At 43.5% G+C, this 70986-nt stretch overlaps 3 protein-coding genes across 18 annotated transcripts in view; 1 reads left to right on the top strand and 2 right to left on the bottom strand.

Moving 5' to 3' along the window:
* DBNL (drebrin like) overlaps nucleotides 1-2973 on the bottom strand; it is a 12643-nt gene extending 9670 nt beyond the window's left edge. For 4 of the 7 annotated variants that reach the window (XM_061395675.1, XM_061395677.1, XM_061395676.1 and 1 more), the window contains exon 1: nucleotides 2792-2973. In XM_061395675.1, coding sequence (XP_061251659.1) covers nucleotides 2792-2874 — 83 coding nt within the window. In that variant the 5' untranslated portion in view covers nucleotides 2875-2973. The remainder of the gene's footprint in view (nucleotides 1-2791) is intronic. The other 3 variants (XM_061395680.1, XM_061395679.1, XM_061395681.1) reach the window with 3 other exon arrangements.
* A 10077-nt stretch (nucleotides 2974-13050) lies between these two features.
* Nucleotides 13051-38364, bottom strand: LOC133234972 (ubiquitin-conjugating enzyme E2 D4). 8 transcript variants are annotated; one of them, XM_061395672.1, is made up of 10 exons: nucleotides 36469-36532; nucleotides 36197-36383; nucleotides 29080-29143; nucleotides 25275-25306; nucleotides 25108-25185; nucleotides 21802-21907; nucleotides 20001-20094; nucleotides 18478-18519; nucleotides 17578-17608; nucleotides 13051-15312 (listed from the first exon to the last, which is right to left on the bottom strand). In XM_061395672.1, the coding sequence occupies exons 2-9, from the start codon at nucleotides 36233-36235 to the stop codon at nucleotides 17581-17583; spliced, it is 483 nt and encodes a 160-aa protein (XP_061251656.1). In that variant the 5' UTR covers nucleotides 36236-36383; nucleotides 36469-36532; the 3' UTR covers nucleotides 13051-15312; nucleotides 17578-17580. The 8 variants fall into 8 exon arrangements, 6 of the variants coding, with proteins under 6 accessions (XP_061251656.1, XP_061251653.1, XP_061251654.1 ...); XR_009732380.1 differs by lacking the exons at nucleotides 36197-36383; nucleotides 36469-36532 and adding an exon at nucleotides 38280-38364 and having other exon boundaries at nucleotides 19957-20094; XR_009732381.1 differs by lacking the exons at nucleotides 36197-36383; nucleotides 36469-36532 and adding an exon at nucleotides 38280-38364 and having other exon boundaries at nucleotides 13051-14739; nucleotides 19957-20094.
* Nucleotides 37711-58596, top strand: LOC133234971 (uncharacterized). Of its 3 annotated transcripts, XR_009732379.1 has the most exons (3): nucleotides 37711-38721; nucleotides 46054-48809; nucleotides 56324-58596. XR_009732379.1 is itself a non-coding variant. In XM_061395667.1 (2 exons), exons 1-2 carry the CDS (start codon nucleotides 37967-37969, stop codon nucleotides 46265-46267), a joined length of 969 nt encoding a protein of 322 aa, XP_061251651.1. In that variant the 5' UTR covers nucleotides 37711-37966; the 3' UTR covers nucleotides 46268-58596. The 3 variants fall into 3 exon arrangements, 2 of the variants coding, with proteins under 2 accessions (XP_061251651.1, XP_061251652.1); XM_061395667.1 differs by having other exon boundaries at nucleotides 46054-58596; XM_061395668.1 differs by lacking the exon at nucleotides 46054-48809 and having other exon boundaries at nucleotides 37725-38721.
* Nucleotides 58597-70986: the final 12390 nt, after the last annotated feature.

The following is a 70986-nucleotide window of genomic DNA, read 5'->3' as shown; positions in this document are numbered from 1 at the left end:
ATCTCCCCATGCTCCAGAGCACAGGTGTGCCAGACAGAAACTGCAGGGTCAACAGTCTGAGAGGAACCAAATCAAGTTCCACTCAGCTTTCCAAGGGCCTAGAAAACACCACTGGGCAGAGCTGCCTAAGCCTAAGAAAGTCAGAAGAAATTATACTCAGGTCTAAAGATCTGGTAGACATCCAGAATCTGGTGGCCAGAGTTCTGACCAGCCTTCCTCCTGGAGGAAAGAAGCCCATTCCTCTTGAAGGCCACAAACCTTGGCTGCAGAAGACAGGCACACTGGACAAGCACCAAGAAACAGAGACTGCGGCTCAGGCTTAGCTTTTCCAAGAAAAGCTCCAGCAGCTAACGAGCCACGCCCCATGCCTACCATCTACCCCTCTGACTTCATTCCCCTTTATTCTAGGCTCTAGCCTAAGCCACCTTCTTGAATGTTCCCAGTTCAGAAGTTCATCCAACATTTAATCAAACAATGCTTCTTCTAAATCAACATTAAAAAAAAAAAAAAAAGACGTGTTGGCTTGTGCAGGCACACAGCACAAGGAGCATGGGGGCACTAAGTATCTTATCATTCAATCACTTTCAGAAACAGTCTGAAAACCTGTTACTTGCTAGTGATGGAATGCAGCTATGAATAATCCTTAATAGGACATAACCACAGAACTTACTAATGGGAGACAAAACACACACGCAAACACATCACACTAACATATTGTCAGGTAGTGAAGTGGGTACAGGAAGTGAGCAAACATGCCACAACCCACGGGAAGAATCTGGTTTCTCCAGGAGAAAGACCCAGTATAGAGAGCTGATGTTAGGTCTGCTCCCTCTTCCACCTTGCTTTAGGGCCTGTTCCAATGCACCCACTCTGAATGTGAAATTTTATGACTGGAGACCACTTCTTCCTTCTCTGCCATTTTTTCTGTACTCCTCTCAGTACCCCTACACCTGGGACAGAGATGGGGCCCACCCTACCCTTTCTGGTGATGAGAAAAGGTGACAAGAAAATCAATGAGGATGCCTAGTGTGTGTCTGAGGAAGTCAACCAGGGAGATGGGAATATTTGACTGCAACCAAAGGGACAGGAATCCAGAAAGGCCTCTCCAAAAAGGCAATACCAAAGCTTGAGAAATAAAGTTTGGGGAGCCCCCTTGGATGATGTAGAAAGGCGCTCCAGGCAGAGGAAGCAGAAAGAACAAGGGTTGTGAGGAACACCAGCTTGCAAGTTTAAGGAAAAGAAAGGCTGCTGCTGCTAAGTCACTTCAGTCGTGGCCAACTCTGTGCGACCCCACAGACGGGAGACCACCAGGCTCCCCCGTCCCTGGGATTCTCCAGGCAAGAACACTGGAGTGGTTGCATTTCCTTCTCCAACACATGAAAGTGAAAAGTGAAAGTGAAGTCGCTCAGTCGTGTCCGACTCTTAGCGACCCCATGGGCTGCAGCCTACCAGGCTCCTCCGTCCGTGGGATTTTCCAGGCAAGAGTACTGGAGTGGGTTGCCATTGCCTTCTCGAAAGAAGGCTAAAGTTGTGGTAAACAGGTGGGGCAGTTAGGAGCCAGGTCATGCAGGGCCTGTCAGCCATGGCAAAGAGTCCAGGCTGTATTTATGCAACAGGAAGCCACTGCGGAGTTTAAGCAGGGAAGTGACATGGTCAGATATTTTTTCAGCAGGTCTGTACATGCAGACCTGCCCACACTGACGTAGCACCAGAGATTCTGCAGACCCAGGAAGCTGGTATTCTGAAGCTCTTCCCTAAAATGCCTGGGAGTGAAGGAAAGGATAGGCACTAGTGTTCTCAATATCCCAATAGTACACTATACAAAAGCCACTGGGCTGGGCACCAGGGAAAGCAGAGATGAGAAAGCAGTAGCACTTGACAAGTGGAGAAAGCCACAGTTGTTCAGCCTCGCCCAGAGAGCCCTTTCCCGGGCAAAGGAATAACGCTCCTAAAGCTGGTCACCTTACTTCTTTATACTCAGCATATTTCTTAGAACTGTAAATGCTTAAAACTGGTCTGTGAATGCAATTTAAGACATATGGAAAGTAACAGAATTACTATGCATACAACGACCCTTGTTGCAGGACAGAACAAGGGTCTATGTGTGGGCTACCCTGGGCTCTGCCAGAGATTTCAGATTCAGGCCTTCTGTACTATAAAGGCCCTATTACCAACATTCCAGCAAAGGATGTTACTGGAGGTAAAGATGGGACCTTTTTCCAAACACACAACCAGCACCTTCCTTTCATTCATTCCCCTATAGTTCACGCATATGAAGTAGTATTCTTCTTGATGAAAGGGAGGTTCTTAAAATCCCTGGAGAGCCAAGGACCTAAACCCCTCGATCTCTCTGTTTGACGCCCCCAAAGCAAGGCTCCCATTTCCAGTCTGGCTGCTAGACCACCCTTCATTCGGAATGAAGGCAGATGTAGCTTCCGCTTTCTCAAGGAGGGCTGAGAGGGCTTTCTCAAAGTGCCCCATTGTCCACGGAAGTCCCCGAGCAGGAAACGAGAACCAGGCGAAGCCATCAGGCACAGCCAGGCCCAGGATCCAACAAGGCCCGCGGGCCGAGACCGGTGGCTAGCTGAGTGGAAGGGCTGGGGACTTAGCGGGCCCCCACCCGGGTTTAAGGTGCACAAGCAGTGGGGCACAGCGTGACGGAGGTGGGAACCTAATCTCGCGGGGTGTGGCGCAGGTGCGCGGCCGTCAGCGTTCCGCGCGCCCTGGCTCCCCAGCCCCGGCCCGTTCCCGGCCCGTTCCCGGCCCGCTCCCGGCCCGCCCCGTCGCCCACCAGTCGGTCGAGGACTTCTCGTTGACCACTTGCTCGTAGGCCTCCAGCAGCGCCGGCCCATTGCGGCTCAGGTTCACAGCCATAGCCCACACCTCGGTCTCCGCGACACTACCGCCGCCACCGCCTCCGCCGCTTCCCCGACCTGCCTCGCAAGGCAGCCCAAGGCCCCGCCCGGCGGCCGGAAGCCCCGCCCCGACGGCCGGAAGCGGAAACGGGGCCGGCGGGACCCTGGGTGAGCGGGCGAGTGTAGGCTGGGCGTTTGTTGGGCTGCGGGCGGGTTGGAAGCTCTTGGGGGTGTCGAGGTGTGTAGATAGCTGTATGTGGCGTTGGAGGGAAGGTGTGGCCTTCTGCGTGTCCCTGTGCTCTGTCCTGCCGAGCCAAGGCACGCTCTCTGAGTCTGGCCGAAAGATACTACCCCGCCCCTTATTAGTTACACTCGTGGAGCACTTTCTTACTCTTACCACAGTTAAAAGCACTTGTTAGAGGATCCTGTGACGGGCACGGGGGTCCCTTGATCGTTTATGTGAACTCCGAATAGAAGTTTTATCTAAGAATGAAGCATGCGTTGAAATTAATGAGCAGAAGAATAAAAATGAACACTAAGTGATGGCCACACTGCCACAAAGAAAGAAAGTGAAGTCGCTCAGTGGTGTCCGACTCTTTGCGACCCAATGGACTGTAGCCTACCAGGGCTCCTCCGTCTATGGGATTTTCCAGGCAAGAATACTGGAGGGGATGCCATTTCTTTCACCTGGAGATCTTCCTGACCCAGGGATTGAATCCAGGCCTCCCGCATTGTCAAATCAGATCAGATCAGATCAGTCGCTCAGTCGTGTCCGACTCTGCGACCCCATGAATCGCAGCACGCCAGGCCTCTCTGTCCATCACCAACTCCCGGAGTTCACTCAGACTCACGTCCGTCGAGTCAGTGATGCCATTCAGCCATCTCATCCTCTGTTGTCCCCTTCTCCTCCTGCCCCCAATCCCTCCCAGCATCAGAGTCTTTTCCAATGAGTCAACTCTTCGCATGAGGTGGCCAAAGTACTGGAATTTCAGCTTTAGCATCATTTCTTCCAAAGAAATCCCAGGGCTGATCTCCTTCAGAATGGACTGGTTGGATCTCCTTGCAGTCCAAGGGACTCTCAAGAGTCTTCTCCAACACCACAGTTCAAAAGCATCAATTCTTCAGCGCTCAGCCTTCTTCACAGTCCAACTCTCACATCCATACATGACCACAGGAAAAACCATAACCTTGACTAGACGGACCTTTGTTGGCAAAGTAATGCTCTGCTTTTTAATATGCTATCTAAGTTGGTCATAACTTTCCTTTCAAGGAGTAAGCGTCTTTTAATTTCATGGCTGCAGTCACCATCTGCAGTGATTTTGGAGCCCCGAAAAATAAAGTCTGACACTGTTTCCACTGTCTCCCCATCTATTTCCCATGAAGTGATGGGACCGGATGCCATGATCTTCGTTTTCTGAATGTTGAGTTTTAAGCCAACTTTTTCACTCTCCTCTTTCACTTTCATCCATAAAAAAGTTCCTCTTTACTTTCTACCATAAGGGTGGTGTCATCTGCATATCTGAGGTTATTGATATTTCTCCCGGCAATCTTGATTCCAGCTTGTGTTTCTTCCAGTCTAGCATTTCTCATGATAGGCAGACGCTTTACCATCTGAGCCACCAGGGATGTCCACAGACCTACCTCAAAGTGCAGTTGTGTTTCTCAGACCTCACCTGCATTTTCTAGAGAGGTCAAGGATGGGGTAAGGAAAGAAAGATGAGAACCTGCCCACTGCTGGTCCTGTTACCCAGCCAAACTTGGGTCCACTTGTCCGCTGGTCCCAGTGCAATAGAGCCAGTCTACTAACATGAGTTTGTGGTGGGAAAAGTGCAGCAGTTACTGTCAGCACCAAGCAAGGAGTCCAGGCAACTAGTGCCCAGACCACCCACTGGCTTTCAGAAGGTTTTAAAAGATAGGGTGAGTGAGGGGGGTTGTGGGGTTCAAGATCAGCCTGTGGACATTCTTCTGATTGGCTGGTGGTGAGGTAATCAACAGTCAGCATCATCAACCTTCTGGTTCCAACCAGTCTGAGGTCTACCTGCCAATGAGCAGCATGAAGTCAACTTCTTCCACCTGGCAGGGGTTTCAGTATCTGTAAAAAAAAAAAAAAATAGCTCAAGGATGTAGCTCAGAATATTATCTATAGCTCTTAAAAGGAACTAATGGTCCTTGACTTTATTTAGTGATGAAACTTATTATTTCACCTTGTTTGACTTTTCCTTTGTTTCTGCATTGTCTCACTTATCTGCTTAAATTTCTTCTTTGAAACTCAGGGAAGGCCTAGGAGGCTAAAGTTTTTCTACAGACAAGAGGCACACAGAGGACCTGGGGGGGGGGGGGGTGTCTGTCCCAGGGAGGCCTCGTAGGGTCTTGCTATTATGGTTCTTATTCTTTCCAGGCCCTGCTGACTGATGGAAGGAGCTCCCCATGCGTCAATCTGCACCTGACTGTGACTGACCTATCTGGAGAGAAACAGAGACACATGCCTGGCCTATAGCAGCTCACAGCTTCCTTCTCGCCTTAGAGAACTCTCATTTCCCTAAAATTCATATCCACAGTCCCGTAGCCCGTTAGAATTCCATGTTTGAAATTCAGTCTTTCAGTTTTCAGAAAATATCAAGTATATCCTTTGTACTATATAAACTGTACCACAGGATCCTGAGCAGAATCTGGTAGTCAAATATGTTCATTTTTCTGCAGCAATGTCTGAGAAATCAGTTAAGTGGCTTATAGAAAGACTCTAACAGCCTCATGACAGTTCAGGTCAGATTTTGCTGCTAAATCAATTACCACAATCTTAAGGTGTTGGGGTCTGGACTGCATATTTAAGGACTTGTAAGCCTTATTTGGGGAAATATACTGTTCATTTGTTACATCTATTTTCATTTCTGTTCACATCACTGCTTGTCTTACAGGTGGAAACTCTGACATCTGTCTGATGGGCAGAGCAGTTACCTGGTCCCACCCTGGGGAAACCCTGGGTCCTAGCCAAATACTCCCTCCATTCAGCAACTCCATCTCCAGCCCTCCTCCCTCCCCCGGTTCACCCTGGATCTTTTCTTCTACAGTGTACAGGTCTCATTTCACCACTTTGACTTCACCAATGTGTTTGCATTGGAAAGCCAAACTCTTATAAATAGAGGACTCCCAGATCTCCCAATCTCTAGTCTTTTTTGTTTTCCTTAGTAACATCTATGCTGTCATTTTCCCCTCAGACCCAACCTTCAGGTGGCTTCCTGATCCACCACAGTTCAGTTCAGTTCAGTCACTCAGTCATGTCTTTGTCATGACTCTTTGTGACCCCATGGACTGCAGCACACCAGGCCTCCCTGTCCATCACCAACTCCTGACGTTTATTCAAACTCATGTCCATTGGGTCAGTGATGCCATCCAACCATCTCATCCTCTTTCATCCCCTTCTCCTCCCGCCTTCAATCTTTTCCAGCATCACGGTCTTTTCTAAGGAGTCAGTTCTTCGCATCACGTGGCCAAAGTATTGGAGTTGCAGCTTCAACATCAGTCCATCCAATGAGTATATAGAATTGATTTCTATAGGATGGACTGGTTGGATCTCCTTACAGTCCAAGGGACTCTCAAGGGTCACCTCCAACACCACAGTTCAAAAGCATCAATTCTTCAGCACTCAGCTTTCTTTATAGCCCAACTCTCATATCCATACGTGACTATTGGAAAAACCATAGCTTTGACTAGATGGACCTTTGTTGGCAAAGTAATGTCTCTGCTTTTTAATATGCTGTCTAGAATGGCCATAACTTTTCTTCCAAGGAGTAAGCGTCTTTTAATTTCATGGCTACAGTAACCATCTGCAGTGATTTTGGAGCCCCCCCAAAATAAAGTCTTCCATTGTTTCCACTGCTTCCCCATTGATTTGCCATGAAGTGATGGGACCAGATGACATGATCTTCGTTTTCTGAATGTTGAGCTTTAAGCCAACTTTTTCACTCTCCACTTTCACTTTCATCAAGAGACTCTTTAGTTCTTCCTCGCTTTCTGCCATAAGCATGGTGTCATCTGCATATCTGAGGTTATTGATATTTCTGCCAGCAATCTTGATTCCAGCTTGTGTTTCATCCAGCCCAGCGTTTCTCATGATGTACTCTGCATAGAAATTAAATAAGTGCAGTGACAATTTACAGCCTTGATATATTCCTTTTCCTATTCGGAACCAGTCTGTTGTTCCACGTCCAGTTCTAACTATTGCTTCTTGACCTGAATACAGATTTCTCAAGAGGCAGGTCAGGTGGTGTTGTATTCCTATCTCTTTCAGAATTTTCCACAGTTTGTTGTGATCCACACAGTCAAAGGCTTTGGCATAGTTGATAAAGAAGAAATAGACATTTTTCTGGAACTCTCTTGCTTTTTCGATGATACAACAGATGTTGGCAATTTGATCTCTGGTTCCTCTGCCTTTTCTAAAACCAGCTTGAACATCTGGAAGTTCACAGTTCACATATTGTTGAAGAATGGCTTGGAGAATTTTGAACATTACTAGTGTGTGAGATGAGTGCAATTGTATGGTAGTTTGAGCATTCTTTGGCACTCCTTTCTTTGGAATTGGAATGAAAACTGACCTTTTTCAGTCCTGTGGCCACTGCTGAGTTTTCCAAATTTGCTGGCATATTGAGTGCAGCACTTTCATAGCGTCATCTTTTAGGATTTGAAATAGCTCAACTGGAATTCCATCGCCCCCACTATCTTTGTTCAGATTGATGCTTCCTAAGACCCACTTGACTTCGCATTCCAGGATATCTGGCTCTAGGTGAGTGATCGCACCATCATGGTTATCTGAGTCATGAAGATAATTTTTTTTTATAGTTCTTCTGTGTATTTTTGCCAACTCTTAATATCTTCTGTTAGGTCCGTACAATTTCTGTCCTTTATTGAGCCATCTTTGCCTGAAATGTTCCCTTGGTATCTCTAATTTTCTTGAAGAGATCTCGTCTTTCTGATTCTATAGTTTTCCTCTATTTCTTTGCACTGATCACTGAGGAAGGCTTTCTTATGTCTTTTTTGGAACTCTGCATTCAAATGGGTAAACCTTTCCTTTTCTCCTTTGCTTTTCACGTCTCTTCTTCTCACAGCTATTTGTAAGGCCTCCTCAGACAGCCATTTTGCTTTTTTGCATTTCGTTTCCATGGGGATGGTCTTGATCTTGTCTCCTGTACAATGTCACGAACCTCCGTCCATAGTTCATCAGGCACTCTATCTATCAGATCTAATCCCTTGAATTTGTTTGTCACTTTCACTGTATAATCATAAGGGATGTGATTTAGGTCAAACCTGAATGGTCTAGTGGTTTTCCCTACTTTCTTCAATTTAAGTCTGAATTTGGCAATAAGGAGTTCATGATATGAGCCACAGTCAGCTCCCGGTCTTGTTTTTACTGACTGTATAGAGTTTCTCCATCTTTGGCTGCAAAGAATATAATCAATCTGATTTCAGTGTTGACCATCTGGTGATATCCATGTGTAGAGTCTTTTCTTGTGTTGTTGGATGCGGGTGTTTGCTATGACCAGTGTGTTCTCTTGGCAAAACTCTATTAGCCTTTGCCCTGCTTCATTCTGTACTGCAAGGCCAAATTTGCCTGTTACTCTAGGTGTTTCTTGACTTCCTACTTTTGCATTCCAGTCCCCTATAATGAAAAGGACATCTTTTGGGGGTGTTAGTTCTAGAAGGTCTTGTAGGTCTTCATAGAACCATTGAACTTCAGCTTCTTCAGAATTACTGGTTGGGACATAGACATGGATTACCATGATACTGAATGGTTTGCCTTGGAAATGAACAAAAATCATTCTGTTGTTTTTGAGATTGCATCTAGGTACTGCATTTTGGACTCTTTTGTTGACTATGATGGCTACTCCGTTTCTTCTAAGGGATTCTTGCCCACAGTTCAGTTCAGTTCGGTTCAGTTGCTCAGTCGTTTCCGACTCTTTGTGACCCCATGAATTGCAGCACGCCAGGCCTCCCTGTCCATCACCAACACCCCGAGTTCTTCTTTTTCTGGATGTTGAGCTTTAAGCCAAACTTTTTCACTCTCCTCTTTCACTTTCATCAAGAGGCTTTTTAGTTCCTCTTCACTTTCTGCCATAAAGGTGGTGTCATCTGCATATCTGAGGTTATTGATATGTCTCCCAGCAATCTTGATTCCAGCTTGTGTTTCTTCCAGCCCAGCGTTTCTCATGATGTACTCTGTATAGAAGTTAAATAAGCAGGGTGACAATATACAGCCTTGACGTACTCCTTTTCCTATTTGGAACCAGTCTATTGTTCCATGTCCGGGTCTAACTGTTGCTGCCTGACCTGCATATAGGTTTCTCAAGAGGCAAGTCAGGTGGTCTGGTATTCCCATCTGTTTCAGAATTTTCCACAGTTTATTGTGATCCACACAGTCAAAGGCTTTGGCATAGTCAATAAAGCAGAAATAGATGTTTTTCTGGAACTCTCTTGCTTTTTCGATGATCCAGTGGATGTTGGCAATTTGATCTCTGGTTCCTCTGCCTTTTCTAAAACATCTGGAAGTTCACGGTTCACACAGTAGTAGACATGGCCATCTGAGTTAAATTCACCCATTCCAGTCCATTTTAGTTTGCTGATTCCTGAAAGGTCAACGTTCACTCTTGCCATCTCCTGTTTGACCACTTCCAATTTGTCTTGATTCATGGACTTAACGTTCCAGATTTCTATGCAATAGTGCCCTTTATAGCATCAGACCTTGCTTCCACCACAGTCCTTTTAGAATCTCCATAGTTCAAAGGAGTTCAACCCACAGTCTTATTGTTTTTCTTCCTTATTCTCTTTGGCCTCTCGTGTCTTTGTTTCTCTTCTTTCTCTGGTAATATTGCTATAAACACATCCTAGTTACCAGTTTCCCGAATCCCTAGTGCCTACTAGGGAGCACTTTTCAACACTTTAGTCAACTTGAGGAGGGCCCACCTTGCCTGAATCAGGTTGTTCAGACAAAAGAGGCAGGTAGGTCTCTTTGTTCTGGAAATAGATCAACTCAGTGTGGTGACCAGGTTTATCCATACTGATGAGGGAAAAGCAGGGGGACCCAGGCTCCACTGAAAGAAGACTATGACTGTGAAGAGGGGTCCTTGGTGTGGGAACGTGGGGGCATTAGGATTCTGTTTTCTGCTTTAGTGTGTGGTAGCCTATTTCAACTTGACAGATTAGGTAGGGCCTCTCAGAGGTAACACTGGAGCAGACTAGATATGAGGGCTGGAGGGTGGCAGATGTGGCTATGGAAGATCTTGGTGGAAGTGTTCTAAGCAGAGGAAACAGAGCTCTGAGGTGAAAGCACAGAGAGAAAGAGAAGGAAGGAGGAATGGGTGCAGGTTGGATCCTATACCACCCTGTGAGTTAGGGAAGGACTTTAGGTTTTATTCTTAGGTGTGATGGAATCCTTGTGTGCTGTGCTCAGTCACTCAGTGGTGTCCAACTCTGTGACCCCATGGACTATAGCCCGCCAGGCACCTCTGTCCATGGGGATTCTCCAGGCAAAAGTACTGGAGTGAGTTACTGTGCCCTCCTCCAGGGGATCTTCCCAACCCAGGGATCGAACCCAGGTCTCCCTCATTGCAGGTAGATTCTTTACTGTCTGAGCCACCAGGGAAGTAGGATATTTTTCAAATTTTCCTCTAGCTGCTGTGTGTAGATCCTCTCCATGTTCTTCTCCCTCCTACTCCAGCTTTTTCTGGAGTTTCTGTTTCCTTTTGGCCATCTCTCTCTTGTTGGTTGATTGTCCCTTGGTTTGAGAATGACCCTCAAACTATGACCCTCTTCACAGTCATAGTCTTCTTTCAGTGGAGCCTGGGTCCCCCTGCTTTTCCCTCATCAGTATGGATAAACCTGGTCACCACACTGAGTTGATCTATTTCCAGAACAAAGAGACCTACCTGCCTCTTTTGTCTGAACAACCTGATTCAGGCAAGGTGGGGCCTCCCCAAGTTGACTAAAGTGTTGAAAAGTGCTCCCTAGTAGGTGCTAGGGATTCAGGAAACTGGTAACTAGGATGTGTTTATAGCAATATTACCAGAGAAAGAAGAGAAACAAAGACACGAGAGGCCAAAGAGAATAAGGAAGAAAAACAATAAGACTGTGGGTTGAGATGTTCCCGGAGGTCATTCCTAGGACTCTTCTCTTTTCTTAGCAAATTGGCCCCATCATTCACACAAGCCTCTATACTTTTCTTGCATGTAGGTAAACTCAGATCTGCTTTGCTTCTTGAAGCTCTCCTAGTGGGTTTAGGTAACAGATCCAAGGAATGAAAGCAGAACTCCAAATAGTCAGTGTCCTTCGAACTCTGAGGGCAGTTGACTGTGTCCTGAAGGCATGTGAGCCCAACTGTAGAGGGAGCATGCTGGCAAACTCCCTCTGTAGTCAACTGTCTAGAAGGAATCGACAACAGCAGTGTCCCCCAGTGTTTACATCCATTCAAGCTGATACAATAAAATACCACATGCTGGGTGGCTTATGAACAACACAGTTCCTAGAGCCTGGAAGTCCAAGATCAGGGCACTGGTAGATTTGGTGTCTAGTGAGAGCCCACTTCCTGGTTCTGATAGGCAGGAAGTTAGCTGAGAGCAACAGAGAGGTGGACCATTCAGCTACCTGTCCAATAGCTGCCTAATCCCACAAAGCAATTTACCAGCCCTGCCCCTAATACACCCACTAGTACTACAAAAATAGTCAGGGGGCTGTAGAAAGCCCCCACCTGCCAACTGGTGGGACTTTCCCCACTTTAGCACATGTACTCACCTCACAGTATCCTGTACTAAAGTAATCTTTGTCAGCCACTGGACTCATTAACTGCTCATAAATATTCCATGAATGTGCTGTGCTTAGTTGCTCAGTTGTGTCTGACTCTTTGTGACCCCAGGGACTGTAGCCCGCCAGGCTCCTCTGTCCATAGGGATTTTCCAGGCAAGAATACTGGAATGGGTTGCTCTGACTTTCCTCCAAGGAATCTTCCCAACACAGGGATCGAACCCAGGTCTCCTGCATTGCAGACAGATTCTTTACCAGCTGAGCGACCAGGGAAGCCCATTGCATGAATATATACATCTAATTATAACAGACTAAATTATAGGAAGAACATGCACAGTAGAGCACCTTGTTATATAACCTGCAGCTATCAATCAATGACACCCCCCAATTACGCAAATGACCCTGCCTTAAAAACTGTACTCCAGCCCTCCAGGGCCATTTGCCTCCCCTGCACGGCCCTCCTCTTGAAGTGTTCTTTCTGTACTTTTTTTGTGTATACTCAGTTCAGTCGCTCAGTCGTGTCCAACTCTTTGCAACCCTATAGACTGCAGCACACCAGGCTTCCCTGTCCATCAACTCCCGGAGCTTGCTCAAACTCATGTCCATCGAGTTGACGATGCCATCCAACCATCTCATCCTCTGTTATCCCCTTCTCCTCCTGCCTTCATTCTTTCCCAGCATCAGGGTCTTTTCTAAGGAGTCAGTTCTTCACATCAGGTGGCCAAAGTATTGGAGCATCAGCTTCAGCATCAGTCCTTCCAATGAATATTCAGGACTGATTTCCTTTAGGATTGACTGGTTTGATCTCTTTGCTGTCCAAGGGACTCTCAAGAGTCTTCTCCAACACCACAGTTCAAAAGCATCAATTCTTCGGCTCTCAGCTTTCTGTCCGACTCTCACATCCATACATGACTACTGGAAAAATCACAGCTTTGACTATATGGACCTTTGTTGGCAAAGTAACATTTCTGCTTTTTAATATGCTGAGTTGTCATAGCTTTTATCCAAGGGGCAAATGTCTTTTAATTTCATGGCTGCGGTCACCATCTACAGTATACTCAGTCTTGTCCAACTCTTTGTGATCTGTTCTTTCCTGATTGTTAATAAACTTCCTTGCAACAGGTAAGACCTTAGATTCTTCTTTGCATCCTTACCAAGAGGCCCATAGGAGAAAGGGTCTTGACACTCTCCTTCTGCTGACAGTTCATAGTGTTCTCACATGGCAAAAGGGACCAAGAAGCTCTCTGGGGCACCTCTTTTATAAGCACACTAATGCCATTCATGAGGGCTCCACTGCTGTGACCTAATCACCTCCTAAAGGCCCCACCCCCCAATATCATTACCTTGAGGGTTAAGATTTCAACACAGGAATTTTGAGGGTACATAATCATTGACACCACAACAATCGGTAGAAAATAATAGGTTTTTATTCAAAGTCTTCATCCACAGAAGTGTCAGTTAGCAAGAAAATAATTTTCTTAAAAACCACCAGGATTACATCTCTATGCTCCAGCCACACATGGCCATATTACTACAGAAAGGGGGAAATGAAATCATTAGTTTTCCTGCCCTAAAAAGAAAACTTATTTATGCTGCATGGTAAGTAGAATCCAGTAAGCAAATACTTCATATCTTGAGAGATTAAAAACAAAACAAAAAAACCCCAAACCTTTCTAGTTGAATCCCTGTTATGATTTAAACAGAGGGTAAGCAGTCAAGGGTAGAAAGGTGGGAAGGCTGCAATCCTGAGCTTGATCTGTGACTCAGGCCTGCAGGTAGGGAATGGCCAATGTGGTCTGCTTGTCATTTAAGGCTTGGCTATGAGGGGCTGCCACAAGTCAGTATGTGGTGTCTCACAGAAAGGGCAAAACTGCCTCCTTCAGGAGAAGCAGTGCTCTTTCCTGCCATCCTAACCCTTTAGAGAGGGCACACTTGCTGCTCACATAGCTCTTGCTGTGAGGGCTTCTAGCTTCTCAAGTCTTACTGAAGCCTTGACCTCAAAGACCTGGAGACATGTGTGCATCAGCCAAGCTCCCTGCTGTAGACAGATGGGCTCACAGCAAGGAGTCAGCAGAAATTTTAGGTTCAAAGGGAACAGAAGGTACAGGTGATGGGGATTTTGCAGTTTAACTACAACTCTGCCAACATTTTAAACCCAAAGATGTTGACAGGTTATTGTTAGTTCCTCCTGTTCCAGGATGGTGTCCTGAGCTTGCTTCTGGTCACATGGCATGTGGGATCATAGTTTCCCGACTAGGGATTGAACCTGTGACCCTTACAGTGGAAGCACAGACTGCTAACCACTGCACCACCAGGTTATTCCTACTGCTGGATATTTGACACAGAAGGAAGAACTAGCCAAGTTCCCTCAGATGGGTAGTTAGCCTTTCACCCCTTGCCTCTGCCACCCCCAACTTTACAGCCCATGCCTCCGTCTACATCCTTATTTCTGCAGCTGGTAGATCATTTTGCCCACTGAGCATGCCTGGCCTTCTAGGGCCCTGGCCAGGTCATTATTGCTCCTGGGAACAAGATTTGAGATGAGGCTGGGCCCAGGCCCAATGTCATTTTGTTCCTTTCTTCATGTGGATGGAGGGACAGATGTAGCTCTGTGCCGGTGTCCTTGCCCCTGCAAAGCCCCTGGCCCAGTGATGTGCTTGTTTCCCTGGGAGTCTATGGTGCAAAATGGTTTTACACACCAGCTTATATGAACTATGCCATCCACTTAATATGAAAATTGCTGTTCATCCTGCACTCCTCTGCCTTCAATGATTCTCCAGAAAGGTGAGCCCTGTGCCACCAAGAAGGTAACAGGGCCCCAATTTCAGAAGGGCCATGTGTGGGAGTGTTGCCAGGTTGCTGAGTGAGGTCCCAGAATGTGCTGTGCTTGTTGGGGAACACAGTCCTTTGCCTGTAGGACCCTCCTTCCTATCCATCCATCAGGTCCTACCCTAGTTTTAGCTCCGTCCTGAGGCCTGTGTAGTTCCAGTGAACTCCCAGAAAGCAACCACATTTTCTTTGTATAATTCTTTTCCTTTCCCCTCCTCTTCACACCTTGCACTTGGCAAGTGCTCATTCATTGCCTGGATAAAGCCACCTAAAGTCAATAGAAAGTAATGACCAGCCAGTGGTGATGGACATTCCCCGTGACTAGCCCCTTGAGCTACTGTGGTGGCTAGAGGTGGTGGGGTGGGCAGCATGAGTGAGATGCAGGCTCTGTGAGGGCAATTCTGTCATTACCTCCTAAAGTGGAGCCCAGTCAAGCCTGTGCACCCAGAGGTAAGGTCTGTTGCAGGGAGCTGGACAGCTCAAGTGGGCCTATCTGAAGGTAAGGATTAGGAGCCTGGGAGAAGTGCGGTGGAGATGGGGTAATATGGAGATGTGACAGTTTTTAGGAAAATCAAGAAACCACTATTTGGTTTGAGAAAGGTTGTGCAGATTTTCTGTGGCTTTTAGTTTTGTTTTTAATAAAATCCCTCTGCCAACAGAAAAGAAACCCCAATGGTGGTCATGATGAGGCCAGAAGACTGGCTGGGAAGATCACCAGGCCTGAGGGAGCCAGTGTGCATGCCTGCCTGCATGGCACCAGGCTGCTGTTGTGAGGGTGCTGGTGAGATAGGTTGGGGCCTGGGTCCCTTTACTGGAGTGCTGGCACCTGGACAAACAGCTCCTTGAGCAACAGAACACAAAGAAAGTATAAGGGACTAAAAATAACTTGATGAATGCACAGTTGGGGTCAATTCTGACTAATACAAAAAGACCAAAACCCAACTGTCATTTCTGAGGTACGGGGAGCACATAGCACCGCCATGTGGGCTGGCAGACCACCCAAGCCACCCTTCCAACCTGACCCACTGGTCCACCCCACCCTCAACCTCATTTAAGGGACCAGCTTGCCCTGCCACCTGCAGGGGTCAAGCAAGGGCACCGGTTCACTTGTTCTTACTCCCCACTGCTGCAGTGTGAGTTCCAGTAAAGCCTTGCCTAAATTTCTTGTCTGATCTCTTATCAGTTTCTATTGATTAAAGAGTCCAAGGACTCAGGTTGGTAACACTGGTAAGCCATCCTGTTTCTCAGACTAGCTTTCATAGCTAGATCTAATCCTCATTCAACCAGTGCTGCCAGGGAGGAAGCATGTGTCACAGTGAGAAGAGCTGGAGGAACAGAGGCACAGAAGAGGGGGTAGGCGAGGGCAAAGGGACAGGTGGCCTGTGCTGCTCCCAAGGCTTTCTCTGTCTCTACTAGAACAGGCCTTCCGGCCAGGAGCTCTGTTGATCAGTCTCACAAGCACCTCTTTATCACTTTAGGATACTTTGTCCTGAATTTGAGAGACAGAAACCTGCCCATCCTTGAGCCTCTGTGGTCAGGTGGTGTGGGATCCCATGGTGCTGACACATGGGTCAGCTGTGAGCTGCCAGGCCCATTGGACATGGGTGTTCTGGTGTTTTAATAATCCCTTGTCGGGAGATTTTGACCCTTTGCTATATTCTTGGAACTCTTGGGTCTTCCTGTAGTCTGCCAAAGGATCAAGATCACAGCTCCATCCAGCAAACTGAGACACTATTGGCCACAGTTAAGTCATTTGTCCATGTTGGATTAATTGCTTAAGATCATGCAATTCCCTGCTATCTCTGGTCCATGGAGAAAACACAGTATCACTGCACAGTTAGATTTTTAGATCTGCTGTTAAGTTACTGACCTGGGACTCACCTTGGAAACATGATATCTACACCTGTGTGATAACTGGGAGCTGCCTGCACACAATGCATTTTAAAATAAGGGTTTCAACTTAAGGTGCCTGTCCTTCAGGCTGACCTGAGCCCTGGAAGGCTTGAAAAGCAAGTTTCTCAGGGGTACGGAGTCCAAGGAACTTGGCAGGGACAGGCCTGCAGAACATCACTGTGCTGGCCTGTCTATCACTTGGCCTGGCACAAGTAAAGGGCTGTCCAAGTACGGAGTGCAAATCAAGCAAAGGGTGAATGGTAATTCATAGTGGGGATCCCAAAGGATAATTTTACTTTTTCTACTGCATTATCTCCAACAGAGATAGCAGGCTTGGGAAAATTTTAACTAGACAGAGAAAATTCATGAGCTTCTGGGGAGTCAAACCTATTATGCTTGAAAGGCTGAAAATGGCACCCTCCAACTCAACACCAACTTGGGCCTGGATATTCTTCTGACTTGTCTCTGAAATTTGAATCTGTCCCACCTTCCCATACTTTGTTATATTTGGTTCAAGGAGCATTATGGCCACTGTCTGAAATGGCAGAGTTGTGTGATGGCAGTGTTCCCAGGGGACACCTGAAGTTTATCATTTTGTTTAAGTAAAGACCAAAGGGGTAGCAAAGAGAGAAAAAATTAACAGGGTAAATCCTCACCATGGTACAAATCAGGGAATGGGTCCCATGGAACACAGAAAGCAGCCCTGTAACTGAGGATCCTAAATGCGGGCCCCCGTAAAGTAAATGCAGACCAGGCTCAGACTGCTGCCTGCTTTGCTAAGGAAGTGGTGGTGACTAATCCCAGTGAAGCTGTGCTACAACTTCAGAGTTTCTGGAGCAGGTCAGGCTCACATGGTCACCCCAGGTGCAAGGTCTGCAGGCCTCCTTCCAAACTCCACAGACCTGGCCATCTGGTTGAAGAATTTTAGTGTTTCTCCACTTCCTGGTCCTACTTACCCAAACATTATTCTCATAGGGCTGTTCTGGGAGTGGACTAGCTTTGAAAACCACTTAGAAAAGACTAGGCCAAATTGGATGTTTAGAGATGTGAAGTCCCTCAATTTTCCTCCTCTCTTTGGAGGTTCAATTAGAATAATCCCTTTACTACTCTTCTCCTCACTAACCTAATCTCAAACCTCTGAACTCTAAAGGCAGCTCTTGAAATGTGTTACATCAGAAACTTAAGAGAGGAGGCCAGTTACCCGATGGGCTACCTGTTAAAAGTTTCCGTATCTTCTGTTCTGCCTGGAAAAAAAAAGAGACTTAAATGTCAGTTATCATTTAGGGTTATGAGTACATTACATTTTTATTTACATTTAACAGTTCCCCTCTCTCCCTGTGTTGTGTTCAGTGAATGGCTCACACTTTGACTTTATGTAGGCTCAGAGTGGGAGGAGGTAGGGGTGGTGAAAATCTCATCAGATAGAAAAGCATAACCCCAATCTTTTCAGGTTTCATAATTTTGTTCTTGCTTCTAAAAGGACAGTCATCTCTCATGGCATGTTATGTGCTTTATATCCTGACTATTTACAGCTTCTTGGTGTGGGAGGAGAGTGCCAGCACGTGGCACTGCCGAGGAAGACTGGTGGGAGCTGTGGGGCAAGGCCTCCACTTCCCAGTGACACTGTTTCCAATTCCCAGAACTCCTGGGATGAGGTGAGAGTCCTCAGGATGTGGTTTGTGGCAGACACGATGTGAGGAAAGCCTGCCCGCTCCTCCCTGGGCACTGAGTTCTAAAAGACAAAGAGCACGTGGTAAGGGGCCAGACTGGGGCCCCTGTGTGGCGCCATGGTAAGCGATGCCGCCTAAAGTGAGGCCAGGCAGGGGAGGCACACAGGTCCCCTGAACAGGTGAGCAGTGAGTTGGGGTGGAGGGACCGATTCCAATGTAGCCAGGAAGGCTGCAGATCACAACAGTGACTACTGATCTGGCACCAGAGACATGACGTTGTCAAAACCATGATGGCTGAGAGTGGTACCAACATGCTGTGGTTGGAGAAAGTGGGTAATCAGCATTTGTTTGCAGAAGAGATGACGCTCTGTGAGTGGCTCAGCCAACAGCTCAGCTCAGCTTCTCTTGGACAATGTCTCCTGTAAAACCTCTGAGGCACTTACATAGCATATTTCTGTGTCCATTCTCTTGCTAGTCTGTTGTACCTGGAAGAAAAAAGCAGAGGAAGTGACACCCTAATTCATAAAAGTCACTTCCTTTCAACGCACAGTAGAGAAAAGAACTGATACAGGAGAAATGCTGTTGCTTCTCATCAAATGCCTAAGATGGATGAATGAATGAAGTAGACCACCTGGAGCAGGAACATGTCATTCACGGCCACAATCCCGAGCTTGGTGAGTCCTAGTAGTTCTTCACAACGATCTGCTGTGGAATATTTAAGAGCATAATAGACCTCCTCCCTCCCTCTCTCTTGTCTTTCAACATGGATGCATTTGGATCAGGAAGAGATACACAGAGGTCAGCTTGGGACAGTCCCTGGTATCCAGCACATGGGCTCCATGAATCTGGCCACCAGAGTGTGAGTCAGTGCCACCATTGGCAGCCACAGAGCAGGTTTGGTGCCCATTGAGAATATGTGCATTTATCCACATTACTGTAATGAAACCTGGTGCCATGACACTGTAAGAGAGCTATGTAACCAGAGGAGACAGTGAAGAGAATCACTTCTAGTATATCTAAAATATATCATAATAAGTGTTGAAATAAATACAAATTAAGATCTCGTCAATTAAAAATCACTTTTTCATACAGGAGAATTGAAATGAGGGAAATAATGAGCTCTATAAAGGTTTCAAGAAATATATGCTGGAAATAGCACATTCCATTCTAATCTCTTTAAATAGAAGAGAAACAATGAACTAAAAGACCTACTGGAGAGTTCTTTTAAAAGCCAGCAACTCCACCCTCTGCACCCTGTTCCTGCCCAGAGCTGCTCACAGGGCTGCCACTGCTGATGCCTGGGGCCCTGCCATGTCTGGCTCTTTCTCACAGTCCTGTCAACGCTCAGAGGTTTTCACACAATGTACCTGCCCCAGCAGCCACAGACATCTGCTCAGGCTACAGTGCACACAGTTGTGTCTGGCCACATGAGTCAGAATTCTACAGTTATGAGTCTGGTAATCAGAGTTAGCAGTGAGGGTCTGTCAATAAATCAGGAACACACTGCTTACTTCTTAGCCTCATCTAGCAAACTGAGCACAGCAGTGTTTCCCACCTCAATCAGCCTTGGCCTCACCCTGGGCATATCTGAGCAGACACCCCATTATCTTGTGATAAAATCCTTGTATTTTAATCCAGAATTTTCTTGCTGTCAGATTCTTCTGAGTCCATTGTTGGCTGACCACTGATATTATTGGCCTCAAGGGCAGGTTTGGCAATAATATTTTAGGATTCAGTAATGGCAGCTAATGAGCTATAACAGGAGGGAAAACTGCTTTTATCTTCTTCTCCCTCCTCAGAGTCAAAGGATATGTTAGTGAGAGAGGCAGGAGTCTCAGCCCAGCTCAGAATGGGCAGGATGATGTCCATGGGAAAACCTTGTTGGCCTGGAAGCACCAGCTTAGGGTATTTCTGGGAGCTACCTGGAGCAGCTGGGGCCCAAAGGCAATCCAAAGAAGACACATACTTCTCTCTATCAGCCTTGTAGGTATGGGCTATTTCTGGCACGAGAGGGTCATCAGGGTTGGGGTCGCAGAGCAGAGAACAGATGGATAAGAGAACTGGAAAGAAAAGAAACAATGAGTCAACTGCAGTCACAAGGCTCCCAGGTCACCCCAGGTCCAGTGAGCCCCTCAACTTGAACTCTCTGTTGACAGAGCAATTATTTTCTCTTCAACATCCCATCAAAATGATTCTGATACCCCAAGAGTCATGAATGTATTTACTTTGTCCATCTACCAGGTGAACAGCAACTGTACCCTGTGGTGTCCCACCTACATCTGCTCTAGGGCACGTCTGGCCTCCCTTTCCTGATCTCAGAAGTTCTTTGGCTCCGTGCCATGTATCTTTGTTGTTTGGTCCCAGGGGTTGTTGTTTGGTCCTGTTCACTATTAAAGAAACCAGAACTCAGAAGATTCTGGTGACCTGTCCAAGGTTACAGACTTGGAACACCCACCAAATGGGTAAAAACAAGATTCAGAATCAGGTCTGTGTGACTGCCAAGCAAACGCGCACTGCCCTACACTCTCAGTTCTGCTCTGGACCTGTGAGGACACTCCCACCAGGGCTGTGGTTGGAGGCTGAGGAAGCGGTGCTGCTGGGATTGTTAGGGTCTAGGCTAAATGCATTGTCAATCCTAGATTTGCTCTGGAACCCTCTGTACCACCCCAAACAAGTATCATCCTTGCCTCAGTGAATCTATCCAAGTCTTGACCACAGTTAAACTATGGTAAACCAGGTACACTATGATTGAGGGATGATTTGTCTTTTTAAAGCTATTCAACTCTCCTGCTGTTCTGAGCTCAAAGGATGTGTCATGAGAGGGCTAATTTCTTCCTTCCTTCCACATTCAAGTGCCTACTCCTGGCCATTCTGATTTCCTCTCCCTACTTTCTTAGAGAGTGTCCTGACCCCCCACATCCAAAGGCATGCTAGGCAGTGGGGTGAGGATTCAGCTCAGAGAGGAGCAGGTCCCCAGTGTGGAGTTGTCTCCTGGAGGCCTGAGTACTGGAGTCAGCTCTGCCTCCACGGCATCTGCACCAGCACATGGGAGTGGGCAGCTTTCCCTGTAGATTTACCATGCAGTCTCAAAGAGCCTGCTCCGGTCAGCTGTCCTGGTGCCTTGTAGCCTACCCCCTGCTGCCTAAAGCTCTGCCACCTGCACTGCCTCACACTCCACTCGGTTTGTTGGGCTCTGGTACCCCGGCTGCTTTTTTTTACCACCTTACTCACTCCACTGACAGGTAACTCACACCTTCTTTGTTCAAGTCTCAGTATTCATACAACCATGTTCAGTCTGTCTTAGTTGGGAAGGAATATCTGCATCCTTTAAGCCCAGTTTAGACTGGTTTCTTCACCCTCGCGCAGAGCGCAGGCCCTGTGTCCTCTTCACTCAGGGCTGGTTCACAATCCATGTTGCATAAATGAATAAATAAGAGAATGGAAGAGGCAATGTAATATTTACTATTTGCCTTTTTTACTTTTAGATCAAAAGTATAAATAGGATCAATATTTTCTTTTGCACCCGTGCAACAGTCTGGCTGGAGCACCCTGCTGCAACAGATCCAGGGGGACACGGTGGGGGTGGGGAAAGCACCACTTCGGCCTCCTCCCCTCCAGGCTGTGACCACGGGCTAGGACTGTGGCTGCTTCCCCGGAGCCTGAATTTTCTCTCAGGAGTGTGGGGGTAGAAACACAGCTGTGACAGAGACGGGCATGAGACAGGCACTCACAGCATCAGAACCTAGTGTACACATCTACCTTTTTACCTTTTGACACAGTCAGTGCTGGAGACCACTGGGACCGCAGGATGTCAAGGCAGATGCTGCCGTTGCTGTTGATGTTGGGATGATAAATTTTGGTTGTGAAAACAACCTGCAGAGATGAGAGACCTCAAGTCAGACAGACCACAGGGACATTCTAGATTGTTTATCTGTCTGGAAAATGAACCAAGTAAGGTGGAAATGACCACTACTGGGATATACCTGGCCCTGCACAATCCTGGGTGAGCTGGGCATTATTCCAAACCAGAATGGGATACAGGAGGGTGCACCTGGAGGAGAAGTTCCCCAACCCATTCCCTGCTGGGCTCTTGAACTAGACGCGGGGACTGACACCATCTCTCCCAGAATAGTGTGCTCTGAGGGCTAACAAGAAGAGCAATGGCCAGGACTCAGAAGTCTTCTTGAATAATGGAGTTCTTAAGCCAGATGATGAATACGTAGGCATCCATTATATGATTATCTACAATACTTTACATGCCTGAAATGGTTTATAATAAAACAGGATTTTTTTTTGTTGGTTTCATTTTAAAACAACTCACTTCAGAATATGAGGAGAAGGAAGGCTGTGTATGTGAGGCTCAGCATCTGTTACCAAATGACTTTTTCCAGGAAGGGTTTCCCTGGTGGCTCAAAGGGTAAAGAATCTGCCTGGAATGCAGGAGACTTCCTGACAGTCCCTGGGAGGGAAGATCCAGTATACCCACTGTAGTAGTCTTGCCTGGAGAATCCCATGGACAGAGGAGTCTGGCAGGCTACAGTCCATGGACTGTATAGAGTTGGACATGACTGAGCGACTAACACTTTCACTTTTCACTTTTTTCCAGGAAGCATCAAACTTCCAAAGTGACTCAGGCACTAAATATTTGCCTTATTCTTTATTATCTCCTGTAGAGAGGATCATGCAACCTTGCCAGATTCCCCCCATAGACCCAGAAAATTCTTGCCCAAACAGCAATCTTACTTTATCTTGTTCTCCTGTGGAAAGGAGATTTTTAAAAAGACAGAAACTCTTCTATTGTAGAAGACACAACATTTTGGCACACAGCTCTCCTTGTTACAGTAAATCCAACTCACAGGGCTGACTTCAGTTTCTAATAATAGGCGCTGCTTTTACTTTGTCCTTGGGCAATCAGGAATCCTGAAAATGCCCAACAGACATACAGGATTGTATCCTATCTGTTTATTTTTAAAAATATCAGCAGCAACTTATACACGAATGAAGGGTATAAGATGCTACTTTACAAGACACTGCAGCAAATCTCAACAAGGAAACGGGAGAGTGGGGTAGATTCAAGACCATGAAACATGCTTTTTCAACCAAACCCCTGAAATAACAGTTATACTTAAAAGAGGTATTTTACTATCTGTCCCCCTGTGCCCAGCACAACCCAGTCTTCTTCGTTAAAAGCTGGCAAAGTCTCCAGAATCTTAACCACATTTAACTCTGAATTAAAATATGGAGGCACCAATGGCATCTGGTGGCAATGACCAAGAAGAGCTGTGGGCTGGGAAGCCCAGAGGGGCTTCTTCTCATGGCTTAGATAGAATGTGCACACAGGGGTGAAAGGTCTGACTTTAACTGAGCCATTAAGGTCAACCTCAGGGCAGTAAGACACATCACAAACCCTGAGACAGGGGGCCCTGGCACAGATTCAAGACTTCTGTGTAAGTCTTGATAAAATGCAAAACCTTAGGTCAATCCTAAGAAAACAGCACACAAACCCCAAATGGGGCGGGGGGACTCTGACAATGATCATTACCTCTCAAGAGCATCAAGGTCATGAAAGACCAGAGGAAATGGAGGTTCTGTTACAGACTGTGGAGATGGAGGAGACAAGACAATAAATACAGTGCAGGGTCCTAGAACACGAGGAAAACTGGTAAAAAAGTAAGGCCATCAGTTTAGCTCTGAGCATGTGGCCAACACTGACTTCCTGGATTTATACTTGGACTTCAATAAAGTAAGATGCTGACTTCAGGGAAAGCTTGACAAGGCATATATGGAAAGTCTGTACTATTTTTGCAACCTTTTTCTAGGTCTAAAATTAATTTAAAATAATTAGTTACCAAAAAATAGGATGACACATCTGGCTTCAAGTCCCACCCTCCACTATAAGCCACACCATTTTCAGGAAATGGAGTGCCCATTCAAAGCCTCAGTTTCCTCATTCACAACCAGAACTGACCATTTTATTTTAAAAATAAGAATTAAAATATATATTGGTATATGAAGCAAAACCCTGGACGAATGTACATTGTCCCTATCCCCTGTCCTCACCCTTGGGGGCTTGAAAGGATAATCGGTAGGGCTATTAGCTGTGATATTCTCTGGGGATAGGTTTATAAATAGACTGATTTCCATCTGTGTATTAGTTAGTTCTCCATATGCTCTAATTTTTAAAATAACCCACTTTTATCAATTTTTCAATCAGAAAGATAAAAATGTTAAAAATGATACGAATAACATACAATCACTGCTGTGTGACCACATCTGCCTGTGCTGTTGGCTCACCTTGGAACATGCCACCTGCGTTGCCATAACAACCAGTCTCTGCCCTACCCAGCCTCTCACCACAGCAGAGCAACTGACTGCACACCGTGGGTCCCCTTGGGGTCATCATTCCCACCCCCAAAGGCTTGCCCTCCAGTTCCCTGTGACCCTTTCCATGCTCAGGGTGATCCCACCACCACCTGCCCTCACTGTCCTATCCCACTTTCCTGCTCTGCGCTTTTCCTCAGCATGGCATAGCTCTCATACTAAACTTCTCCCGCACGGGACTATGAATCTCATGAAGGCAGGACTCCTCCAGGTGCAGGAAGGAGGTGACATGCCAGGGTCCTAGGCCATCATCTCTCCACCTGTGAACATTCAGGGCCATCCTGTGCAATTCAGGATGCTGAGCAGCATTCCTGGCCTCCACTAGATACTAGAAGCAATCCTCTCCTCACCTCCCATCTCAGGCTTTATTACCACAAAAATCTCAGTGTCCCTGGGGCAGGGGCTGAGAAGTCCTGTCCTAGACTGAAAGGGACTCCAGAGAAGGGAGCTGGAGCCTGAGACACATCTTAACTCAGCCACCCAACAAGGAACACCCCTGAAAACATGGCTTCAGTAGGAAGCCCTCACCACGCCAGCCCTTGCTCACATGAAGAGTGAGTCCTGAAAGTCCAGAGTTTAATTCCTGGAAAGCTGTACTCCTGGTGGTGGATAAGGGCCCCTGGGAAAAGCCCCAGGTGCAGCTTTCTGTACCAGTGACTTCATCACACACTGTCCCTGTCCCCTGTCCTCACCTTTGGGGGCTTGAAAGGATAATCGGTAGGGAAGTGGATGGTCAGGAAGAAAACGCCTCCTTGGTAAGGACTGTCATTCTGGAGGATGAGACACCGAAAGCAGATTAGTACAAGTGCAAGAGGCACAACAGGCAAAGCAAGGGCTGCGCTCAGCAGCTGCTACCTACCGGGCCCATGATGGTAGCTTGCCAGTGGAACACTGCAAGACAAAAAAGAGACAGGAAGGTGAGCCTCTCCAGCAAACACGTCTCTCCACCAAAGAGGAGCTGCTCTGTTCAGAGAGTGCTGTTTACACACAAGCCTGCCCTCACTTCTGACACCAACCACTTCTATAAGGGTTTCTGTAATTTAATTGGACTCCAGACTCATGAAAGATTGTTGTGCTCACAGCTCTGATTTATCACAGTGAAAGGCTGAGGTCAATGTCAGCTAAGGAAAGAGCTCATGGGGAAAGTAACAGGCAGAGTCCAAACGTAGACCTTCAACTGTCCTCTTCCCTGGAGTCCTGGCATTGATGTGTGACAACACACAGAATACTGCCTACAGGGATGCTCACCCCTGGCTCAGCGTACAGAGTTTCTACTGGAACTCCATCAGGTTAGCAGGATGGATTAATGGACTATTCACATGGCTGATCTATGTCTCCAGTTCCTCTGGCAATGATCCAAAACCTCCATCTTAAACCAGCTGGCTGGTCTGTCTAGTGTGGCCTGCCCCCACCTAACTCACATTACTGGTTTGGGACAAGGCCTTCAGCTAAACAGACAGTCCTATCAGGCAGGGTAGTTTAGACATCGCCTTCCTGAGGCTAGGGACAAAAGCCAGATCTTTTAAGGACAAAATTAAATTCTTTACTATCCAGGTGCCAGTAAACTACAATTCAATCTTCTCTCTGCACAGAATTAAGCCTTAGGTAGGCTTTAGCCACTTTCCACGTTACTTTTATAAACCTCTCTTCTCCTTAGTTCTTCATTATTTACTCTGAAGCCTTCTCCAAAGGGTCTCTTCCAGGAGTCAGCTACTGCCTGTGGCCCGGGGCTTCAGTGGCTATTTCCCACCTGTGTCCTCTCACACATCCCCAGGACTAGGTGACAAGCCAAGAGCAGCCCCTCGTGTTCTTCCCTCCCAGGTTCCCACCAACCTGGTGGTCAGGCCACGTCCCTCCTTACAGCGTTAGAGCTTTCTCCTGCTGCATGTCACACCTGCTGCCCTCTCTGGAGTCAGGCTACTTTTACTGCTGTACACGTCCCTAGAAAAGCTACTGTGCGCTCAGCAAGACTGGCCTAGAGCAGGCGGATGACTCAGTTCCAAAGCTCCCAGGACACTGTCCAGTCTTTGTGGAAAGTGCCTATATACCCACCTGGGGGGTGTGCTGAGAACCTCTGAGGGATCTGTTATTCTCTAGGGAATTCTGTCTCATGGATCCATCATGGGTGTGAAATCAGCCCCAATTTTCAGACCTGGTCCTGTACTGGGTTTCCTGCCATCTATTCAAATATCTCACAGACTCTGCCCTTGCCAGAAATTGCCACAGCATGAGGAGGGGAAGGAATTGAAGGGACAAGAGAAGAGGTTTCGCAAGCCCCTACAGGTATCCAAAGATAGTCACAGCAGCCCTTGCCCTTTTTCAAATGTTTCAAGAAATGCTACTGATGGGAACACTTTTATCTACAATGAGGCTGCCTAAGCTAATAAAGTGTCACTTCTTTTTCTTTTGACTGCTTTTATTCCAACTCATACTAATCATTAGCTGGTAAGTATACATTTTCCTAATCATAGTATAGAATGGAATTCCTTATTAAATGTTTTTTGATAATTAATATACAGAGAAGGGGAGGAGTAGATAATATGAGTGGTTCCTTCTGGCAAACAGGTGACCCTTTGGTCCCATTCACTTTAACCTCTGAAGTCTGCTGAGGGGCTGAGCAGAACCCAAAGGCACAGTCAGAACAGAAGGCTCCAAAAGAGACAGGAAGAGAAAGGAAATTGCAGAGGGATGCCGGAAAGGGGCTGTTAACTCACAGGGCAGGCATGAAACGGCCCCAAAAAGTTAGCTAGTTTCCAAGACTGTGCAAACCTCATCAAAACTCAGGTACTGAGTATGGAGAGTGGCTAGACTCTCAGATAAAGATGGCTTCTTCCCAGTACAGGGCTTCAGTGAAGGGTGAGAATGTGTGGTGCAGAGGAAAACCAAGGGGTACCTTTAGAAAGCGGAAGCTGAATCATTACCAGTTCAATCTTCTCAGTAACCCCAGTTTACATTATTTTAAGCAAGAGGTAAGAGGGGGAAATATGTTACTGAGACCTATGACACTTGGAAGGACAGCACAGATCAAGTAACAAACCGGTGAAGCCACACTTGTTTACTAACTCTGCATATGCAATGGGAATCATTTCTGTTCTGCTCTAAAGAATTATTTAAACTCTCACATAAAGCTTTTGGAATCCTCCATTTTCAGTAGCTGTCTGCCCACTTTCAGTTCCTCTAAGCATCAGCCCACAGAACATGCAGGAACACACACATATGACTTCTCCCTCACATATGACTACTTCCTCTTTTTTTTTTTTTTTCATCTCTGTGAAATTTTTCTTTCTTGCATTTTAACACAGTGAAAGTTTTAAAAAAATGTAGCATATGCCTTCCCTCTGCCTGCATACGAGAGACCCAAGTTTGATCCCTGGGTCGGGAAGATCCTCTGGAGAAGGGAATGGCTACCCACTCCAGTATTCTTGCCTGGAGAATTCCATGGGGTTGCAAAGAGTTGGACACAAAAATGTAGCATAAAATATGTCATTTAAGCCATTTTTAAGTGTCATGTCAGTGGCATTAAGTGCATTCACAATGCAGTGCAACCACCAACATTATCCATTTCTGAAACTTTTCCATCACTCCAAACAGAAATTCTGTACCATGAAATATTTTCCCATTTCTGCCTCCTCTCAGTGTCTATAAACCTCTCTAGTCTACTTTCTGTCTCTATATCTGCCTTGTCTAGCTAGATAGTTCATATAAATGGAATCATATAATATCTGTCCTTTTGTTTCTGGTTTATTTTATATGGCATATTTTCAGGATTCATCCATGTTATTGCATGTGTCAGAACTTTATCAGTTTTTATTGCTAAATAATATACTATTGTGTACATATGTATACACACACACATATATACCACTTTGCTTATTCATTAATTTGTTAATGAGCATGTAATGGGGGATTGTTAATGGGGGGTTATAAACAATGGTGCAATGAACACTGATATATGAGTTCTGTTTGAGTACCTGTTTTTAATTCTTTGATGTCCTTGAAGGGCACCACCCCCCTTTTTACACAGTCTCTCCCCCTCTCTAGCCTACTTTTCCTTCAGATGCAGCTATTAGAGCCTCACAGTAAAGGATGAGCATCCCGGAGCCTAAGATGCTCAGAAAGTAGAGGTGAAATAGGATAGCAGAGTAGATTTGAGATACCCAAGTGTTGGGCGGCATGGCCTACGGCCAGTCGGCTACAGAGGGTCGCAGAGGGCTGCCCACTGCAGCTCCTTCAGTCTCCCCCTGGGAGCAGAAGTGGGAGAAAAGAACTGCCCCTTCCCTTAGCAGAGGCAAGGAGCTAGCCCCATTTCCCACCCTTCACCAACCCTCCAGTTCTACCCCCAAGTGCAACAGCAACAGGTCTTCCATGATTAGCTTCATGACCATTTTTCCAGCAATGCCCCAAGTTTTAGTTGGCTTTCCAGATGGCTTTCTTGTGCCTCAATGGAGGGAAATGTTGATTTCCAGCAACATCTTGACCAGCTGGGCTATGAAGTCAATGCATCTAATGAAAAAGCTACTCACAAGTAAAGGAAGACAAAGCAACAGTAACAACGGTAGGTTTTCTTAAAACAAAAAAAAAAAACAAAAAAAACTGAGGGATGGATAAATTTGGGGGTCTTAATTGCAAGGCTCATGGGATCTGGAGCCCTGAACAGTACTTACAATCATCTCCCACAGGTCCTGCAGAGCACTGGGCAGGGGGGTCCCTCTGCAAGTCAGTTAATTCCTGGAACACAAAATAGTGAGCTCAGAGCCAGGGTGTGAACTGGGGATACTGCTCTACACCCCACATGTTTTGGCCAGAAGTGCATTCTCCTAGTGGGAGGGGGCTTCCAGACTTCAGGAGGGGGGTGAGCCTGGATAATGAAAACAAGTGATCCGCAATACCCTTGAAAACAAGGGTCTGCTCATGTCTGTGAAGATATGTGTGAAAAATGTATTACCATATCCAATTAATAAGCTAGAAAATTGAGAGGTAAAGAGGTTGAGTTACTTACCCAAGGTCACAGAGCTGAAAGGGGGCAGGGCCCCAACACCACTCAGGTGGAGAAGGGCAGGGGCTGGGCTTTAGCTCTGAGCTTCTGAATGGAAGCACTTAGCCCAGAGGAAGTGCCTAGTCAAGGACAGGCCTCCTGTATTTCAATCTCTCTGCCCCACTACTGCCCTACTCGCCACTGGTTGTATGGGAGTCCTAAGGCTCCAAGTGGGAGATGAAGGACTTGTGAGCCAGTCTAGCACAGCTATACTATGTACCAATGGGGGAAAACAGGAATCACATTATAACTAGATTCCCTAAATGGGATACAACTTGTGGACACAATCCCCAAAAGTCATCCTAGCCCAGATTAGCCTCAAGGTCTAAGATTTTGGGCAGTGACTTAAAAACTATAGTTTGTATGAACTAGGATGTTTCCTAATACTCCTCACTCTCCCTAGGTTCCAGATCTGGGTAAACTTCTTGTGGTCTCCAGAGGGGTTCCAAAGAGAAGGAAGGCACAAAGAGAGGCACAAGTAATGGTCCATCAGGTTGCAGGGAAACTCCTCAGAGGATGGCAAATCCCAGGGTCTAGGGCATTATGTATGAAGTTTAAACCTGGCTGATCACATTCCTCCTTACCTGAACAATGCTTGAAACTGAGCTCATCTACAAAGAACCTCCTGATCCCACCTTGTAATCTCTGGGCATGCTGATCATTCTAATAATGCCTGCCTCTCTGGCCATTCTGTACTTATCCCACCTACACACAAATACAATTGGCCACAGTGGGAATATTTATATTACAGAAGCCGGCAAGTACCACAAGTCAGGGCCAAGTTTTATCCCAGAGGGTGGTTGGTTTTTAAATACCTACTAGTATACCACTGGTCAGTTCTTAGCTGCTAATGCTTCTCAGTCGCTTCAGTCATGTCCGACTCTGTGACCCCAGAGACGGCAGCCCACCAGGTCCCCCGTCCCTGGGATTCTCCAGGCAAGAACACTGGAGTGGGTTGCCATTTCCTTCTCCAAGGCATGAAAGTGAAAAGTGAAAGTGAAGTTGCTCAGTCGTGTCCGACTCTTAGCGACCCCATGGACTGCAGCCTACCAGGCTCCTCCGTCCATGGGATTTTCCAGGCAAGAGTACTGGAGTGGGCTGCCATTGCCTTCTCTGTCTTAGCTAGTATCTAACGTATCTAAATAGGTTACTCTTTATAAGCACTAAGTACCCAGTGTTACTAGTTGTCCCAATAGAAATGAGCTTGGGGAACAACTAATGTCAGGTGACGGGACCAGAGGACATGATCAGAAATGCAGCATGCCTACAGGAAGCTCCACAGAACAGTCCCTTGCCTGCTTACCTCTACTTTGCGCTTCCACACCTCTACAACCACTCTGTAGGGGACTGTTTATACTCTCTGCAATCCTGTATGAATGAATGAGCTCTGTGATGAGGCCAAGGCAAATCCTGGGGAGATCACATGAGCAACTGGGGGCAGGAAAGCTAGCAGAACTGGCCAATTCCCACCAACTCACCAGGTTTCTCCATACCTCCAGGCATCTACATGGGCTGTTCCCTGTCCCTAGAAGGCAAATACCTTGTAAAGGGTGTGGTGAATGGTTACTAAGAGTTGATGATTCCTGAAGGCCCAGAAGTGGGTCTCAACTGACAGAGACTCCAACTAGCACCAAGGAGTTTCAAATGCTAACTGGCATTTCAAGGAAGAACAGTGATTTGAAAGAAACTAGTCTACCAATATATTGCATTCCTGTGCTTTCCCAACAGAGGCCAGAAGACCCAGGTCTGAATTCCAGCTTTGTCACTGGGAAAACAACTTTGACCTCTTTGGGCCTCAGTATACATTATCTGTTGAGTTGTAATTACATTTGCCTGCCAACTGGCCAGCACTAATATTTGGCTATAATTTTGTAATGTTTATAATGTATACAAATGTACTTGGTAAAAAATTAAGGATGACACTGTATAGAGGATTCAATTATTAGCACTATAATAATAAGAATGAGGCATGTATAAAAGATACCTAGTACTGGAAGAGTATAGAAGAAACTAACAACACTAATCACACCTTGGAAGAGGAACTGGGTGGCTGGGGACAGGAGTGGATGGGAGAGGTTTCCCTGTAGACTCTTTTGCATTTTTTGAATTTTGAACCATGGGATGGTTCAAATGATAAATGCATAGATATTTCATAAATTGTAAAGGACTAAGCACATTAACATTGTGTAATACTTATTTTTATAAGTAACACTGATGATAAGTGAGTCTTGAAAAGGAAAAAGGTTAAAGTAGAGTGGATTACCAGAGGAAAACAGTGATGCAAACATAGCACACACTCATTTCTCTTACTGTGCTGTACTCAATTCAAGATCTCATTCAATGCAAGACACAATCTTATAGGCAACTAAGAAAGAAAACACACTGGCAATGAAACTAAGACCAAATGCATTCTTTTCTTTCCATTTTTTAATTGGAGTCTTTTATTCTTGCATTGTAAGAATTTTTACATATTCTGGATATATATCCCTTTTCAGATATTAATATTTGAGAAATACTTTCCTCCATTCTGTGGGTTGTATTATTGCTATCTTTAAATTTTTTTTTTTTAAGTATAGTTGATTTACAGTGCTGTGTTAGTTTCAGGTGTACAGCAAAGTGATTCAGTTTTATAATTTTTTTTTCTTTTTCAGATGCTTTTCCATTATAGGTTATTGCAAGATATTGAATATAGTTCCCTGGGTTATACAATAGGTCCTTGTGTATTTTATACTGTGTATCTGTTAAACCCAAACTCCTAACTTATCATCCCCTCTTCCCCTTTGGTAACCATAAGTTTGTTTTCTATGTCTGATTTTTACTTTGTAAATCAATTCATTTTTGTATAATTTTTTAAAAAAAACTCCACATATAAGTGATATCCTATGAGATTCTTTACACTTAAAATTTTAATTTTAATTTGAAACTAAGCTTTAAGTCAAAGCTATGGTTTTTCCAGTAGTCATGTGTGGATGTGAGAGCTGAGCATGGAAGAATTCATGCTTTTGAAATGTGGTGCTGGATAAGATTCTTGAGAGTCCCTTGAAATACAAGGAGATCAAACCAGTCAATCCTTTAAATCAACCCTGAACTTTCACTGGAAGGATTAATGCTGAAGCTCCAATACTTTGGCTACCTGCTGAGAAGAGCTGACTCACTGGAAAAAATCTTGATGCTGGGAAAGACTGAGGGCAGATGGAGAAAAAGGCAACAGAGGATGATGAGATGGTTGAATAGCACCACTGACTCAATGCACATGAGATTGAGCAACTCCAGGAGACAGTGAAGGACAGGGAAGCCTGGCATGCTACAGTTCATGGGGTTGCAAAGAGGCAGACACAACTTAGTGACTAAACAACAACAACACAAAGCTTACTTGGGCATATGTTTTTATTTTTAAATCATTCATGCATAGCAAAAAAGGAGTGGAAGACAAGTGAAATAAATGAATGGGCTCTCCTTGTTTAGAGTCTATACTAACCCTGGGTCATGGGTATCCTCCCAGTCATCCCTTGTGCATTCCAGGCAATGGTGATGTGGCAATTCTTAAACAGTCCTCCATGAATGTTTCTGGAGTTTTCTTACAGAAAGGCCCACAATACACAATCTTTTGCACAAACTTCAGCAAATACAGGTGAGCCAGCCTCACTGACTAGAGGGTACATGGTATCTTCCTTTCTGTGGTCTATGAAGCATTTGGTTAGCTTGGCATGGAAATAAAGAACTGCAATCCCTTTTCCAGCAACATTTATTCCATTAGTATAAAATTTATTCCCCACTGTTTTGTTTCTGTGCCTGTGTTCACAAAAGCTTTAATCTTCAGCATTAAATCAAAATATCTTTTTGGAGACATTTTTAAAGCAATTAAACTCAACACATCAACAATGCACTTAACCTCAATATACACTGCTGTGACATGGCTTTCACACAATGACAGTCATACTGCCAGTGATTTTAAGCAGCATCCCAATTTCAAAGGTGTGAAAATGTAAAAAACTGTTCATCTTAGAGTAGATGTAAATATGGTATTATCTATACTTTCCTGATTTTGCAAGTTATCTCTAAAGAACAATTAACATTTATAGTCAGATCATTACATCTACCACTGTGGACAAGAATCCCTTAGAAGAAACAGAGTAGCCCTCATAGTCAACAAGAGTCCAAAATGCAGCACCTGGGTGCAATCTCAAAAATGACAGAACGATCTCTGTTTGTTTCCAAGGCAAACCACTCCAAATCTATGCCCCAGTCACTAATGCCAAAGAAGATGAACAGTGCTATAGAGACCTACAAGACTTTCTAGAGCTAACAGCAAAAAAAAAAAAAAAAAAAAAAAGACATCCTTTTCATCATAGAGGACTAGAATGCAAAAGTAAGAAGTCAAGAGTAACAGGCAAGTTTGGCCTTGGAGTACAAAATGAAACAGGGCAAAGGCTAACAGAGTTCTGCCAAGAGAACACATTGGTCATAGCAAACACCCTCTGCCAACAACACAAGAGAAGACTCTACACATGGACATCACCAGATGGTCAATACCAAAATCAGATTGATTATATTCTTTGCACCCGAAGATGGAGAAGCTCTATACAGTCAGCAAAAACAAGACTGGGAGCTGACTGTGGCTCAGATCGTGAACTCTTTATTGCCAAATTCACACTTAAATTGAAGAAAGTAGGGAAAATCACTAGACCATTCAGGTATGACCTAATCATATTCCTTATGATTATACAGTGGAAGTGACAGATTCAAGGGATTGGATCTGGTAGACAGAGTGCCTGAAGAACTATGGGCGGAGGTTTGTGACATTGTACAGGAGGCAGTGATCAAAATCATCCCCAAGAAAAATGCAAAAAGGCAAAATGCTTGCCTGAGGATGCCTTACAAATAGCTGAGAAAAGAAGAGTAGTGAAAGGAAAAGGAAAGATATATTCATCTGAACACAGAGTTTCAAAGAATAGAAAGGAGAGATAAGAAAGCCCTTCTCAGTGATCAGTGCAAAGAAATAGAGGAAAACAATAGAATGGGAAAGATCAGAGATCTCTTCAAGAAAATCAGAGATATCAAGGGAAAATTTCATGCAAAGATGGGCACAATAAAGGACAGAAATGGTATGGACCTAACAGAAGCAGAGGAGCTTAAGAAGAGGTGGCAGAAATACACAGAGAACTATACGCAAAAGATGTTAGAGCCAGATAACCACGATGCTGTGATCACTCACCTAGAGCCAGACATCCTGGAATGTGAAGTCAAGTGGGTCTTAGGAAGCATCACTCTGAACAAAGCTAGTGGGGGCGATGAAATTCCAGCTGAGCTATTTCAAATCCTAAAAGACAATGCTGTTAAAGTGCTGCACTCAATATGCCAGCAAATTTGGAAAACTCAGCAGTGGCCACAGGACTGGAAAAGGTCAGTTTTCATTCCAATCCCTAAGAAAGGCAATGCCAAAGAATGTTCAAACTACCACACAATTGCACTCATCTCACATGCCAGCAAATTAATGCTCAAGGTTCTCCAAGCTAGGCTTCAACAGTACATGAAGCGAGAACTTCCAAATGTTCAAGCTGCATTTTTAAAAAGGCAGAGGAACCAGAGATCAAATTGCCAACATTGGTTCAATCATTGAAAAAGCAAAAGAGTTCCAGCAAAACATCTATTTCTGCTTTATTGACTATGTCAAAGCCTTTGACTGGGTGAAAGTGAAGTTGCTCAGTCATGCCCAACTCTTTGTGACCCCATGGATAGTAGCCTGCACCAAGCTCCTCCGTCCATGGGATTTTCAAGCCAAGAGTACTGGAGTGGGTTGCCATTTCCTTCTCCAGGGAATCTTCCCAACCCAGGGATCAAACCCAGGTCTCTCACGTTGTAGACAGACACTTTACTGTCTGAGCCACCAGGGATCACAACAAACTGTGGAACACTCTTAAAAAGATGGGGATACCAGACCACCTTACCTGACTCCTGAGAAATCTGTATGCAGGTTAAGAAGCAACAGTTAGAACCAAACATGGAACAATGGACTGGTTCTGAATTGGGAAAGGAGTACAAGGCTGTATATTGTCACCCTGCTTATTTAACTTACATGCAGAGTACATCATGCAAAATACTGGGCTGCATAAAACGTAAGCTGGAATCAAGATTGCCAGGAGAAAAAAAAAATTTCCAGGAGAAATATCAGTAACCTGAGATATGCAGATACCACCACCCTTATGGCAGAAAGCGAAGAAGAACTAAAGAGCCTCTTGATTAAAGGGAATGAGGGGAGTGAAAAAGTTGGCTTAAAGCTCAACATTCAAAAAACAAACATCATGGCATCCAGTCCCATCACTTCATGGCAAATAGATGGGGAAACAATGGAAACAGTGACAGACTTTATTTTCTTGGGCTCCAAAATCACTGTAGATGGTGACTGCAGCCATGAAATTAAAAGAAGCTTGCTCCTTGGAAGAAAAGCTATGACAAACCTAGACAGTATATTTTAAGCCAGCTTTTAACTCTTTCACTTTCATCAAAAGGCTCTTTAGTTTCTCTTCACTTTCTCTTAGTTCTCCTTTTTACAAATCTTATCAGTCTATATGTTCAGACATATAAGTTCAAACCTACACCCTTATCTCCCTCACCTTACTCCCTGCCCTCAAAATGTCTGATTTCCAACACAGGCAATAACACTGCCATCCAATCAGTTATCCATGTTGTGCATCCCCCTCTCTCACTTTCACCACATATTCTTTTTCAAGTTCTGTCGATTGTACCCTTTGCATGTCATCCAAGCACAGTTCCCATCTTGGCATCTGCTCCACGGTTGGTCACTTGGACAACAGCTTTGCTGCACGTTCACGGTGCCCTCAGTTCCCCCTCTGGCCACTCCAGGCTACAGCAGAGCCAGGAGCCTCTTTTCACGACACAGATTTGAGCATATCATTCACCTGTTTCAAAGTCCTAGGATAACAGATGACCTCTTTCAGAGAATAATTTGCTAAACATATTACTTTTAGGAGAGCTGTTTATTAAAAATGAACCTTACCCTTAGCATCCCCTTGATGCTTTTGAATCATGGTGCTAAAGAAGACTCTTGAGAGTCCCTTGGACTGCAAGGAGATCAAACCAAACCAGTCAGTTCTAAAGGAAATCAACCCTGAATATTCATTGATAGTACTGATGCTGAAGCTGAAGCTCCAATACTTTGGCCACTTGATGTGAAGAGCCAACTCATTGGAAAAGACCCTGATGTTGGGAAAGACTGAAGGCAAAAGGAGAAGGGGACAGCAGAGAATAAGATGGTTAAACAGCATCATTGACTCAATGGACATGAATTTGAGCAAACTCTGGGAGATAGTGGAGGACAGAGGAGCCTGGTGTGCTGCAGTCTGTGGGGATGCAAAGTCAGACAGCACTTAGCGATTGAACAATAACATCATACTCTTAAGAGATCCTGCAATCCCACCTCAGGCAATCAAACCTAAGCTCACCATGTTGCTTTTAGTCACCAAGTCACAGCCGACTCTTGGGACCCCATGGACTATATCCCACCAGTCTTCTCTGTTCATGGGATTTTCCAGGCAAGAATACTGGAGTGGGTTGCCATTTCCTTCTCCAGGGGGTCTTCCTAACCCAGGGATTGAACTAGAGTCTCCTGCATTGGCAGGCGGATTCTTTACCACTGATTGTCCAAACTCACGATACAATGATGCTTATCACAGTATTATTTACTTCTTATAAAATTTAGAATATCAGTGGTCGTTAATTCATACTGAGCGCTTGATATATTCCACGCATGTACTAAACATATATCATCTAAGTCTAAAAAAAAAAAAAACAAACCAACTTATAAAAACATGTGGACACGGAGGCTGGAAATGATTAAGTTCTTTGCCTTCTGACATCCATTTCCATGTGTTTATTCACTACAGGTAATGATTAACTAAATTAATGGTCATACACTTTTGGAAAGCTGATGTTAAAAACTACAGTTATGAATACTATTTAACTACATGAAAAATGCCTAGTTTAATGCTATGTGAAAAAGCGGGATGCAAAGTGTAATTTTTTTTTAAGAAAAGGGAAAAGACTGATAGTAGATATACAACGATGTAAACAAATAATATTGCATAACTGAAAATACTTTTTCTTCCTCCTATTGTGCATTTTCCAAATTCTAGTTAATATATTAAATGCCCATAAAGACTCCCAATTACCTACAGGATAAAAAAGTTATCCCAGCACTGCCCCTAATACCCCCACCCTAGTCCTGCCCACCCACTCCCATCCCCTGTTCCAGCGGCACTTAAACCCCAGTCATGCTCTCCCCACTCCAAGCCCAGCCACGGCATCTCTCCAAGGCCGCGAACTCCCTTATTCCTTTTCTGCACTTGCAGAGTTCGTACTCATCCCCTAGAATCCAGCTCCAGCCTCGACTCCTCTGACCAGCCCTCCAGACACCCCAACAAGGGCATGCCCTTCTTCCTCTGAGGCCAGGCGCTACCTCTCCGCCCAGGCGCCCGGAACATAGCGTCCAAGGTGCAATGAGCCCGCACCTTGCCACAGATGCCGAGATGGGAGGCGGGGGGAAGGCGTGTGGAACGCTAACCCTCCGTGGCCCCGCCCGGGGCCCCGCCCCGTCCCGCGCGACGCTAACCCCACGTGACGCAGCCCCGCCCCCGCGCGCTGCGCGGTACCCTTTTAAGGCTGCGCGGGCGGCGGTTTCGCCTCCCTTCTGGCAGGTGTTACCGTTCTCTGCTCGGTCTCAGCCGCCGTTCATTTGGCGGCCGTGGCGCCCCCACCCGGGAGTCGACGCTTCGGACTCGCAAGGAGCCCTCAGACGGAAGGACTGCTTACCTTTTGGATCCTCTTCAGCGCCATCTTACCCCCGCTGCAGGGGACGGGGGCGCCTGGCCCGGGGCTGCCAGAGGCGGCCCGCTGCCGGCTCGGCCGCCGCGCAGCGCTGCAAGCTGGGAACGGCCGCTTGCGCGCGTGCGCGCCGCGGGGCACTGTGGGTAGGCGTTCCGCGTGTGGCCGGTACCGGCGCGGGCAAGCATAGCGGGCCTGGCCTGGGCAACCTGTCATGTCGGCTGCTGCCTTTCCTACGCTTTACGTCGCCCCGCCACCTTACCTCTGGGTCGGCGAGGGCCTGGGGAGGCCTGCGGAGAGGGGCACTGGTTGGTTTAACACAGGACGTTCCCGGGTCGTGCCCTTTTAGCTTCTGCCTGTATTCCATCTCAGGCTGTCACATATTCCTGTACATAGTGGTTCTTAGTGGTTCTGCTTTGAACTTAAGTCTGTAAGTATTCATACCTTTTCATTTGTTATATGTCAAATATGTTACAGTTCTTTCCATAGAAATACATGTAATAGAGCTTTATATGCAGTGGACCTGGAGGTGTGCATTTTCAGTAATGTTTCAGTCTTTTTTGATGGACGCCCAAGGTTGAGAACCAGGGCCTCAAAAGTGTGCATATCCAAACTTAAACTGTGTCCTTTTCCTCCTTAAAACCTGACAGGCATCTTGGTCAGAGTTTGGGGATTCAGTTCAGTTCAGTAAAGTCGCTCAGTCGTGTCCGACTCTGCGACCCCATGAATCGCAGCACGCCAGGCCTCCCTGTCCATCACCAACTCCCGGAGTTCACTTAGTCTCACGTCCGTCGAGTCAGTGATGCCATCCAGCCATCTCATCCTCTGTCGTCCCCTTCTCCTCCTGCCCCCAATCCCTCCCAGCATCAGAGTCTTTTCCAATGAGTCAACTCTTCTCATGAGGTGGCCAAAGTACTGGAGTTTCAGCTTCAGCATCATTCCTTCCATAGAAATCCCAGGGCTGATCTCCTTCAGAATGGACTGGTTGGATCTCCTTGCAGTCCAAGGGACTCTCAAGAGTCTTCTCCAACACCACAGTTCAAAAGCATCAATTCCTCAGTGCTCAGCTTTCTTCACAGTCCAACTCTCACATCCATACATGACCACAGGAAAAACCATAGCCTTGACTAGACGGACCTTTGTTGGCAAAGTAATGTCTCTGCTTTTCAATATGCTATCTAGGTTGGTCATAACTTTCCTTTCAAGGAGTAAGCGTCTTTTAATTTCATGGCTGCAGTCACCATCTGCAGTGATTTTGGAGCCCCCAAAAATAAAGTCTGACACTTTCCACTGTTTCCCCATCTATTTCCTGTGAAATGATGGGACCGGATGCCTTGATCTTCGTTTTCTGAATGTTGAGCTTTAAGCCAACTTTTTCTCTGTCCACTTTCACTTTCATCAAGAGGCTTTTTAGTTCCTCTTCACTTTGTGCCATAAGGGTGGTATCTGCATATCGGAGATTATTGATATTTCTCCCGGCAATCCTGATTCCAGCCTGTGCTTCTTCCAGTCCAGCGTTTCTCATCATGTACTTTGCATATAAGTTAAATAAGCAGTTTTGGGATTAGGAACAATTAATGTATGTCGTAAAGTCAATTTAATGTGTTGCAGCTCATCTAGGGTGCCAGCAATAAGGCTTGGAGTGGGGCGTGTGTTCCCAGCCAGAGACTGAGGCAGGGTCCTGGCAGTGAGAGCACCAAATCCTAACCACTAGACATGTGGTCAGTGACAAAGGCCCTGGCTCTTTGGCTTTGCAGAGAAGAATTGCCCCAAAGAAGGAAAGTAGTGAAGCAAATAAAGGATTTAATAGGAGGAAAAAGAATACAGGACTTGTGGATAGACACACAGGAAGACTGAGAGTGAGTCGCTGAGTCACACCCTCAGGGTAGTTAGAATTACTTTTATGGGGCATTTCTTCTGGGTTTCCTTTGGCCAATCATTTTGATTCTCCTGTTTCACAGCCCATATTTGGTATATCTCAGGATCCACCCACGTATGCACATGCATCTCTTAGCCAAGATGGATTCTACTGTAAAGGCGAGTTGGTAGAACAGCTCTTGACATCACTCCCACTTTGACTTCTAAGGAGCCTTTCTGTGCGTGTGTGGTCAGGGAAGTCTCCTGACTTTGAGAAATATGTGGTCTGGACTGGGCCCAAGCCTCCTCCCCTAATTGCATTGTTCTCATCTTGGAGTTTTTCGGTCTACAGGGAATTAATCTCCAATCGCCTGGGGCTATCTACCGCCTGCCTCACAGCCAATGTACATTTTTTTTTAGTGAAATAGAATACAAAATCTCAGTGCATTTAGCATAGTAAAGGTGAGAATTGTGAAAGTTATGTGTGTGTGTGTGTGTGTGTGTGTGTAGATGATATTTATCCTCCAAACTTAGGCATTTTGAGAGTGAAAGGGGGTGCCACTAGAAGACCAAAGGTATACCTGAGACTGTGACCAACCAGGACATATGGTCATCTATATGTGAGTACTCATATATACTGTATATGAGTGTATCACAATATAAAGTGTATCACAAGACATTTCCATTGTCCTCAGCCATCTTTGTCCAAAAGTCCTTAAGGATGTCCCATTGCCCGCATGTATCACATTCATTGCAGGTAAAGCCCTTCAAAATCCAATGTCATCCAGTCTGGCTTAGTATCAAGAGGTTACTCACTGCTCCCTTGACATTCTTTTACTTCTGGTTGCCCTCTATAAAACTTTCTTTTCCCCCTAAAGCACACCTGTAAAGTCAGTTAAGCCCACCACTATCTCTCTTTGGTGTCACATGGCGTCACAATAGCTCTCCCTGCACAGAACAAGTGCTCCTCAATTTTTATGAATATTTATATATTTGTATGAGAATATGACCCTCAGTAACAGTGATAATTATCTCTGGATGGTGAGTTTACTAACGTTAATTTCCAGAGAATTTGCATCACTTGTATAATCTGGAAAAGAAAAGAAACAGAATTGTATTTAATAGCAAAGGAAAAATTCCATTTCTCCTTCCTTTCGGTAGTCTAGAGCACAGTCTTCTAAATGTCTTACACAGATTTTTAGTTTTTTTTATGTTGAAGTAATTTTAGAGGTATAGAAGTATTGGAAACCAGATATAACATTGTAAAACTTCTGTGCTTTAAATAGCACTATCAAGAAAGCAAAAAGACAACCCACAGAATGGGAGAAAGTACTTGCAAATCGTGTATTTGATAAAGATTCAGTATCCAGAGTTGTTGCCCAGATGGCTAAAGCAGTAAAGAATCACCTGCAATGCAGGAGATGCAGGTTCAATCCCTGGATCGGGAAGATCCCCTAGAGGGGGAAATGGCAACTTACTCCAGCACTTTTGTCTGGGAAATCCCATAAACAGAGGAATCTGGTAGGATACAGTCCATGGGATTGCAAACAGTTGGACACGACAGCGTGTGTGCATGCATTCAGTATATATAAAGAACTCTTAAAACTCAATAAAAAAGATAAGCTGATTAAAAACTAGGGAAAGGATTTGAGTAGAAATCTCTTCAAAGAAGATAGAGAAATGGTCAATAAAGCACATAAAAAAGTTCAACCTCTTTTCCTCTGTGTATGTCTTACCTCATGTCCAAATTTCCCCTTTTTATAAGGACTCAATCATTGGATTAGGGTTCACCACACCTAATGACCTCATCTTTACTTGACATCTGCAAAGATCCAAATTTAAAATAAACGCACTCTTCATAGGTACTGGCATTAGACTGTCAACATCTTTTCAGTTCACTACAGTTGCTCAGTCGTGTCCGACTCTCTGCGACCCCATGAATCGCAGCATGCCAGGCGTCCCTGTCCATCACTATCTCCCGGAGTTCACTCAGACTCATGTCCATCGAGTCGGTGATGCCATCCAGCCATCTCATCCTCTGTTGTCCCCTTCTCCTCCTGCCCCCAATCCCTCCCAGCATCAGAGTCTTTTCCAATGAGTCAACTCTTCGCATGAGGTGGTCAAAGTACTGGAGTTTCAGCTTTAGCATCATTCCTTCCAAAGAAATCCCAGGGCTGATCTCCTTCAGAATGCACTGGTTGGATCTCCTTGTAGTCCAAGGGACTCTCAAGAGTCTTCTCCAACACCACAGTTCAAAAGCATCAATTCTTTGGCGCTCAGCCTTCTTCACAGTCCAAATCTCACATCCATACATGACCATAGGAAAAACCATAGCCTTGACTAGACGGGTCTTTGTTGGCAAAGTAATGTCTCTGCTTTTGAATATGCTATCTAGGTTGGCCATAACTTTCCTTCCAAGGAGTAAGCGTCTTTTAATTTCATGGCTGCAGTCACCATCTGCAGTGATTTTGGAGCCCAGAAAAATAAAGTCTGACACTGTTTCCACTGTTTCCCCATCTATTTCCCATGAAGTGATGGGACCGGATGCCATGATCTTCGTTTTCTGAATGTTAAGCTTTAAGCCAACTTTTTCACTCTCCACTTTGACCTTCATCAAGAGGCTTTTTAGTTCCTCTTCACTTTCTGCCATAAGGGTGGTATCATCTGCATATCTGAGGTTATTGATATTTTGTGCTTCTTCCAGTCCAGCGTTTCTCATGATGTAATCTGCATATAAGTTAAATAAACAGGGTGACAATATACAGCCTTGACGAACTCCTTTTCCTATTTGGAACCAGTCTGTTGTTCCATGTCCAGTTCTAACTGTTGCTTCCTGATCTGCATACAAATTTCTCAAGAGGCAGATCAGGTGGTCTGGTATTCCAATCTCTTTCAGAATTTTCCACAGTTCATTTTGATCCACAGAGTCAAAGGCTTTGGCATAGTCAATAAAGCAGAAATAGATGTTTTTCTGCACCTCTCTTGCTTTTTCAGTGATCCAGCAGATGTTGGCAATTTGATCTCTGGTTCCTCTGCCTTTTCTAAAACCAGCTTGAACATCTGGAAGTTCAGGGTTCATCTATTGCTGAAGGCTGGCTTGGAGAATTTTGAGGATTACTTTACTAGCATGTGAGATGAGTGCAATTGTGCGGTAGTTTGAGCATTCTTTGGCATTGCCTTTCTTTGGGATTGGAATGAAAACTGACCTTTTCCAGTCTTGTGGCCACTGCTGAGTTTTCCAACTTTGCTGGCATATTGAGTGTAGCACTTTCACAGCATCATCTTTCAGGATTTGAAATAGCTCAACTGGAATTCCATCACTCCCACTAGCTTTGTTCGTAGTGATGCTTTCTAAGGCCCACTTGACTTCACATTCCAGGATATCTGGCCCTAGGTGAGTGATCACACCATCATGATTATCTGGGTCATGAAGATCTTTTTTGTACAGTTCTTCTGTGTATTCTTGCCACCTCCTCTTAATCTGTTCTGCTTCTATTAGGTCCATACCATTTCTGTCCTTTATCAAGCCCATCTTTGCATGAAATTTTCCCTTGGTGTCTCTAATTTTCTTGAAGAGATCTCTAGTCTTTCCCATTCTTTTGTTTTCCTCTATTTCTTTGCATTGATCGCTGAGGAAGGCTTTTTTATCTCTCCCTGCTATTTTTTGGAACTCTGCATTGCGTTGTTTATATCTTTCCTTTACTCCTTTGCTTTTCGCTTCTCTTCTTTTCACAGCTATTTGTAAGGCCTCCCCAGACAGCCATTTTGTTCAATCCCTATGTCAGGAAAATTCCCCTGGAGAAGGAAATGGCAACCTACTCCAGTATCCTTGCCTGGAGAATCCCATGGACAGAGGAGCCTGGCGGGCTATGGTCCATAGGGTCGCAAAAAGCTGGACATGACTAAAGTATCTTAGCAAGCAGGCAAAGCTGTTTGAAATATAATAACAACAGTACACAGAGTCCTTGTATACCATTCATCCAGCTTTTAATGTTCACATATTACATAATTAATTGATTGAGAAAACACCTATACAATCAGATCAGATCAGTCGCTCAGTCATGTCTGACTCTTTGCGACCCCATGAATCGCAGCACGCCAGGCCTCCCTGTCCATCACCAACTCCCAGAGTTCACTCAGACTCACGTCCATCAAGTCAGTGATGCCATCCAGCCATCTCATCCTCTGTCGCCCCCTTCTCCTGCCCCCAATCCCTCCCAGAATTAGGGTCTTTTCCAATGAGTCAACGCTTCGCATGAAGTGGCCAAAGTACTAGAGTTTCAGCTTCAGCACCATTCCTTCCAAAGAAATCCCAGGGCTGATCTCCTTCAGAATGGACTGGTTGGATCTCCTTGTAGTCCAAGGGACTCTCAAGAGTCTTCTCCAACACCACAGTTCAAAAGCATCAATTCTTCGGTGCTCAGCCTTCTTCACAGTCCAAATCTCACATCCATACATGACCACAGGAAAAACCATAGCCTTGACTAGACGGATCTTTGTTGGCAAAGTAATGTCTCTGCTTTTCAATATGCTATCTAGGTAGGTCATAACTTTCCTTCCAAGAAGTAAGCGTCTTTTAATTTCATGGCTGCAGTCACCATCTGTAGTGATTTTGGAGCCCAGAAAAATAAAGTCTGACACTGTTTCCACTGTTTCCCCATCTATTTCCCATGAAGTGGTGGGACTGGATGCCATGATCTTCGTTTTCTGAATGTCGAGCTTTAAGCCAACTTTTTCACTCTCCTCTTTCACTTTCATCAAAAGGCTTTTGAGTTCCTCTTCACTTTCTGCCATAAGGCTGGTGTCATCTGCATATCTAAGATTATTGATATTTTTCCCGGCAATCTTGATTCCAGTTTGTGTTTCTACCAGTCCAGCGTTTCTCATGATGTACTCTGCATATAAGTTAAATAAACAGGGTGACAATATACAGCCTTGACGTACTCCTTTTCCTATTTGGAACGAGTCTGTTGTTCCATGTCCAGTTCTAACTGTTGCTTCCTGATCTGCATACAGATTTCCCAAGAGGCAGGTCAGGTGGTCTGGTATTCCCATCTCTTTCAGAATTTTCCACAGTTTATTGTGATCCACACAGTCAAAGGCTTTGGCATAGTCAACAAAGCAGAAATAGATGTTTTTCTGGAATTCTCTTGCTTTTTCCATGATCCAGCGAATGTTGGCAATTTGATCTCTGGTTCCTCTGCCTTTTCTAAAACCAGCTTGAACATCAGGAAATTCACGGTTCACATATTGCTGAAGCCTGGCTTGGAGAATTTTGAGCATTACTTTACTAGCATGTGAGATGAGTGCAATTGTGTGGTAGTTTGAGCATTCTTTGGCATTGCCTTTCTTTGGGATTGGAATGAAAACTGACCTTTTCTAGTCCTATGGCCACTGCTGAGTTTTCCAAATTTGCTGGCATATTGAGTACAGCACTTTCACAGCATCCTCTTTCAGGATTTGGAATAGCTTAACTGGACTTCATTTAAATTTCACCATCCAAACTGTGTCATTTTTCTGGTTAAAATCTGATTTAGGATCTTATGTTGTTTGTTTTTCCTGTCATCTTAGCCACCTGCAATCTTAGACAATTCTTTAGTACTTCTTGTCTTTTATGCCCTTGACACTTCGAGTATTGGAAAGTTATTTTGTAAGATATCCCTCAGTTGGGGTTTTCTGATTGGTTAAATTAAGGTTATGCATTTTTGGCGAGACATTTTACAGAAGTGATGTTGTATGTTTCTTGTGCAGCATATACAGGTATATGAAACTGATGTCATTACTGGTTAAGCCTGATTATTCTGTTATTAGATTTGTGTAGTATAAACTTAAAATTTTTCTTTATAAATTAATAAGTAGCCTGTGGGGAGAAAATTTAAGACTTTGCCTTTACCTTATTTTTTAGAATCAAAATTTCATCCAGTAATTTTAGATTCCATTGTGGCTCACAGCATTTATTTATGTGGTATGTACCAAATGGTAATTTTCTTTCTACCTTTGTTAAATGGAATTCTGCTGTAAGGAATAGCTTTGTCCTTTCCCCTCCATTTATTTACAGACAGTCCCTGACTTACTGTGATTCCATCTATAATTTTGTGTTTTGCAAAAGCAAAAGTTGAGTACAAACTGTACATGGAATTTTGAACTTTGATCATTTCCTGAGCTGGCAAGAAGTAGTATGATACTCTTAATGATGCTGGGCAGTGACAGTGAAGCTGTCAGCCACACAGTCAGAAAGGTAAACTACAAATACACTTGCAACCATTCCATACATCCATTCTAAATCTTTACTTTCAGTATAGTATTCAGTAAAATACATGAGATATTCAATATTTTATTGTAGATTTTGTGTTAGATTACTTTTTCCAACTTTCGGTTACTGTAAGTGTTCTAGGCATATTTACGATAGGCTTGGCTGAACTGTGATGTCCAGTAAGTTAGGTGTATTAAATGTATTTTCAATTTATGTTGGGTTTATCAGGATATAACCTCATCATGTGTTGATTTGTGTTTATTTATTCAATTGTTTTATATAACAGTATGGACTCATGGATTTTTATTCTATCAATTTTAATCCATTAGTGTCATCATTTATTATGCTGCTCAAATTGTCCCAAATTGGGCCATTGAGACCTTGTTTAGTTCAGTTCAGTTGCTCAGTCATGTCCCACTCTTTGTGACACCATGAACCACAGCATGCCAGGCCACCCTGTCCATCACCAACTCCCCGAGTCCACCCAAACCCATGTCCATTGAGTCGTTGATGCCATCCAAGCATCTCATCCTCTGTCGTCCTCTTCTCCTCCTGCCCTCAATCTTTCCCAGTATCAGGGTCTTTTGAAATAGGTCAGCTCTTTGCATCAGGTGGCCAAAATATTGGAGTTTCAGCTTCAACATCAGTCTTTCCAATGAACACCCAGGACTGAACTCCTTTAGGATGGACTGGTTGGATCTCCTTGAGAGACTTCTCCAACACCACAGTTCAAAAGCATCGGTTCTTTGGCACTCAGCTTTCTTTACAGTCCAAATCTCACATCCATACGTGACCACTGGAAAAATCATAGCCTTGACTAGATGGACCTTTGTTGGCAAAGTAATGTCTCTGCTTTTTAATATGCTGTCGAGGTTGGTCATAACTTTCCTTTCAAGGAGCAAGCGTCTTTTAATTTCATGACTGCCATTACCATCTGCAGTGATTTTGGAGCCCAGAAAAATAAAGTCAGCCACTGCTTCCACTATTTCCCCATCTATTTGCCATAAAGTGATGGGGCCGGATGCCATGATCTTTGTTTTCTGAATGTTGAGCTTTAAGCCAACTTTTTCACTCTCCTCTTTCACTTGCATCAAGAGGCTTTTTAGTTCTTCTTTACTTTCTGCCATAAGGCTGGTGTCATCTGCATATCTGAGGTTATTGATATTTCTCTTGGCAATCTTCATTCCAGCTTGTGCTTCCTCCAGCCCAGCGTTTCTCATGATGTACTCTGCATATAAGTTAAATAAACAGGGTGACAATATACAGCCTTGACGTACTCCTTTTCCTATTTGGATCCAAACTGTTGTTCCATGTCCAGTTCTAACTGTTGCTTCCTGATCTGCATACAGGTCTCAAGAGGCAGGTCAGGTGGTCTGGTATTCCCATCTCTTTCAGAATTTTCCACAGTTTATTGTGATCCACACAGTCAAAGGCTTTGGCATAGTCAATAAAGCAGAAATAGATGTTTTTCTGCAAGTCTCTTGCTTTTTCCATGATCCAGCAGATGTTGGCAATTTGGTTTCTGGTTCCTCTGTCTTTTCTAAAACCAGCTTGAACTCTGGAAGTTCACGGTTCACGTATTGCTGAAGCCTGGCTTGGAGAATTTTGAGGATTACTTTACTAGCGTGTGAAATGAGTGCAATTGTACGGTAGTTTGAGCATTCTTTGGCATTGCCTTTCTTTGTGATTGGAATGAAAACGGACAGATGAAAAGAGAGAACATAGACATTCTAGCAATCAGTGAACTAAGATGGACTGGAGTGGGTGAATTTAATTCAGATGACCGTTATATCTACTACTGTGGGCAGGAATCCCTTAGAAAAAAATGGAGTAGCAGTCATAGTCAACCAAAGAGTCCAAATTGCAGTACTTGGATGCGATCTCAAAAATGACCGAATGATCTCTGTTCATTTCCAAGGCAAACCATTCAGTATCATGGTAATCCAAGTCTATGCCCTGACCTGTAATGCTGAAGAAGCTGAAGTTGAACAGTTCTATGAGGACCTACAAGACCTTCTAGAACTAACACCCAAAAAAGATGTCCTTTTCATAATAGGGGACTGGAATGCAAAAGTAGGAAGTCAAGAAACACCTGGAATAACTGGCAAATTTGGCCTTGGAGTACAGAATGAAACAGGGCAAAGGCTAATAGAGTTCTGACAAGAGAATGCACTGGTCATAGCAAACACCCTCTTCCAACAACAAAAGAGAAGACTCTACAGATGGACATCACCAGATGGTTGACACTGAAATCAGATTGATTATGTTCTTTGCAGCTAAAGATGGAGAAGCTCTATACAGTCAGCAAAAACAAGACCAGGAGCTGACTGTGTCTCAGATCATGAACTCCTTATTGCCAAATTCAGACTGAAATTGAAGAAAATGGAGAAAACCACTAGACCATTCAGGTATGACCTAAATCAAGTCCCTTATGATTATACAGTGGAAGTGAGAAATAGATTTAAGGGACTAGATCTGATAGAGTGCCTGATGAATTTTGGATGGAGGTTCGTGACATTGTACAGGAGACAGGAATCAAGACCATCCCCAAGAAAAAGAAATGCAGAAAAGCAAAATGGCTGTCTGAGGAGGCCTTACAAATAGCTCTGATAAAACGGGAAGTGAAAAGCAATTGAGAAAAGGAAAGATATAAGCATCTGAATGCAGAGTTCCAAAAAATAGCAAGGAGAGATAAGAAAGTCTTCCTCAGCGATCAAAGCGAAGAAATAGAGGGAAACAATAGAATGGGAAAGACTAGAGATCTCTTCAAGAAAATTAGAGATTCCAAGGGAACTTTTTATGCAAAGATGGACTCGATAAAGGACAGAAATGGTAGGGATCTAACTGAAGCAGAGGCTATTAAGAAGAGGTGGCAAGAATACACAGAACTGTACAGAAAAGATCTTCATGAACCAGATAATCACGATGGTGTGAGACCTTGTAGGGAGCCTCTAGGATGACCTCCAATAATACCTACCTCCTAGTATTCAGGCCCTTTTAAAATCTCTCTTTGAGTGTGGGCTAGATTTAATGACATTTCTAATGAAAAGAAATGGTGATGGGATGTCACTGCTGAGATTAGGTTGAAGTGAAAGACTGGCTTCCATCTTGAGCAGAGAGTTGCTCCCAGATTCTCTTATTCCCTTGCTCCTTCAGGTCCTTGCTGTGATGGAAACCAGCTACCATATTGTTAGCTGTCCTATGGAGAGACCCCTGTGCCATGGAACTGAGAGAGGCCTCCTCACAATGGCTAGTGAATTAAAGGTTCTTGGTCCAGCATCCCACAAGAAACTGAATCCAAAACCTTGTTAGTGAGCGTGGAAGTTGATCCCTGGCATGATCCTGGCTGACAGTTTGATTGAAACCCCATGGAAAACTTTGAGCCAAGGCAATCTGTATTAGTTTGCTAGGACTGTCATAAATACCACAGAATGGGTGGCTTAAACAGCAGGAATTAATTTTCTCACAGCTCTGGAGGTTAGAAGTCCAAGATCAAGGGTCTAGCTGACTTGGTTTCCAGTGAGGGCCCTCTTCCTGGTATGTAGATGGCCTCCTTCTCACTATATAGTTACATCGTCATTTTTTGGTGTGTGTACATAGGGAGAGGGCCTGGGTGGGGAGAGCACTAGTTCTCTGGTGTGCTTTATACAAGGACACTAGTCCTATTGAATCAAAGCCCAATATTATGACCTCATTAACTTTAGTTATTACTTAGAAACCCCATTTCCCAGTATAGCCACACTGGGGGCTTGAACATATGGACTTTGGGGGAAAATAAATAAGGACCAAGAAAGAGGCAACTTAGCAAGAGAGAAAAATTAACAGACAATAAATGCTTTACTGCAGCCAAACACGGTGAAATAAAATGGGCCCTTATCCCCCTCAGCGTAGGTTAAGTGGGGAGCCTAGACTTCCATGATAGTCTTGCTGATATGATTTCAGAAAAGGCTAAGAGGAGCTGGGATTGTCATGGTGACTCAGTGGTAAGGAGACCTTTCCTCTATAGTGTTTTTGAAAGTAATGTAGGGAACAATTGCAAGGCATTCTCCCCTACCCTCAAACTGGCAGTTGGTATTAGGGTTCTCCTGAGAAACTGGAGGAAGGTAGAAAGAAGAGGAGATTGACCAGAAACACTAAGGGCAGAAGACTGGTATCTTAAACTCAAGCATTCAGGCTTGAACTTTGTTCTGTTCAGGTTCTTGATAGATAGGATGATATCCACCCACGTTGGGGAGGACAGTTAGCTTTATTCAGCTCACCAATTCAAGTGCTAGTAATTGCTTCTGGAAACACTCTCACAGACATCCAGAAATAATCTTTAGCTATCTAGGCATTCTGTAGCCTAATCAAATTGAAGCATAAAATTAATTATCATACTCTCCCAGCCAGGGTGGTGGACTTTCACCCCCAACTTGGCAGAAATAGGGTGAGGTCTGCCTTTCTGTGCTGATGTCAGAGGCGCCTGTGAAACAGATTTAAGTAGGATCCAGTCTCATGATGTAGTAATCAAAAATGACCAGGCTACAACTGAAAACCACTGATAGATACCAAGAATCAGGACTATCTTGAGTAAGACAACCGTCTTGATACAGAGATGGGAATTATCTGACAAAGGATTTAAAGCAGGCATGATAAAAATACTTGGATGAAAATTTATGAAAATGCTTGAAACAAAACTGTAAAGTCTCAGCAAAGAAGCACAAAATATAAAAAGGAATCAAATGGAAATTTAAAAACTGAACAATACAATAAAGGAAATAATAAGCTCACTAGATGGACCCAGTAGCAGAGTGGAAATGGAAACAATAGTGAAAGGATCAGTGAAAGTAAAGATAAAGCAATAGAAATTAACCAGCAGAGAACAGATTGGAAAAAAAGTAAAAAGAGCCCCAGGGATCTGTGGTAGTATAACAAATGATCTAATATTTATTTCATCTGTGTCCTGGAGGGCGAGGAGAAAGAGGGTGGGGTTGAAAAGCTATTTAATGTCTGGAAAAAAAAATTGGTGAAAGACAGAAACCTACAAATTCAAGAAGCTGAGCTAACCCCAAATAGGATACACCCCCAAAATTATCTTGCCAAGATACATCATAATCAAAATTCTGAAAACTAATGGTGAAAAATCTTGAAAGCAGAAAGAAAAAGATAATACTTTACCTATAACTGAAAAGCAATTTGAATCATATTAAGTTTCTTAACAGAAACCAAAGAGGCCAGAAAGAAGGAGCATTACATTTCCAAGTGCTGAAAACAAAGAACTGTGATTCAGAATTTGATATGCAGTGAAAATATTCTTCAGGAATAAAGGGGTTAGATATCAAGACATTCTCAGATGAAAGAAAACTAAAAGGATTTGTCACCAGTAGATCTACCTAATTTTTTAAAAAAGTAAAAGACCTGCAGGAGGTTCTTGAATTGGAAAGGAAATGATAAAAAGAGGAAACTTGAAACATTAGGGAAGGAGATTGAACAATACAAAGAGTAAATATATTAGTTAATACAGTGGAATTTTTTCTTAAGTTTTCTAAATTGTATCTGAAGCAAAATTATAACATTGTCTGATAGTAACTACCATACAGTTGCACTCATTTCACATTCTAGCAAGATAATGCTCAAAATTTTTCAAGGTAGGCTTCAATACTATGTGAACCAAGAACTAGCAAATGTACAAGCTGGATTTGGAAAAGGCATAGGAACCAGAGATTAAATTGCCAGCATCTGTTGGATCATAGAAAAAGCAAGGAAATATGGATCACAACAAATTGTGGAAAATTCTTAGAGAGATGGGAATACCAGACCACCTTACCTGTCTCCTGGGAAATCTGTTTGCAGGACAAGAAGCAACAGTTAGAACCAGACATGGAACAATGGTCTGGTTCCAAATTGGGAAAGGAATACATCAACGCTGTATATTGTCACCCTGCTTATTTAACTTATATGCAGAGTACGTCATGCAGAATGCTGGGCTGGATGATTCACAAGCTGGAGTCAAGATTACTGGGAAAAATACCAGCAATCTCAGATATGCAGGTGACACCACCCTAATGGCAGAAAGTGAGAAACTAAAGAGTCTCTTGAAGGTGAAAAAAGAGAGTGAAAAAGCTGGCTTAAAACTCAACATTCAAAAACCGAAGATCATGGCATCTGACCCCATCGCTTTATGGCAAATAGAAGGGGGGAAAATGGAAGCAGTGACAGATTTTATTTTCTTGGGCTCCAAAGTCACTGTGGATGGTGACTGCAGCCATGAAATTAAAAGACCCTTGCTCCTTGGAAGAAAAGCTATGAAAAAGTGTATTAAAAAGCCAAGGCATAACTTTGCTGACAGAAGTCTGTATGGTCAAAGCTATGGTTTTTCCAGTAACATATGTTTGTGAGAGTTGGGCCATAAAGAAGGCTGAGTGCTGAAGAACTGATGCTTTTGAATTGTGCTGGAGAAGACTCCTGAGATTCCCTTGGACAGCAAGGAGATCCAACCAGTCCATCCTAAAGGAAATCAGTCCTGAACATTCATTGGAAGGACTGAGGCTGAAGCTGAAGCTCCAATAATTTGGCCACCTTGTGGGTGGGAAAGATTGAGGACAAGAGGAGAAGGGGGCAGAAAACGATGAGATGATTAGCATCACTGATTCAATGGATGTGAGTTTGAGCAAATTCCAGGAGATAGTGAAGGACAGGGAAGCCTGGTTTGGTGCAGTTTAGGGGTTGCAAATATTCGGACATGACTCAGCAACTGAACAACTAATAGTAAAGGATCTTAAAGGATTGAAAGGTTTTTGCACTTCACTGGAACTGGTGAAATCTTGACACCAGAGGACTATGAAAACTTACATATACATAATATAATACAAGAACTAAATATCTACAGAAAGAGATACAAAACCACTATTGATAAATGGAATTCTAAAAATGGTACAAGTAACCCAAAGCAATAGAATAGAAGAAACAAATCCCACTGAAGTCCTAGCCCAGCAATAATTATATTAAATGTAAATGTTCGAATATATCAACTAAAAGAGAGGGACAGAGTACATAAAAACAATACCCTACTCTATACTCCCCAGAAGAAACTGAGTTCAAAATGAGTAGTGTTAAAAGTTGTTGTTGAGCCATGAAAGATGCCAGGATTCTTGGCCTCCGGAGGAGAGGAATTGAATCTGGGGTCAGTGACAAGGCTTGATCACTCAGAGCTTTTGTGTAATAAAGTTTTATTAAAGTATAAAAGAGATAGAGACAGCTTCTGACATAGACATCAGAAGGGGGCAGAAAGAATGCCCCACTGCTAGTCTTTAGCCAGAGGTTATATAGCTACTAGCAGTCTGTTAGAGAAAGGAAATGTCTCAAAACTCCGAGCCTGGCACCATGCCCGTCACCCACAACATGCATTTTGAGATAACATTGGCACAAGGTGAGTTGTCCTGGGCCATAAACGATTGACATGAATCTTGAAGAAAGGTAGGTTTCCAAGCAAATATAGTCTCATTAACATAGCTTAAGAGAACATTTGCATGAGTAAAACATACTGGTTTGTCAAGTGGGTTCTGAGTCTTAGGCGAACAACATGAAGACAGTCTAGTGTAAATACATAGTTCATTAACATAGCTTAAGACAAACATTTCCATAAGAAAAATGCATTGGTTAGCTCAAGATTTGAGAATAGTTAAGTTCAGGTGGAACCAGGTGTCTTTATGGCAGCACAATTTTAAGAGAAACCTGTTTTAAAATTCATATAAAGAAGGGGGAAAAAAATCTAACACTTGTAGTTTGTTTCCTCCTGCTGCTTAAGAGAGAGAGAAAAAATGTCTGAGACTTGCAGCCTATTTCTTCCATTTGGAGACCCCTGGCCTGCCTTCCTTACCCTCTCATTCCCCCCTTTTCTTTTAGGAGAATTATGTTGCCTAGGGAAAGGGGCGTCATTCTCATTCTGTAACTGCTTCCAAGCTGATAAGGGGTGTCGTCACTAAACTGGTGAGGCAAGATACTCTCCTAACCCTAATACTGAAGGTCTCTGATCCAAGGACCCAAGTAATAGTTGGAGGGAGCTGCCACAGTTATAGGAGTTTTGTTAGGGGAAGCACACTGATTGAAACCACCGACCCTGGCCAGGCACCATAGTAACTATTTGCATGAGTTGTTTTATGACAGGAGATCCAGATAAGGAATACGGAACTAATAAGCCACCACCAACCAGAAGATTTCGGAAAAGGTCTAAAGGAGACACCACGTGTCTGTCCACGTCCTGGAATCCCTCTGGCTAGCATCCATCTTGGCTGAGCGATGCATGCACCACCAGGAAAGACTCTGAATTAGAATGATTGGCCAAAGACCACCTGGAAACTAATCCCATCACCATAAAACCCGAGACTGCGAGCCATGTGGCAGAGCAGTTCTCCTGGGTTCCCTTACCCTACTGCTCTCCACCCGGGTGCCCTTTCCCAATAAAATTTCTTGCTTTGTTAGCGCATGTGTCTCCTCGGACAATTCATTTCTGAGTGTTAGACAAGAGCCCAGTTTCGGGCCCTGGAAGGGGTCCCTCTTCCTGCAACAGTTTGAGCAACCATTTGTAACTTAAAAGCTGTCATGCAATTAGAAACAAATCCAGCTACACAGTTACAGATGGATGGAGAAAACAGCAAAAACAGAGCAATTGAAATCATCACAATTTGGATAGTTTTCCACTATGAGGAACTAGTTAGCATCTCCCAAAGTGAGGCAATTGAGGATTCACGAGTATCCATAGCCGGAATCATTTTGTTCATATGTTTAGTAAAGTGAGTAACAATAGTGCTCATATCAGGTATATATGTATGCACTGGGTATGAATAATGGCACAAGTTCCTCCTTGTGCAGCTGTCAGAATAAGGCCAATCTGTTTTGTAAAACCATGTTTCTAATTTGTATTTGTTCAGCATTAAGAGCTGAAATAGCTTTTTGAGAATCTTGTAAAGCCTGTTGAGTAAAGTTAGTCAGAGCATCCACTTGGAGCATAACATCTGTAGTTCCCAGAGAGGGAACAAATACTGCAGCCAAATAATCATACCAGTGAAATACAGACCTTGCCCTGCAAGTGCTGCTGCTGCTGCTGCTGCTGCTGCTGCTGCTAAGTCTCTTCAGTTGTGTCCGACTCTGTGCGACCCCATAGATGGCAGCCCACCAGGCTTCCCCATCCCTGGGATTCTCCAGGCAAGAATACTGGAGTGGGTTGCCATTTCCTTCTCCCATGCATGAAAGTGAAAAGTGAAAGTGAAGTCGCTCAGTCGTGTCCGACTCTTCGCGACCCCATGGACTGCAGCCTACCAGGCTCCTCCATCCATTGGATTTTCCAGGCAAAAGTACTGGAATGGGGTGCCATTGCCTTCTCCGCTGCAAGTTCTAAGGTGTCATAAATTAGCAGGCTTCTCTGGAAGCTCTGAAAATATGAAACCCTGAGGAAAAGGTAGACCTAGGATTCATCTCCCTATCCACCAGGGGGAAGCCATGCCCATACGTAAGAGCCACATATCCAATAGGTCCCGTTTGGAGCAAGCCAGCATGACTGAGATATCCAGTCCCAACTAGTGCCTGGCCAGGCAAAGGGAGGACCTGAACTGGGATTGAAAAACACAGGAATGATTACGTTGCATATTTCCTGAGGTAAAAATCCCAAGTGTTTCCAATCATTATAATTAAGTTGTTGGCTAATTTCTGGGGATGGCTTTATTTGTTCCCAGCATATGGGGGCACTAGATATTAGGTGTCCCTTTCTAGGAGTTAGCCATGTAATTTCATCCCATATTTGGTAAACGTCAGGTAGCCACCAGATCTAGACCCATTTACCTTCTTGTATGTAGCAGAATAGTCATTAAACCAAGACAATGTATAATCAAAATTGAAAGTCACATTATGTCTATCGCTAAAGTACAAAATGTTGCACTTTTTTTAGGATCGTTAAATGTCATCACATTAAGAAGAGGCATCACATATGATTGTTGTTGTCGAAGGTATTCACAGACTTGGAGAAAGTTCTTTCCTTGAAGTGGAGATGCCCACTACGGAAAGCCTTCCACTGATGAAGAGGGGAGCGCTCCGCAGACCCAACAGTTAGACCAATTGTGGAATGCAGCATCGGAGTGAGCCCAGGACAGGAAGGCATTGTCTTGAGGATCAAACGGCAGACTCAGGATTTTTGGAGTCAGCAGAGGCAAGCTCACATAGATTATCAGGCTGATCTGAAAAGTACAAAATCAGAGCCTACAAAATAAAGACATAAAATGACATCACTTAGCATCTGATCAGTATGCTACCTCTTATATCAAGTGTGATGCACCCAGGAATCAATTCCTGGCACTTTGACAACTATGGGAGAAGAAAGAGTAACCTGGTAACGGCCTTCCCTGAGGGGCTCAAGGGATTGCCCCCAAGATCCCAATGGTTTTATGAAGACCTTGGTTCCTGGTTCAGATAGAGGCTTGCTTGACTCAGAGGCAGGATCAGGAGTCACCTACAATGCGGGAGACCCGGGTTCGATCCCTGGGCCGGGAAGATCCACTGGAGAAGAAAATGGCAATCCACTCCAGTACTATTGCCTGGAAAATCCCATGGACAGAGGAGCCTGATAGGCTACAGTCCATGGGGTCACAAAGAGTCAGACACAACTGAGCGACTTCACTTTCACTTTCCATAAATACATTCAAAGGGGGACAGTTCCTCCTTTTAGGGGCAATTGAGTCCTCATTAGAGTGAATGTCGACATTCTAGGAATCAGCGAACTCAAATGGACTGGAATGGGTGAATTTAACTCAGATGACCATTATATCTACTGCTGCGGGCAGGAATCCCTCAGAAGAAATGGAGTAGCCATCACAGTCAACCAAAGAGTCCATAATGCTGTATTTGGATGCAATCTCAAAAACGACAGAATGATCTCTGTTCGTTTCCAAGGCAAACCATTCAATATCCCGGTAATTCAAGTCTATGCCCCAACCAGTAACACTGAAGAAGCTGAAGTTGAACGTTTCTATGAAGACCTACAAGACCTTTTAGAACTAACACCCAAAATAGATGTCCTTTTCATTATAGGGGACTGGAATGCAAAAGTAGGAAGTCAAGAAACACCTGGAATAACTGGCAAATTTGGCCTTGGAGTACAGAATGAAGCAGGGCAAAGACTAATAGAGTTTTGCCAAGAAAATGCACTGGTCATAGCAAACACCGTCTTCCAACAACACAAGAGAAGACTCTACACATGGACATCACCAGATGGTCAACACTGAAATCAGATTGATTATGTTCTTTGCAGCCAAAGATGGAGAAGCTCTATACAGTCAACAAAAACAAGACCAGGAGCTGACTGTGGCTCAGATCATGAACTCCTTATTACCAAATTCAGACTGAAATTGAACAAAATAGGGAAAACCACTAAACTATTCAGGTACTTTGCCAACAAAGGTCCGTCTAGTCAAGGCTATGGTTTTTCCTGTGGTCATGTATGGATGTGAGAGTTGGACTGTGAAGAAAGCTGAGCACTGAAGAATTGATGCTTTTGAACTGTGGTGTTGGAGAAGACTCTTGAGAGTCCCTTGGACTGCAAGGAGATCCAACCAGTCCATTCTGAAGGATATCAACCCTGAGATTTCTTTAGAAGGAATGATGCTAAAGCTGAAACTCCAGTACTTTGGCCATCTCATGTGAAGAGTTGACTCATTGGGAAAGACTCTGATGCTGGGAGGGATTGGGGGCAGGAGGAGAAAGGGACGACGGGGATGAGATGGCTGGCTGGCATCACTGACTCGATGGCCGTGAGTCTGAGTGAACTCTGGGAGTTGGTGATGGACAGGGAGGCCTGGCGTGCTGCAATTCATGGAGTCGCAAAGAGTCGGACACGACTGAGCGACTGAACTGAACTGAACTAAAGCTATAGGTAGAACTTTTATCCAATTGTCTTGTGTCTCTTGAGTTAATTTGCACAGATGTCACTTAATAATGTCATTAGCTTTTATCAACCTTTTCTGAGGACTGGGGTCTCCAGGAACAGCGTAAGTGATATTCTATTCCTAGAACTTTTGACACATCCTGGGTTACAGCAGCTTTAAAGGCGGAGCCATTGTCACTCTGAAGGCTCCATGGCAGCCCAAACCTGGAAATAATTTCATGGATTAAATAATTTTCATGGATTAAATAATTTAATCATGGATTAAATAATTTTATGGATTAAAATTCTTTAGCCTGTTCACTACGACAGGGAAAAGCCTCATCCATCCGGTAAAGGTATCCACCCAAACTTGTAAGCAAGAATATCCATTTGCTTTTGGCATATGAGTAAAATCAATTTCCCAGTCCTCTTTAGGATATTTTCCACTTCATTGTAACCTAGGATTTTGTTAGATTTTCAGTCTTTGGGTTATTTTTCTGACAAACCTCACGTCTTTTCATAATGTTCTTTAGTCTTCATTACATTTTCACCTTCAAACAAATGAGAAGCCATCTGGTAAGTACTCTCTACACCTAAATGAAAACTCTGGTGCAAACCCTTAAGAATTTTCCATTAAGCATTTTCAGGAATTATTAACTGTCCATCCTTGGACTGTAAAAATCCTTTACCAGTAATCTTTGCTCCTCTTTTCTCATATCTTTCTAATTCTTCCTCAGTATATTGTGGTTTTTCCTGTTCCACAGAACCTGTCTAGATCAAAGGTGTCTGTAGTGAAGGGGTTTTGGAAAGTGCCACTTTTCTTGCTTGACAGCCAGCCAGCTGATTACCTTCAGCTACTTTACTCTCACCCCTGCTGTGCCCTTTGCAGTGCATAACAGCTAATTCTTTAGGACAATATATGGCAGTTAAAAGTGCCTCAATCTCTCTGAAATGGTTAATAGGTTCTCCTGTTGCCATTTTAAACTGTCTTTCCATATTGCAGCATGAGCATGTAAAGTCAAATAAGCATATTTAGAATCAGTGTAGATATTTACTTGCTGCCCTTTGCTTAACTCTAGAGCTCAGGACACAAGCTCTTCTAACTGAGCACTCATTCCCTGGGGGAGAGATTTTGCCTCTAAAACCTGTTCAGCAATCACCACAGTGTAACTTGTTTTACAATTCCCATCGCGAACAAAAGAACTGCCATCTGTAAATATTTCCATATCTGATTGTCCAGTGTGGTATCCATCAGATCTTCCTGAACTGCATAGTTTAAATTAGATATTGGGAACAATTGTGATCAGGTGTTTCATTTTCCTTTTCAGGAAGGAAAGTGGCAGGATTTAAATTTCCACTAACTTTAAGCTTAATTTTTGGTCCTTGGAACAACAAGGACTGATATTTAAGAAGCCTACTGTCTGTCATCCAAGTATTAACCTTAGAGTTTAACAGTCCACTCACATCATGAGAAGTCAGTACAGTAAGAAATCACCTATTAATTATTTTGAGGGATTCAGGTGTTAATAAAAGAGTTGCCTTAATTACTATTAGACAGTGTGGCCACCCATGTGACACTACATCTGATTCTCTGCTCAGACATGCTATAGGTTTCTGATGAAGCCCTCAGGGTTGTGTCAAAACTCCCAAGGCTGTACCTTTTCTTTCAGTGACAAATTAAATTCTGACCCTGTGGGCAGACTCAAAGCAGAAGCTTGCAGAATAGCAGTCTGAAGAGCCTTAAAAGCCTTTTGAGTATCTGGAGACCAAACCAGTTTGTCAGTTTGGGCTTGTTGAGTTTCAGTTAGAAATTTGTATAAAGGCTGGGCAAGTTCCCCGTAACCAGGAATCCAAATGCAGCAGTAGTCTGTGATTCCTAAAAGTCCTCTCAGTTGTCTTAAAGTCATAGGTAGTGGATGATTTCAGCAATATGTGAACCGTGAACTTCCAGATGTTCAAGCTGGTTTTAGAAAAGGCAGAGGAACCAGAGATCAAATTGCTAACATCTCTGCTTTATTGACTATGCCAAAGCCTTTGACTGTGTGGATCACAATAAACTGTGGAAAATTCTGAAAGAGATGAGAATACCAGACAACCTGACCTGCCGTTTGAGAAATGTGTATGCAAGTCAGGAAGCAACAGTTAGAACTGGATATGGAACAACAGACTGGTTACAAATAGGAAAAGGAGTACGTCAAGGCTTATATTGTCACCCTGCTTATTTAACTTACATGCAGATTACATCATGAGAAATGCTGGGCTGGATGAAACACAAGCTGGAATCAAGATTGCTGGGAGAAATATCAATAACCTCAGATATGCAGATGACACCAGCCTTATGGCAGAAAGTGAAGAACTGAAGAGCCTCTTGATGAAAGTGAAACAGGAGAATGAAAAAGTTGGCTTAAAGCTCAACATTCAGAAAACTAAGATCATGGTACCTGGTCCCATCACTTCATGGCAAATAGATGGGGAAACAGTGTCAGACTTTATTTTTCTGGGCTCCAAAATCACTGCAGATGGTGATTGCAGCCAAGAAATTAAAAGAGGCTTACTCCCTGGAAGGAAAGTTATGACCAACCTAGACAGCATATTAAAAAGCAGAGACATTACTTTTGTCAGCAAAGGTCCATCTAGTCAAGGCTATGGTTTTTCCAGTAGTCATGTATGGATGTGAGAGTTGGGCTACAAAGAAAGCTGAGGGCCGAAGAATTGATGCTTTTGAACTGTGGTGTTCGAGAAGACTCTTGAGAGCCCCTTGGACTGCAAGGAGATCCAACCAGTCAATCCTAAAGGAGATCAGTCCTGGGTGTTCATTGGAAGGACTGATGCTGAAGCTGAAGCTCCAAAACTTTGGCCACCTGATGCGAAGAGCTGACTCATTTGAAAAGACCCTGATGGCTGGGAAAGATTGAGGGCAGGAAGAGAAGGGGACAACAGAGGATGAGATGGTTAGATGGCATCACCAACTCGATGGACATGAGTTGGGTAAACTCCGGGAGGTAGTGATGGACAGGGAGGCCTGGCATGTTGCAGTTCATGGGGTCACAGAGAGTCGGACACCACTGATCAACTGAACTGAACTGAACTGAGGGGATGATTTAGTATAGGTTTAATTCTCTCAGGACCTATGGCCCTAGTCCCTTCTAATATGATTAGGCCCAAATATTTAACAGATTGTTGACAAAGCTGAGCCTTTTCTCTTAATGCCTTATAACTGCAGCCAGCCAAAAAGTTTAGGAAGTTTCCTGAGGCTTGTGAGCAAGCTCCCTTTGTCTCAAAGCAGAGCAAAATATCATTTACATATTGTAACTGCCTCAGAGCTATTAAAAGTTTTGTAGATCCTGTGACAAACTTTGCCCAATAGGTGGTAGCTGTCACGACATCCCTGGGGCAAAACTGTCCAGGTTAACTGAGAAGCTGGCTGAATAGGGTCTTCAAAGGCAAATAGAAACTGACTTTCCTCTGCCAAAGGTACAGAATAGAAGGTGTATTTCAAATCAATTACTCAGAAATATTTGGCTCATTCGGGAATTTCAGACAATAGAGTATAAAGATTAGGCACTATGGGGTGTAAAGGAACTACAGCCTCATTTATTATTTGTAAATCTTGAACTAGTCTCTATCACCGAAAATAGTATTGCATGCACTGTTTCAGGGAATTAATAGCCCCTGCTCCTTTAAATTCTCAATGATGGGTTTTAACCCTTCCTTAACCTCAGGTTTCAGTAGATACTGCTTTTTATGTAGAAATAAATGTGGGCCTTTGAGCTTGACAGCTATAGAAATAGCATTTTTGTGCTTGACCCACAGATTTTCCATAAGCCCACACTCTAGGATTACATTTTGTTCAATTAGAGAGAAAGAGAGGGTTCCATAGTCATGAAAACAGAGGCATGGACCTTGCTCAATATATCCCTCCCCAAAAGGGGTGAGGGAGACTGGCATGATCAAAAATTCGTGTGAAAATAGCACAAAGTCCCAGTAGCAGCTTAGAGCACGACTGAAATAATAATGTTTGGCTCATCCAGACAGTCCCATTACAGAAACGGATTGGAGTTGGCCAGGGGCTTCAGTAAGCACAGAATAAATTGCCCTAGTGTCTAAAAGGAAATCAATGGATTGCCCTCCTCCCCCCAGTTATTAATACCTGGGGTTCCTCAGGTGTAATTAAGACAGGAGCTTGTGTGGATACCCCTGGGCACCTTCAGTCCTGATTCTCTTGAGAGTCTGACCCCTGAAACCTATGCCTTTGGGGGCAGTCTTTCCTCCAGTGTGGTCCCTTGCAGACCGGACATGGAGCAGGGGGTAGCTTAGATGCCTGAGGGCAATCCCGCAAGCCCATCCCTTTTCACCTGAGTCCCTCTGGGCATTTTTCTCAAGACTGTTTAAGAATGGTTCTGACAGCCATTACAAGGGCGTCTGCTTATTCTTTTGTCTTTCTCTGCCTTTCTTTCTTTTCCTCATATTCCCTGCCATAATAGACTGTCTCAGCCAGTTGCAACAGGTTATCTAAAGACTGATTTTGTCCATACACCTGTTGTAATATCTTATGACTATTCTGAGTCTTCAGCAGAATCGACTTGAAGACAGAGTCTAGGGTAAATATATAGTTCATTAACATAGCTTAAAACAAACATTTCCACAAGAAAAATGCATTGGTAAGCTCAAGGTTTGAGAAAAGTTAAGTTCAGGTGGAACCAGGTGTCTTTATTGGCAATACAGAATTTAAAAAGAAACTTCTTTTTAAATGTGTATAGGGAAGGGGAATAAAATCTAGCACTTGTACTGTTTCCTCCTGCTGCTTAAGAGAGAGATAAGAGATGTCTGACACTTGCAGCCTGTGTCCTCCATTTGGAGACCCCTGGCCTTCCTGCCTTTTACCCTCTCATATGGATAGGTTGAAAGGAAAAAGATGGCCAAAGATATGCAATACAAACATTAATCAGAAAAATACATTAGCAGATATATTAATGCTAGATAAAGTAGACTCTAGGGCAGAGAAAATTGCTATGGTCAGAGAGGAGCATCTCATAAGAATAAAAGGGCAGTTTGTCAAGAAGACAGGGCAATCATAAATTTATATGTACCAAACAACAGAGCTGCAAAACACTTAAAGCAGAATGGATAGAGCTGAGAAGAGAAATAGACAAATCCATGATTATAGTTGGAGACTTTGAATTCAGTTCTGTTCAGTCACTCAGTCATGTCCGACTCCTTGCGACTACATAAATCGCAGCACGCCAGGCCTCCCTGTCCATCACCAACTCCCGGAGTTCACTCAGACTCACGTCCATCGAGTCAGTGATGCCATCCAGCCATCTCATCCTCTGTCATCCCCTTCTCCTCCTGCCCCCCATCCCTCCCAGCATCAGAGTCTTTTCCAATGAGTCAACTCTTCGCATGAGGTGGCCAAAGTACTGGAGTTTCAGCTTTAGCATCATTCCTTCCAAAGAACACCCAGGGCCTCTGTTTCGATAGTTTAGCTACATGGAAATCAGCAAGGATATATAACTGAACAGCATCATAATCAACAGGATGCAGCGGGCATGCATGCACACACACACTTTCCATTTCTCCTGTGGATAGTTTACCAAGATATATCACTTAGCATAATAGGACCATAAGACAGACTTGAAGATATTTAAAATACTTGAAGTCATACTGTGTGTGTTCTCACCACAAAGGAACCAAACTAAAAGACAATACCAGAAAGATAATAGGAAAATCTCTGAATAGTTGGAAGCTAAACAATAAATTGTTCAATAATCTTTGTATCAAAGAGGAAATCTCAAGGGAGATTAAAAACAACACATTGAACTAAATGAAAATGAAAGTAAAATGTACCCAGTTGAGTGGACCACAACTAAAGTAGTGTTGAGGGAAAATTTTATAGCACCAAATTTTTACATTGGAAAAAAGGCAAAGTTGGGACTTCTCTTATGCTCCAGTGGTTAAGAATCCACCTTCCATTGCAGGGCATGAAGGTTTGATTACTGGCCAGGAACTAAGATCCCATATGTTACAAGGCAACTAAATTGTATGCCACAACCTGAGAAAGCCTGTGGCTGCAACAGAGACCCAATGCAGCCAAAAATAAATTAAAAAAAAAATTTTTAAGGGAAAGTCTGAAGAAAATAATGTAAGCTCTCACCTTAGGATCATATAAAAAGAAGAGCAGGGTAAACCGGAGGTGCAGAAGTAGGAAAATAATGAAACTGAAAATAGAAAAGCAATAAAGTACACAAAAGATGGTTCTTTGAAAAGACCAATAATATTGCCAAACAACAGAAATTAACAATACCATAAATGAAATGGTATATTACACAGATCTTGTAGATGTCAAAAGAATAATAAGGAAATATAAATTTTACAAAATTGACAACTAAAAGGAAATAGATTAGTTCTTTAAAAAATCACCTAATATGAAATATATAATTTTGTAGTTCTGTAAATATTAAATTGAATTTTTAATTTAAAAATGCCCAAGAAGGGACTTTCCTGGTGGTCTAGTGTTAAGACTCTGAGCTTCCAATGCAGAGGCATGGGTACAGTCCCTGGTCAGCGTACCAAGATCTTAAACATGTTGCATGGTATGGCCAAATACGTAAATGATTCAAACATTTTAAAAATAAAAATAAAAACTTCCAGGAAAGAATCAGATGTTTTCAATGGAGAATTATACCAAACATCTAAAGAAAAAGCAATTCTACTCATTATCTACCAGAAACCAGAAAAGGAGAAATTCCCCAACTCATTTTTCAGCCATTAAAAAGAATACATTTGAATCAGTTCTAATGAGGTGGATGAAACTGGAGCCTATTATACAGAGTGAAGTAAGCCAGAAAGAAAAACACCAATACAGTATACTAATGCATATATATGGAATTTAGAAAGATGCTAACAATAACCCTGTGTACGAGACAGCAAAAGAGACACTGATGTATAGAACAGTCTTATGGACTCTGTTGCAGAGGGAGAGGGTGGGAAGATCTGGGAGAATGTCATTGAAACATGTATAATATCATGTATGAAACGAGTTGCCAGTCCAGGTTTGATGCACGATACTGGATGCTTAGGGCTAGTGCACTGGGACGACCCAGAGGGATGGTATGGGGAGGGAGGAGGGAGAAGGGTTCAGGATGGGGAACACATGTATACCTGTGGTGGATTCATTTTGATATTTGGCAAAACTAATACAATTTGTAAAGTTTAAAAATAAAATAAAATTTAAAAAAAAAAGAAAGGAAAACAGATTAATAGCTCTCATGATAACATGTGCAAAAATCCTCAAAGAAACATTAATAAGTGGAATTCAGCAATATATAAGAGAACTATGGGATTCTGGGAAGATGACAGAGTATGAAGTGTCAGGAACTTATCTTTCCTAGACAGTTGTACTGTCAGAATCTGCTTGATATAGCTATGTTGTAACTCTCGAGTCTATTCAGACTTGGAACTTCAAGGACAGGGTTTGAATGGGAATTACAGTTAATTTTGGTCAATTTCAGCAATGGCTACCCATCCTCCACTTATATCTCTGAGACAAACAGTTGTTCATTTCTACCAGGAGCAGTTTACATGCAGCTTGCTGACCCAGGGTGGGCAATAAGGACTCTGTGCTCCGAATATCAGAGATCTGTTTTCTGATTGCTGATTGCTGCTTCTGATAATGGAAGTACAGACAAAGAGGTGGGCAGTCATTGCTGCACCACCACTCCCATTGTTGCAAGCCCTTTGCTCTATAGCTTAAGCAACTTCCAGGAGATTTAAAGAGCTGGCAATTCTCTCTCCATTTTTATTTATCTCTTCTTCATTTTGGGAGCCAGACATTAAAGGACTAGGACATTTAAAAGCAACTACATATGCATGTCACCATACATGCCTAAGGAAAAAAATACAGGCTCAGAAAGATCTGATAAGACCTTAAGTTTATACCTCAGGCGAATCCCTTGGAAAGAGAACATAAAACAACAAAAATATCAATAAAATAAACAAAAGCAAAAGGAAATCCCTTGAGAACTGAAACAATCTGATTTACAGACTTACTCCATTCCTGGACTCACTTATCAAGTTTTTAGAAAAAAATATAAGATGCGCAAAGAAATAGGGGAAAAATTCTATTCCAAGGAAAAAAATCAACAGAAACTGGTGAGAAAGGCCAGATAGCAGACACAATAGACAAAAAATCGGGGGAAAAAATGTCTTGAAGATGTTCATAAAACTAAAGGAAGACATGGAGAAGGTTAATAATGACGTATGAACAAAATGGAAATATGAATAAAGAGAAAATATAAGAACATACCAAAAAGAAATTCTGAAACTGAAAAGTACAATAGCTTGAATAAAAAACTCACTAGATGGCAATCAAGACAGATTTGAGTAGGAGAAGAATCAGTGAACTAGAAGATAAAATAATTGAAATTGTCAAGTCTGGGGAACAAAGAATAAAGAGTGAAGGAAAGTGAAAAAAAGTGCAAGGAATCTGTGGAACATCTTCCAGAGGATCAGCATACATTTTGGAGTTCCAGAAGAAGAGAGAAACAGGAGCAAAGGGAAAGAAATAATGCCTATAAACTTCCCAAATTTGAAGAAACACCTGAACATAAGCACTCAAGAACCTTAATGAATACCTAATCAGAATAATTCTAAGTCATGTGATGTGCAGAGACACAAAAACTGTTGAAAGTAAAAGAAAATCTTGAAAATAGCAAGAGAGAAGTGACTTGTCACATAAAAGTGATCTTCAATAGGTTATAAGAAGATTACTCCCTTGAAACTTTGGAGACCAGAGGTCAGGGTTGACATATTCAACCTTGGTATATAGTCAACCTGGTATATATTCAATATATACCAGGGTTGGTATATTCAAAGTGTGTGCTGAAGAAAAACTCTAAAAAGTGTCAATCAAGAATCCTCTATCTGTCAAAAGCTGTCCTTCAGAAGGGAGGGAAAAATTAGAACAAAATCTAGCACAAGGTATAAATACTAAAGATTATAACAGAGATGAATGAAATATAAATTAGAAAGATTATAGAGAAAATGAGTGAAAACAAAGGATTATTTAAAGAACATGTAAAATCAATTTTTACCTAGATAGACTGAAGAAAAAAAAAGAGTCTTCTGGATAGATGGTGAAGGCAGAAGCACCACAAATCTGTCTACCCAACTCGACAACTATTATCTGGGCAAATAACTTCACAGCTGCATTATCTTATGAAACTATTGTGGAGCTCTGGAGTCTGTTGAACACAAGTAACATTTACAGGAACATCTGGATGGTAAATTTTATGTCAGCAGTCAACATTTAGCGCAGTGGCAGCTACCAGTTTCCAACATACAGTTACATTGAAGGCAGCTGTAACTGTGTTCCTGAAGTGTCTTGTACCCAACTTGTGAGAGTCAGGGTGGGCAACAAGTATCCTTTCTTTCAAGTATCAGGGATCTCTGATATAATTGTTGATTGCTACTTCTGATCAGCGAGGTGCAGATAAATAGAGCTAGAAGGGAGCCGTTGTGGTTGCACCTCTTCCCATTATTGCAAGCTCCTACCCCTCCTAGCTCAAGTGTCTTCCAAGATACTTAAAAAGCTAGCACTCTTCCTCACACTTTCATTTTCAGATTTTTCTTTGAGAGGCAGGAATTAAAGACAAGACTATTTAAAAAAGAACAATTGCATATATGGATAAAATTAGAAGGTAATTGCAAATGCCTAAGAAAATTCTCAGAAAATACGTAAGCCCTTGACTTTACACCTTAGGCTGATTCTCAGGACAGAGACAGTCAACAGCAGTCAAAAACAACAACAGCAAATTCTTGGGGAAGGGGGAAGAATCTGATTTCCAGAGCTACCACATTATTACATTCAAATGCCCAGTGTTCAACAAAAACATCACAAGACATACAAAGAAACAGAAAAGTGTGACCCATTCAAAGGCAAAAATGTATATCAACAAAATCTGACTCTGAATAGAGTTTATGGCAGAAGAGGGGCAAGATGGCATAGGAGAGGTCGTGAGATCACCCTTTTTTATGGAAACACCCAAATCACAAATAACTGTTGAAAAACCACTGACAAAAAATGCTGGAACGTGCCAAAAAGATACCTCATATCCAAAGGCAAAGAAGAAGCCACAAGGAGATGATAAGAGGGACACAATCATGATAAAATCAAATCTCAAACACACTGGGTGAGCAGTCCACAAACTGGAAAATAGTTATAGCACAGAAGTTTTCCCACAGGAGTGAAACTTCTAAGCCCTACATTGGGCTTCTCAGCCTTGGAGTCTGGGAATGAGAGGAGTAGCCCTCAGAGAGTTTAGCTTTGAAGACCATTTGGATTTGGCCATAAGACTTCCACAGAACTTGGGGAAACAGAAACTCCACTCTTAGAAGGTGTTGTGTGCACCAGGACCTGGGAAAAACAGCAGTGACCTGATAACAGACTGGGCCAGACTTAGCTGCAAGTGATGGAGTGTCCCCTGCAGAGGCAGGGGGCCTCTGTGATGTACTGTGGGGAAAGGGAGACTGGTAAAAGTGACTCTGTTAAGTGCTAATTGGCATGGGCCCTCTAGGAGGCTGCCACTTTTTCCCTAAGACCTGGCCCCACCCAACAGCCTGAAGGCTCCAGACCTGAGGTGCCTAAGGCTAAAGAACCAACAGAGTGGGGACATAACCCCACCCATTAGCAGAGAGGCTTCTTAAAGTCTTTCAGGATACATGGCTGCCCAATAATAAACATACACCCAGACATGATCCTGCCCACCAGAGGGATAAGACTGAATGCCACCCACCATTGGGCAAGTACTAGTCTCTCCCACCAGGAGGCCTCAGCTATGTGTGGCAGACAACAGAAGCAAGAAGAACTACAACCCTGCAGCAACATGGAACTGCAATCACAGAAAGTTAGACAAAATGACACAGCAGAGGAATATGTCCTGATAAAGGAAAATGATAAACCATGAACAGAACAACTAAGAACAGACTAAGAGCAGTGGAGATAGGCAATCTATCCATAAAAACAACTAAGCGAGGTGGATCTGGCCAAAAAAGAATTCAGAGTAATGATATTAAAGATTATCCAAGATCTCAGAAAAATATTGGGGGCACAGACTGAGAAGACACAAAAAATGTTTAGCAAAGACCTAGAAGAACTAAAGACCAAACAAAGGTGAATAATAAAATAAATGAAAACTACACTAGAAGGAAACAATAGTAGAATAATTGAGACAGAAGAATGGATAAGTGACTTGGAAGGCAAAATGGTGGAACTGCTACAAAACAGAATTAAAAAAAAAATTAGAACAGTGTACAAGACTTCTGGGAAAACATTAAATGCACAATCATATGATAGGGGTCCCAGGAAAAGAAGAGAGAGAAAGGGCCTGAGAAAATATTTGAAGAGATAATAGCTGAAATATTCCCTAACGTGGGAAAGTAAACAGTCACCCAAATCCAGGAAGTGCAGAGTCCCAGCCAGGATAATCCAAAGGAGGAACACACTGAGACATATAGTAATCAAACTGACAAAAATTAAAAATGAAAAACTTTTTATTTTAAATTTTTTCATTTAATTAGAAAAATTAAAAATATTAAAAGCAACAGGGGAAAAACAAATAATACATAAGGAAAACCCATAAAGTTATCAGCTGATTTCTCAGCAGAAACATTGCAGGCCAGAAGGGAATGGCACAATATATTTAAACTGATGAAAAGGAAGAACCTACAACCAAGAATACTCTACCCAGCAACATCTTTATTCAGATTTGACAGAGAAAGTGAAACCTTAACACAAAAGTGAAATCTAGAAGAATTCTGCACTACCAGACCAGTTTTGCACCAAATGCTGAAGGAGCTTGTCTAGGTGGAAAATAAAAGGCCACAACTAGAAACAAGAAAATTATAAATGGAAAAGCTCACTGGTAAAGTCATACATACATTTAGGGAGGAAATCATCTGTACCCAAGGATGGTATCAAAACCAGCAACAACGAGAAGAAGAGAGTACAAATACAGAATTTTGGAAATGCATTTGATATTACAATATATTATTTTTCATATATAGACTCCTATATCAAAACTTCATGGGAACAGCGATTTGAAAACTTATAATGATATACACTCAATGGACATGGGTTTGGGTGGACTCTGGGAGTTGGTGATGGACAGGGAGGCCTGGCGTGCTGTGGTTCATGGGGTTGCAAAGAGTTGAACACGACTGAGTGGCTGAACTGAACTGATACACACAAAGAAGAAAAAGGAATCCAAACAGAACACTAGAGTTAGTCGTCAGATCACAAGAGACCAAAGAGGAAGGGAAGGAAAAAAACACCTACAAAAACTAATCCAAAACAATGAACAAAGTGGCAATAAGAACATATATATCAAGAATTACCTTAAATGTAAATGGATTAAATGCTCCAACCAAAAGACATAGACTGGTTAAATGGATGAAAAAACAAGACCTGTATAGGCTACCCTGGTGACCCAGACAGTAAAGAATCTGCCTATAAGGCAGGAAACCCGGGTTCAATCCCTGAGTCAGGAAGAACCCCTGGAAAAGGGCATGGCTACCCACTCCAGTATTCTTGCCTGGGGAATTCTATGGACAGAGGAGCCTGGTAGGCTACCATCCATGAGATCACAAAGAGTTAGACACAACTGAACAACTAACACACACATGCTGTCTACAAAAGA

Source organism: Bos javanicus, chromosome 22 (assembly GCF_032452875.1).
Source record: "Bos javanicus breed banteng chromosome 22, ARS-OSU_banteng_1.0, whole genome shotgun sequence".
Lineage (NCBI taxonomy): Eukaryota > Metazoa > Chordata > Mammalia > Artiodactyla > Bovidae > Bos > Bos javanicus.
This window is presented reverse-complemented; position numbering and strand designations above follow the sequence as displayed.

Bases quoted from the DNA above. Each gene is read 5' to 3' on its own strand.
- LOC133234972 (XM_061395672.1), bottom strand. From the start codon at position 36,235: ATGCCAAGATGGGAACTGTGCTTGGATGACATGCAAAGG. The intron at 25,186-25,274 runs GTAGGTAGCAGC...CTCATCCTCCAG, and splicing joins AAGCTACCATCATGGGCCCG to AATGACAGTCCTTACCAAGG. The intron at 20,095-21,801 runs GTAAAAAGGTAG...TTTTCTTTCCAG, and splicing joins AGCACTGACTGTGTCAAAAG to TTCTCTTATCCATCTGTTCT.
- LOC133234971 (XM_061395667.1), top strand. From the start codon at position 37,967: ATGAGCCCGCACCTTGCCACAGATGCCGAGATGGGAGGCGGGGGGAAG. The intron at 38,722-46,053 runs GTAAGTATTCAT...CTTATTTTTTAG, and splicing joins TCTGCTTTGAACTTAAGTCT to AATCAAAATTTCATCCAGTA.